At 51.0% G+C, this 71,205-nt stretch overlaps 1 protein-coding gene and 1 pseudogene across 1 annotated transcript; both read right to left on the bottom strand.

The window, feature by feature from the left end:
- Positions 1-20,511: 20,511 nt before the first annotated feature.
- On the bottom strand, positions 20,512-28,534 carry LOC128937753 (28S ribosomal RNA; annotated as a pseudogene).
- A 1,276-nt stretch (positions 28,535-29,810) lies between these two features.
- Positions 29,811-35,297, bottom strand: LOC128937670 (hydrocephalus-inducing protein-like). The gene is made up of 3 exons (XM_054277462.1): positions 34,683-35,297; positions 32,848-32,947; positions 29,811-29,914 (listed from the first exon to the last, which is right to left on the bottom strand). The coding sequence occupies exons 1-3, from the start codon at positions 34,818-34,820 to the stop codon at positions 29,886-29,888; spliced, it is 267 nt and encodes an 88-aa protein (XP_054133437.1). The 5' UTR covers positions 34,821-35,297; the 3' UTR covers positions 29,811-29,885.
- Positions 35,298-71,205: the final 35,908 nt, after the last annotated feature.

Below are 71,205 nucleotides of genomic sequence, written 5' to 3'. Positions count from 1 at the left end.
ATTGCTTATTGCAATGAATGAAAGAATGATGCACATAAGCATCATGAAACTAATTACTTCACTTTTGTGCGAAATCATTGTTATGTTTTTCATTCAAGACCCCAAAGGAAAAATCCCCAAAGTCCTTAGTTTCTTTTTATTTCTCTTCTGAGTCGTCTTTTGCAGTCTGAGTCTCGACTTCTGTCTGAGTACTCGTCTCTTTGTTTCTCGGATCAGCGTTCTCCTGTTCTCGCGTTCAAAATGGCTTCACATGTCGCGCTGACACCCACTTCAGACCTCGATCTGTGGAAACACAAGCGAAACCCTTGCCCCAAGTGATTAGTTTGAAAGGACCCTCTATTTGTCCTGTCTCTGGGTTTCTGATCAAAACTAAAGGATTTTCCCTTAGCTTTGCCTGTGTGCTGTTTAGAAAATGTCTCACGATTGGTGGATTAGGTTCTGAGGATGAACTATTTAGGAAATTCAACACATACAGCGCCTTATTTAATTTCATGTGAGGTGTTGCCTCTGGCTCACCCCTTCTTTGTCTGTTCAGAAGGGATTTCAGGGTGTGATGTGTTCTTTCAATGATTGCCTGACCTGTGGGTGAATGTGGAATACCAAACGTATGTTTGACACCCCATCTTTTCAGGAATTTGTCAAGCACCCTGCCTGTATATGTTGGGCCATTGTCTGTTTTTATCTCCTGAGGCACACCTAATGATGCGAATGCTTGCAGAAAATGTCGACAAGCATGGTCTGCTGTTTCCCCTGCATGTGCTGAAGCAAAGATTGCACCTGAGAATGTATCTACAGAAACATGAACATTTTTGAGCCTCCCAAAGAATGGATACTTTGTGACATCAGCTTGCCACAATTGAAGACTTTGCAGTCCCCGCGGATTGACTGCTCATGTAGAAGAAGGTGGCTGCACAAGCTGACAGTTTGGACAAGCACTAATGATCTCCCTCGCCTGACTCTTTTTGAGATGAAAGGACTCCATCAGCGCCTTTGCATTCTGATGAAAGAACGCATGACTTAATCTTGCTTGCTCAAAAATGTCCGGCAGTGTTTGCGAAATGGGCATTGTCAACCTGTCTGCCCGAGCATTCCCTTCCGCTAAAAACCCCGGAAGTGTTGTGTGCGCTCTAATGTGTGTGATAAAATATTCTCTTTCCCTGCTCTCTAGCAATGTTTTCAAGCTCGCCAGATATGAGTATAAAACCTCATTACTGACTTCTTTCAAGAGCGAACCCTCCAATCTTTTGACCACACCTGCAACATATGCGGAATCTGTCACCAGATTGAGGGGTTGTTTCAACAACTGAAACGCTCGGACAACAGCTGCCAACTCCACAATTTGTGGAGAGCCCTGAACCATCTTTACATCTGATTCCCAATCCCCTGTCGTTGAGTTTCTCCACGTGATCACTCACTTGTGTGTCTTCCCTGAGCCATCAGTGAACACTATGATCCCGTCCAAGGGTTCTTAACTTATTCTTGGTTTCGCTCTGTAACATATTTGTGACTGCAGTATTCTATGCTGTGGAAAATGGATTGTGCAAATTCCCAGAAAAGCTAACAACGCGATTAATAAGTCTTTCGATTGTTGCATTGCCCAATCAAAATAGTCTTGCTTCAGAGGTAATCTGATGACTGAGAATTCCCATCCTGCCATTGTTAGCAACCTCATTCTCGCCTTTATGATGATTTGTGCTGCCATCTCTAAATCGGTGAGAATTGTCTTTGAGGGCCTGTGTGGTAGAAAAACCCACTCCATGATTATCAAAGAGTCCTTTTGTGATTCATCCCATTGAAGATCAAACCATGGAACTGTGTTTTCTTCCTCAGCACTGCCAACTGAAAAGGCAACATTGGAACAAATGCCTGCCTTTTCTGTATCGCATCTGTGACTTTCTCCAACTCTTTCTTCGCTTCTGGCATGAGTGTCCTGGGAGATCGAATGTCTGTGTCTCCTCTCAAAAGATCGAGCAACGCTGGAATGTCGCTGTTTGTGATTCCCAAAACTGGCCTCATCCAGTTCATCTCTCCCAAAAGCTGTTGTAAATCATGCAAATTGTTGATCTTAGTGCTGATCTCCATTTTCTGAGGTTTTATTGTTCTCTCTGAAATTTTCCACCCTAGATATTTCCAAGGTGCAACCTCCTGAATCTTTGAAATGCTGATTTCCAGACCTGTCTTTTGCACCTCTGCGATCACACAGTCACGAGCTTCTTGCAGCTCCTGTTGTGTTGACGCTGCAATGAGCAAATCATCCATGTAATGAATGATCTTCACCTTCGGAAATTTCTTCCGCGCTGGTGCCAAAGCTCGTGCCACGTACCATTGACAGATCGTCGGAGAATTTTTGAGTCCTTGTGGAAGGACGAACCAATGGTACCGCTGCAGAGTAGTTTCCTTGTTGATACTCGGAACTGAAAAGGCAAATCTCGGAGCATCATCTGGATGGAGCGGAATACTGAAAAAACAATCCTTGAGGTCAATGACCACAAGCGGCCAATCTCTGGGAATCATTGAGACAGATGGAAGTCCCAGCTGAAGTGGTCCCATGTCTTCTATGACTTCGTTGATCTTCCTGAGATCATGTAACAACCTCCATTTGCCTGATAGCTTTTTCTTGATGACAAACACTGGAGAGTTCCAAGGGCTGTCTGTTGGCCTGATGTGTCCCTTCTGCAATTGTTCTTGGACCAGGTTTTTCAAAGCACTCAACTTTTTCCACTCAAGGGGCCACTGATCCACCCAAACTGGATTGTCTGTTCTCCAGTCAACTTCAGTGTGGCGAGTGCCACAGTGACCCCTATTAAAAATCCACTTCGATCTTCGCGCCACATTGTGCCAAAAGATCTCGACCCCAGACTGTGATCGGCTTTTGGACGACAAAAGGATGAATGATCGCCGTCTTGTCTCCTGGTCCCGTGACAACGATGGAATTCTCACTTTGAGGACACAGAGATGCTCCCCCTATGCCTGAGAGAGAACCCAAGGGCGCGACCAAGCTCCAATTGCGTGGCCAAAAGATGTACAATATTACTGTGACATCCGCCCCTGAGTCGAGCATACCTCTGATTGCTATCGTCCTGTCTCCACATGTCAATTGGCACAGGAGCGTGGGTCGATCTCGACCTATGTGCTTCACTCATGTAGTATGTACCTCAACATGTTCCTTCATAGGGAACCCTTCTTCGTTGAAGATTGACATGACTTCTCCAACTGCATGTGGCGGCAAGGCGAAAGCTCTCGCAACTACAGTATTTTCCGGCACAGTCAATGGTGGAGGAAGCGCTCTTGCCAGAACCATCAATTCTGTATTCTTGTCTGCAGAAACAACTGTAGGATAAACAATGAGTCCAAGGATACTGCATTTGTCTTGTCCAACTATCAATAAATCTTGTTTTTTGTATGAATCTCTGCGGATACCCGTTGGTATCTCTGCATGATTTTCATCTAGAAAGCATACTAGTTTTGAAGCTGCCAATGCACACTGTGCCCCTGGTGGGAGAAGGTCTGGGTCGCTATGGAATCAACTGAGGGTTTTGCTGAGGGCATCTGCTTGTCGCTCACTGATGATTGCCCTGTCTGCTCTTGCGTCACCGCCAGTACTTGTGTCTGAGCGCGCCGGCGATTTCCCGCGCTGATTTTTTCGTTTCCCAGATGCGGTAACGGATTTCCTTCCACGTCTGTCTGGGAATAACATTCTTTCACAGAGTGTCTTCCTTTTCCGCACCGTGCACAAATTGGCCTTTCCACTTTTTGTGCTGGCACTGGTGTATGTGTTCGTGGACAATTCTTTCTTATGTGTCCAAACTCCCCATATTTGTAACACTGTCCTCCTGGGGGATTGCTCTTCTTTGCATCGTTGCAAGAACTTTGTTGGTGTTCTCGTTCTGTTGATGAAGTATTTTTTCTAGCATCTTTTCCAATGCCTTGTCTTCTGATTGCCTCTCTGAGTGTCCCTTTATCTTTTCTTCCCATTCCTCTCTTAATTCGTTCTTCACAATCGATGTGACATGCTGAGGTGTCCCCACCTTGCTGCATGCCTCCACCATCTCTGCCAAGGATGGCCGTCCTGGCATGGCACTAATGACCCGTTGACAATCTAGGTTGGCATTGCCAAAAGCTAAGCTCTCCAAGAGAGTCGTCTTCGCTTCTTCAATCATCATCTGTCGATCCACGGCTTGCATGAGTCGATCGATGAACGACATGAATGGTTCTGCGGGACCTTGCCTGATGCAAGAGAACGGAACATCCGGAGCTCCTGTTGGCGTAATCTGCATGATTGCCATTCGTGCTGCTTCTTTGATGTCACTTAACACTCTTCGTGGAAGCCGCACTGCTTGTTCCCCTGGGTTGTCATCTGGAGGATCCCCTGCTAACTGCGCTTCTGTGAGATTCGCGTTTGGCCCACCTTGATATCTATTCCACAACTCTGAAAGATACTTTCTCCACCTTTTTTCCCAGACGAGACTCTGTGTGTCAGTGAGAATCATTGCCACAATGCTTCGAATATCATATGGCGTAAGGCCATACGTGGTGAATGTCCCTCTTAATAGTTGTTTGAAATATTGTGAGTCCAGCCCAAAAGTTTGAGCCACCTTCCCTAAGTCTTTGAGTGTTTCGTGACCCATCCTTTCCCATCTTGGATTCTGTCCCTGGGCATCATATGTCACCAGCATTGTCAAATCTCCTGAACCTAGAAATAAATGCTTGTCTTTTGCCAATGCTTTTCTGATGCGCTTCCAATCCATCATCTTCACTGGCTGTTGAAATTCCTCCTCTTGAGACTCCATTGGGATTTGCATGAATAACGGGGTTGTTGAGGTCATCGGTGATTCGTTGTACCTCATTCTTTGCCTTGAGGTTTTCGGCCTCGCTCCTAAATACGAAAAGGAAACTTGAGGATCCTGTTGATATTTCTTTTTTGCTGTATCAAGTGAATGCGAGAAGCTTTTTGCTGCCTCCGCTGCTGACAGCATCCATGCCAGAACACCTTCCGATGCTGTGATCCGTATGAAGTCTTCTGCTTGTTGCTGTGCTTCATCTGAACTTTCATTGTCTTCGCGAAAGCCCAAAGTTGAAGAATAATCCATTTGTTGTGTTATCATTGTCTTCTTAGAAGTATTCTTCTTTTTATATATTGTTGGAAAAAATCGCTGCATTGTTGCAGTCTTGCCACGAGATGGCGCTGTGGCTCCACCAAACAGATCCGGCATGTCACGCACTTCTGTCATCCCCCCACGAGGTGGCGCTGTCACCGGACTCCATGGCTCGGATGACGGCATGAACTCGACTGCCCCTCTTCCGGCCGACTGCCGTGATTGCAAACTTGCTTGAGACTGGGGCCGCCTGGCTTTTGATTCAGCTGACAATATGGCTCGGACACGTGAACATCTCCCTTGAAGGGAAGACGCTTGGAGTCCAAGGGTTTGGACTGGAGGCACCGGGACTGGAGAAGGGGTGGAGCCTCGGGATGTGGAACCCCGAGCACGGCCCCTCCTCGCCCGAGACGTCACAGGGGACCGGACACGCCTACGCCCACGCTCGGCTCTCCGTGCATGCGTGCTTTCGGAGCCGCTCCCCGTCTCCCCGGAGCTGACGTCACTCTCTCCCTCCCGTTCCACCTCTGAAATCTCTTCCCTTTGGTCTGTCCCTGACTCTCTCTCCTCCTCCTCTGACGCTGTATCCACTCCTCCCACCGGTGCACGCAGCCCGCCCCCCGCCGGCACCCGGGCCCGCTCCGCGATTCGAGCCGACCTCCACGTCCCTACTTCCGGGTCTGACATCACAACCGCGCGTCTCCTCCGACTCTCTACGGCAGCCTTCTGGGGCTGTGCAGCTTCCCCCAACTCGTTGCCCGTATCTGACGTTCCTGCACTGGTTTGTGACCCCCCACCCAGGGTTTCCACAAGCCTTGCCCTTCGGGCACATTTCTGGCACCCTGCCGGCTGGATCGGCCGCCGTACCCGGCGTTGCGCTCATGAAAGCCGCACCAGAACCCGTGTCTCACATTACCTCCTTACTCGTGCCCCCCGCCTCAGTCTGCACCGCCGCAGCCGCGCCACCCTGCTCTGCCGCCGCCGCGCCGCCATGCCTGCCGTGAGAAAGCACTTCCCCCGACCCCTTTTCTCCCCCTCAGACCCCCCTTTCCGATCCCTCCGCTTCTGAGTCGGAGCCTGAAGCCCCTGTGCTCTCTGGGGTTTCAGGACGTTTTAGGGATTTCTTGGGGTTTCTGGGTCTTGGAATCGGAGGCAATGGCATTATTCACTGCTCCCGTTCCTCGAGAGCTATTTCCCCCTGGCTAGCTGGGGCCAGAGCCAATCTCTGCCTAGAGCCTTGCTCTCCTCCCCCTGCTCCTGAGGGACCCGCAACATCTTGTTGCCTTTCCAGTCGCTTTGACTGCACAGAAATGCCTTCTAACATTATTCTTGCCGGAGACAGCAATTTTAAGGCTGTCTCGTCTTTTTTCGTGGCTAAGAGATATAAGTGCCTATTAATTTCTTGCCAAAACCCTACTTTGAATAACAGACGCGTCTCTGAAAATGGGTAATTAAGTCTCACCCACAATAAAAGCTGTTTCAGCTCCTTCTTCGAGATCTCGACCGTGTATGACTGAGCCACGCCTTGTAAGGCGGACAAAATTCCCAGCTGTTCCTGGGAGAGTGTGCCCCCCATGTTCTTATTTTTGACCTTCTCACCGAATCTCTGTTGTCAGAGCAGTCTGAAGACTCCCGATCTCCGTCCAGCAGGTCACAAGAGGTGGGTCCAGAGGCGCCTTTCTGGTTCCGATCTGGGCTGCTCTGCTACGAACTTTCTTCGGCAGAAGCTGAGAGGTGTAATTCTCAGTGACTGCTGTCTTTTTCAGACTCTCTTGGCCGTTTTTTTTCTTCTGGTTTGTCTCCCCAGGAGTTATCAGTGCTCTCCTGGGTATCGGTCCAAGTCCAGAGCTGCCCTCTCGGCCCTTCAGGGCTGATACCCCCCCCTTGGTGGGAGTAGCCCACCAAGCAGACGCCAGTTGTCCTGTCCTCGGCTGTTTTTGATGGCCTGGAAAGGCTCGGGATGGCCTTGGGACAGCCCGTGCTCCAAAGGACGAAAAGAGGTTTTTTCTCAGTCTTCAGTGTCTATTAGTTTTTATCTACAATATTATCTCTCGGCCTGACCGAGGTCCGCACAGCACGTCAGCCATGAGCACACTGAGAGCCCTCGGGGCGGTCACTTATCTTTATACCCAAAACTACGTATAAGATATTTACCTATTTTCCCCAATACCTTTCACCCTTATTGACAAGTGCACTTTTAGTAAGAACCAATCCCAAAGTGCCACCACCACCACAGAAGATGGACGACTAAAAGAAGAAGAAGAAGGACAGGACACGCCCTAATTCCTCCATCTTGTTTCTCTAGAACCCCCCTGTACCAAAATTCTAAAACCTGTGTTTCACACCATAATTAATCTATCCCTTCACCATGTATCCCCGTGATCCTCCCATCCTCATATAGGTGTTGTCTCCTGTGCAGGATCAAATTCCAGCCACCAGACACTTCTGGCAACATTCCAGGACCTCTGAGCCCCCCAAGGGTTGTCTCGGTGACTCTGCACATCAGGACTGCTGTGCTGAGATCCCACAAGTGGTAAGAGTAATATTATTTTAGCTGAAAATAATATTTCATGTATAATACACAATGAGAAAAAAACCCCACATATGATTAGAAGAGCATCTGAGTTTTTCAGAGGAACAGAGACTCATTGATGTTCCAACAGTCAAACCTGTTCAAATACTTTCCTCAGGGCTTCCATGAGATGAGAGGTGACCACCAGAGGCCAATGCCAGCCAGAGCTCTCTGTCCTGGCAGGTTTTGTCTGGGACAACCCTTGCATATAGGGAATTTTTCAGAGGGAGTGTCAATGTTAGCTGTGGGCACCTGGAATGACGGACGGTTCTTTTACATAGGAAGGAAAGCATGGAGCCCCAGTTCTCCAGGGGCTGATAAGAGGCAGCCCTCAACATTCCAAGATCAGCTGGACCTGTCACCTGGCTGGCCAAGCCAGCAAGATCTGTTCCATGTTCTCTTGGTTTCACAGTGATCTGCAGTGTCCCAATGTTCTCCTTGCTTCTCAAGTGTCACAATGGCCCCGTGCTTCCATGGGGCCCCGCAGTGTCACAATGGTCTCCATGATTCCATGGGGCCTTGCAATGCCACAATGATCTCCATAGATCCACGGTGCCTCTCAGGATCACAGCGGCCCTTTGGTTCCATGAGGCCCTGAAATGCAGCAATGGCCTCTTGGTTCCACAAAGCCCTGCTGCTTCACACTGGCCCTGTGGGACCATACGGCCCAACAGAGCCACAAAGATGTTGTTGGTTCCATGAGGCCCCACGGTGTCACCAATGTCTCCGCAGAAAGGAAAGCACAGAGCCCCTGTGTTTGAGGGGCTGATGAACTGCAGTCACCAGAGGCCAAGGCCAGGCCTGTCTGTCTGTCCTGGCAAGTTTTTCCTGGAGCAATCCTTGGATATTTGAAGCTTTGAATGTTGAATCCCAATTTCAGCCCTTTTTGCCTGGAGGAGAAGGCCAGTTCTTTTCCATAGGAAGGAAAGCATGGAGCCCCTGTGTTTGGAAGGCAGATGAGAGCTGGCCCTAAGGAGGCCAAGGCCAGACAGACCGGTCTGTAATGGCACCTTTTGTGTAGGAGCAATCTTTGGATATAGGACTTTTGGAGGTGGAATCCCAATTTTGGCCATGGGCACCTGAAGAAGGATGGTTCTTTTCCATGGGAAGGAAAGGGCCACAGTGTTTCAGGGCAGAACAGAGGTGACCACCAGAGGCCAAGGCCAGCTAGAGCAGTCTGTCCTGGCAGCTTTTGTCTGAGTGAAACCCTTGCATATAGGGAATTTTGGAGGAAAAGTACTCATTTTGGCCAGGGATGCCTGTGCAGGAGGAAGGGCTCTTTTCCACAGGAAGGAAAGCACTGAGCCTTACACTGTTAGAAGGCAAGTGAGAGACAGCTCTCAGGAAGTAAAGGTCAGACAGACTTTTTGGCAATGGCAGCTTTATCTGGGAGCAATCCCTGGATATTGAGAATTTTGAAGGGGAAATCCCATTTTGGCCATGGATGTTGAATGAGAAGGATAGTTCTTTTCTATCTGAAGGAAAGTTCAGAGCCTCAGTGTCTCAGGGGTACAGGAGAAGAGACCCTCAACATACCAAGGGCAGTTCGACCAGTCGGGCCAAGCCAACCAGAGCTGTTACCCGTTCCCTTGGATCAATGGGGCCCTGCAGTGTCACAATGGTCCCTTGCTTCCATGAGGCCTTGCAGTGTCACTGGGGTCTCCTTGGTTCCATATGTCACAATGGACCCTTGGTTCCATGGGGACTCACAGTGTCAGAAGGGTGTCCTTGGTTCCATGAGGCCCTGCAAAGCCCCTTGATTCAGTGAGGCCTCCAAGTGTCATCATGGCCTCCAGGATTCCATGAGGCCCCACAATGTCACAATGGACCTTTGGTTCCATGGGGTCCCACACTGTTCCATGAATCCTTAGTTCCATGGGGCCCTGTAGTATCACAATTGACTCCTTGGTTCCATGGTGCAACACAGTGTGACAACTGCCCCTTGGCCTGCCAACACTCCATAGTGTCACAATGGTTCCTTGCTTCCATGAGGTCTTGTAGTGTCACAATGGCCCCTTGGTTCAATGATGCCTTCGGTGTCACAATGGTCTCCGTGATTCCCTAAGGCCTTGCAGTGTCACCACAGGCCATTGGTTTCACTGAGCCCCACAGTGTCACTGTGGTCCCCTTGGCTCCACAAGGCTCTGGAGTGTCACAATGGCCCTTTGGTTTCACAAGGCCTCAAAGTGTAAAAATGGCCTCCATGATTTCATGAGGCCTTGCTGTGTCACAATGGACCTTTGGTTCCATGATGCCCCGGTGTGTCACACCGGCCTCCTTGGTTCTGTTGGACCCTTCATCCCATGGAGACCCATGGTGTTCACTGGAGTCCCCTTGATTCCATGAGGCCCTGCCATGCTATAATGGCCCCTTGGTTCCAGTGGGTCCCAAAGTGTCAGAACAGTCTCCATTGTTCCATGAGGCCCCACAATGTCACTGTCATCCCCTTGATTCCACAGGGCCCCACAGTGGAACAATGGACTCTTGGTTCCATGAAGCTCCTGAGTCATAATGGTCTCCTTGGATCCGCAGTGTCACAGTGGCCCCTTGGCTCGGTGTGGCCACGCTGTGTCACAATGGCTCATGGTTCCATGAGGCCACACAGTTTAACAACAGACCCTTAGTTCCACGAGGCCTTGCTGTGTCACAATGGACTTCTGGTTCCATGAGCTCTCACACTGCCAGCAGCACTCTCCTTGGTTCTGCAGTGTCAGCATGGCCCCTTTGTTCCAGGAGGTTCCATAGTAGAATACGGTCACCTTGGTTCCGTGAGGTTCTGCAGTGTCACAATGGACGCATGGTTCCACCAGGCCTTGCTGTGTCAGAATGGACCCTTTTTTCCAAGAGGTTTCTCAGAGTCACAATGGTCTCCTTGGAGCCGCAGTATCACATTGGTTCAATGTGGCTCCAATGTGCCAGAATGGATTTTGGTTTCATGGAGTTCTGCTGTGTCACCATGGACCCTTTGTTCCATGAGTTTGCACCGTGTCACAGCTGAGTCCTTGGTTCTGTGAGGCCTTGCCAACACCAAATCTCAAAAATATCAGAATAAGACTCATTAACACTAATTTGCATGTTGCCTCCGCTTGAGGCGTGATGATCTGATTCAGGAATGGCATGGTGACAATCCCCCTGCTGCTCAGGCCACACAGACACCAATGTGATAGATGGCAAATGGCGTTTATTAATGGTTACGCGGGGTTATATAATGGCGGTTAACGGTCAACAAAACCGGGGGCTAAGTAACTTTAACAGTAAAGGGGAGGGGTTCTGTCTACCCATAACATCGCGAGATCTTCTGATTGGTCCCTAACCTCCCAGATTTGCCTCCCCCCCTTTATGATTAATTAAAACCACAGAAAGTGTAAAGGTTATAAAAATACAAAGGCTATCAAACTGATACATGGCAAAACTGACAACTGGTAAAAAACAATACAACATGTCTGCAACTAACGCGCTTCAAAGCAACTGTTGGTGGTCAACAAATAAAATGTTAACTTTTTCTAACTGGTTTTTAACAAACAATACTAACTTGTTTAAAATGCAAGGTCTAAAAATCAATGTGAGGAGTATCATAGCAACTGGGCCTAATAAGGAGGAAACAACGGTGGTCAGCTATGGGGACTAGTCAAACTATGACTCAAACTGTCTTTGCTGGGCTTTTCTCTCAGTCTTTCTCTGTGCTAGCCTTTCTTTCAGTTTGCCTATGGAGTCTCTTACGACTTCGATATGGTCTGTGTAAAAACAACATTGTTCTTTCAAGGCAGCACACAGGCTTCTCTGTTGCATGAACAGGAGGTTCAATTCTTGTCTGTTCTGCAGGATGGTCACAAGTTTTTGCAGCTCTTGTTGTGTTGGTACTTTTGTAGAGGCTTTTCTTTGTTGATGTTTGGGACGTAGAATGCAACTGGAGGAGCATCATCTGGATGGAGGAGGAAGCTGAAGAAACAGTTTTTGAGATCAATGATCACAAGTGGCTAATCATTGAGAGTGAAGGAAGTCTTTGCTGAAGCAGTTCTATGTCCTCAATGACTTCATTGACCTTCTTGAGGTTGTGCAGCAGTCTCTATGAGCCTGAAGTTTTCTCCTGAATGACGAACACTGGAGAATTCTATGGACTTGGTCTCTAGAGGGAAAGTCTTGCTGATCAAACACTAGCATGACTTGTTCTGCTGCATGTGGTGGCAAAGCGATAGCTTTGGCTACTTGGGTGTTCTCTGGAACAGTCAGTAGTGGTTGAAGAGCTTTGGCTAAGTCTGTCAGCTCTTCATTCTGATTTGCTGAAACAATCGAAGGATAAATGACAAGTCTAAGGATGCTGCTTCTGTCTTTACTAATTATTAAAAAGTCTTGTCTTTTGGGCCAAGTTCTAGTGACACTAGTAGGTATCACTGTGTGGTTCTCATCTATGAAGCAACGTAAAGTCTACAATCTTCTGTGGGTGAAGCACAAGGGTTGGAATCTCTGTGCAGTCGTGCAGTCGTGTAGTCAACATCTGTGCTTCTTCTTTTTTTTTTTTTTTTTTTTTTTGCTTGTGGAATGGTCAGCATTTTCTTGCCCATGCTTCTTGTCAGCATTCTCATGCTCTTGATCAAGTTTCACATTATTTACTGAGGTCTACCTGGACTTTTGCACCTGCTAAAACACAAACAAATCCACGTCCCCGCAGGGACTGGAGGATTATCTCAAAATCTTGGAGGTGAAGAATGGTCCTGATGTGAAAATAAAACATTGATCTGTTCTGTTTCAGTCTCTATGCAATATTGCTTAGGGAAATGTAAGATAACAACAATTAGAAATCAATCAGATAATACACACAACTAATAACACATCTGAAATCATACAATTATCAGTCACTACAACACTGAACTGTCATCCCAGAGTCTGCGACATCTGATGAACCTTGAAACAACAGAGAACTGGAGAACTCATGTCCGGATTCATGTTTCTCCAAACTCCCTTTGAAATCAGGCTCAGCTATCATACATGGTCAAATTGCCAAGCCAAAAGGACTTGAATACTTTTTGATGCAGAAAATATCTGGGCTGATTGTCAATCATTCCATTCAAGTAGAGCTAGACCTTGGCCAGAGTTCAAACTCTAATTGATGGACATCACTTAATATATTTTAAAACAAGACTGTTAAAATCAGCAATTATGAATAGGAAACCTTACGATTAAAGATCAATCAAACCATTAAAGAATTGAATCCCTCCAAAACTTCTGTCAGGACAGAAATTCTTCAAACACAGCAAACCTCTTGAATTCTCGGCTGAGGTACTGTATAATAACTGAAGAAATAATAACTGAAGAAAACCACAAAACTGGCAATCTGGATTTAAAAGAAACCTAAAAAATATGAGTAGTTAAGAAACAAAAAGACAAGATTCTGAGGAGACACATGTCATGTAGATGATCACACAAAGATATAGTGAAACACATGAAAGCTGGCTGTTGGGGTTGGCTGCGTGCCTGCTGCCGCGGGACTGGAGCAGGGCCGGTACCTCAGGCACCCTCTGCACCTCGACCATGCCCCGTCTCTGCTTGTGCCGTCACGGGAGTGCAGGCGCTTCCGCCCTGACCACGCCTCCCCTGCACTTGTCTCGGCGCAGGTGCGGTCTCGGGAACGTCCTCTCTGCCTGTGACCAACACCTGCGCTGTCCCAATCCCGATCTGGCTCCGTTCCCGCTTGGCGGTGTCCGTGCCGCGTCTGAGAACTGGGGAAAAACCCTCCCCTCTTTCCTGCCAGCATGTGTGGTGTCCTGCAAACCTTCTCTGTTCCTGCCGACCATGTCCGCATCCCTCCACCCCGGGGTTCGCCACCCTGCGGCCCGGAAGGCGGAGGCTCCGCCCAGGCTCTCAGACTCTGAGTTAATTACTGTGCCTCGCGCCTCCGAGTTAAGGGCGGTGCCTCGCGCTTCCTCCAACAGCCCATCCCAAAATGACTGCGCCTGCTCTTTTCCATGAGTCGGCGCGCCTGGGCTTGGGAGCCGCGAAGAGCATCCCCGCGGCTGCAAATCCCTGCACTCAGCAAAATCGCAATCACCCACAGTCTGCGTAGCCGCCCCAGCACCCAGCCAGGGCACCACCAGCAAACAGTCCTGCGCGACTTTCCATGTTTCTTGCTCCTGCCGTGTTTTCCGTAGAGCCCACACGACTCTCCCCCATAATTTTAGATTCTGCCCTGAGCCTGAGGATATGGCCTCCTCGGCTAGGGCCTTGGTACACCTATACCACATTTCTGTGTGGAGAATATCCACTGGCTGCCCAATAACCCCAATCTGCAGTAGCCTCGATACTACGAGGGCAAAATCCCCTGGCTTGCAGTCAACACCCCACTGCCTATGAACCTGAAAAATGACCTTTGCAAGGGCCTCCATTCCTCTTGCTGGTCCAGGAGTATCCTCCCCGCTGAGCTGGGCCAGCGGCTGCGGCCGTCGTTCACCCGACCAGGCGATCCCCGTCTCCCGGGCAAAGTCCCAGGTTTTGGCACCACTTTGTTGCCTCCGCTTGAGGCGTGACGACCTGATTCGGGAATGGCACAGCGACAATCCCCCTGCCGCTCGGGCCACGTACTCGCAGACACCAATGTGGTGGACGGCAAATGGCATTTATTAACGGTTACACGGGGTTATAAATAACGGGGGTTAACGGCCAACAAAATGGGGGGCTAAGTAACTTTAACAGTAAAGGGGAGGGAGTCTGTCTACCCGTAACATTGCGAGATCTTCCGATCGGTCCCTAATCTCCCACATTTGCAGTTTAAGAGGGCATCATTTATTCAGGCCTGAGGTCTAGCAAGGGATAACTCCTAACATTATGTGAACATGTAATTCTACCAATGTCACCAAATGTGTATTACAATTTATCCATTATCGTAAAACCCACTCCAAGTTCCCAGATTTAGTCCTTTTTTCTATCACTGCATTCTTGAGCCAGATGTCTTCTTGTCTTCCAACCATTCCTGCTGGGAAGGCAGCCCCTGCATGCCTTGTTCCTGTGCTAAAAGCTCACAGGCACAGTAAAAATTAATTAACCCTTTTGATAATGAGCCAAAGGCTTTGTGTGGGCAGGCAGAGGCAGGCAGGAGGCAGAGCTGTCAGCAAAGGAAGGGCCCAGCCAGGTGGGGCAGCCAGGGGATGCCGACAGCCTGCAGGGACAGAGGCACAGGGCAGGGACTCCGTGGGACAGCCTGGGCTGCACAGGGCACAGGGATGGGCAGCAGCTGCAAGACAGCCCTGACAGAGCCAACTTGGGCAGCACTTTGGCCATGGCTGCTGGCCCTGGGGCCAGGAGGGGACAAGTGACCCTTGCAGGCCTGGGGCCGCATTGCCTCCTTGTCCCTGCTCAGCAGCCTGGCAGGGGCCGCCCCATGTTCCTGCCCTTGCCATAGCACATCCCCACATGCCAGTGCCCATCCCGGGAAGAGCCCTGAGCAAGGAGGGAGGGACAGGATCTGCCTGGCCAGGGGCTGGGGCTCAGGCCTTGGCCCTTTGCATTCCTCAAACACATCCAGGTTTGCTCAGCACCAGAGACACCTTTCCCTTGCTTGTCCCCACCAGATATCACTGCCTCCAGTGTTCTGCTCTGCCTGGAGAACTTCCTCAGTTGTGTCCCTCAGTGGGACCCATTAAAACTTGTAGAAACTTTGGAGTTTAAATTTAATTTTTAGTTCCTGAGAAGTTCTTTGAACACTCTCTGGGACTGAGTCTTATGTAAACAGCAGCAAAGCCCTGAGAGGGTCATTAAAGTCCTTGTGCTGTGTCTGTGCTGCTGAGCTGGGCTGGGCTTCTGCCACAGGAGCTCTTGGAAACCAAGAACACAAAAAGTCATTTCTCCTGATGAGCAGCTTTTCTCTCAGTCCAGCAGGGCTGAGGGCACTGCTTGCAGGTACCTGAGAGCAGTGAAACAGAGAGAGACTTAAAGGAACTGGAAGGACAATTTTGAGCTCATTCATGGAGAAATCTTCCCAGTTTTTGACACAGTCAGTTTCTGGCTGCAGGGATCTCCTAAAGCTGGAGATGGCAGGACTGATGTGACTGTAAGGATGGCTCTGCTGCCCTTTCTGCTTTGGGGGAGGATGTGCTGCAGAGCGGGGTTGCCCTGGGCACCGTCAGAGGGACAGGGCAGGACGGCTCCTGCTGCCAGGGACGGCTGCAGGGGGTGAAGCTGGGGCTGCAGCCAGGGCTGCCCAGGGCTGTCCTGCAGAGCAGCTCCTGCAGCCCTCAGGGCTCTTGGCCAGCCCAGGGCATGTGCCACCTGCCAGGGGCGGCTCTCAGCCTGCCTGGCAGCTCCCCATGGATGCTGCAGGTGAGCTGTGGGTGCACGGAGTGACTCCTGCCAGGGCAGGTCCTGCTGCTGTGAAGAGGGTGCTGTGTGGGCCAGGGCTGCTCGGAGCTCCAGCTCATGCCCAGCTCATTCCTGAGGGGACTTTTCATTGGGTCATTCAGGGCAGGGGTTTCCTGCTTGGGTCTCTGCTTTCCTGAATCTGTGCTCCCACTTCTCCCTGGCTCAGCTTGGTGGCAATGGAAACTCAGCTGTGCAGGGCAGAGCAGGGGCTGAGGCTCTTCAGCCATCACACTGAGTTTTCCTCGGAACCTCAGCAAGAGCCCACACCTGCCCAGCCTCCAGATCCATGCAGCATCACCTTTCCCTGGTGCCCAGGCTGGGGAAGCTGTTCTTTAATCTCTGCAGGGCCGAGCAGCTGCAGGGCAGGGCTGGCCCAGGGGCTGGGCTGGGCTCTGGCAGCTCTGGCAGGGAAGGAGCCCGGGGCCACAGAAGCAGCTCGGGGTGGGACAGCTCCAGCAGCAGAGCCGTGGGCAGGGAGGGAGGGAGGCAGTGCCGAGGGCAGCCCTGCTGCAGGGCAGATGTGGCACCTGCTGGGCCTGCCCTGCAGGGCAGACACTACCCTGAGCAGCACAGCTCTTGTGTCACCTCGCAGCCAGCACAGCCCTCAGCCCGGGGGCTCAGGGCCCTCAGTCCCTCCTGGGCTGGCAGAGGAGCCCCAGAGATGAAGGGCATCTCTGTGGCCATGCGCCCATTCCCTGCTGACCAGGGCCTGAGGGCCACTGTCCTGCCCTGCTGCTGCCTGGCAGGGGCTGGGCAGGGCTGGCCAGGGAAAGGCTTTTCCTCAGGCCCGGCTCTCTCTCTCTCCTTGCCTTGCCCAGGTGCTGCTGGCATTGCTGAGGGGCTCTCTGCATTGGCAGCTCCAGCCAGGCCAGGCCCAGCCCTTGGGCTCCTCCTGTGCAGGCTGAGCACAGCAATGGGGTGTCCCAGCTCCCTGTGCCCGGGGAGCTCTGGGCAGGGCAGCCTGGGACCCTGGCAATGAGCCCACTCTCCTCAAGCAGTGCCATGGACAGGACCCTTGGTGTGTCCTCAGGATGCCATCCAAGCTGTCAGCTGCCTCCAGGGGACACTGGGGGACAGGAGTGTCCTTGGCCAGAGTGGGGCTGGGACTCTGAGAAAGGCTAAACCAGTTTGCTCTGCTGTGGGTTCCTCTGCTCTCAGTTGTGTCAGGCTGATTTCCAGGGGAACACAGGGACTGCCCTGGATCACAGAAAAGGGCAGCTGGGGACAGACGGAGTGACAGAGCAGCTCCCCTAGCCCTTCACTGAGTTCCAACCACTGCTCTTGCCTTGCACAGCTGTCTCTGCTCTCCCTGGGCGCAGCAGGAAACCCTCTCAAACTGCCTTTGGCCATCACCCTCCCTTAGTCCCGGGACAGGAGATGCTGCTGAGCTCCTCAGCCTCAGAAGCTGTTTGAGCTGATGGAATCCTACCCCAGGACTTGCCCCTGTCCCCATTCCATGACCCCACTGCTTCAGAGCAGAGCTGACCCCTTGGTGTCCATGGGCAGAGCCCCTGCTCATCACAGCAATGGGGCCAGATTCCAGCAAAATTCCACGCACGGGCCTGAAGGAAGAGCTCTGAGAAAAGGAAAACTGGGGGGCACAGAGCAACAGGGGCAGGGCTGGGGGAAAGGGCTTGGACAGAGCTCAGCAAAGTCTGCCCTGACTTGTCACTGTCTCCCCTTTGAACAGCTCCCCATGACCCACTGTCTCTCAGCCAGTATCGGCATCAATTGTTGCAATAAAGGTGGTGTATTGGGATGGCCCCAAATTTGCCAGGCTCCACAACATTTGCCCTGTGCACCTGACCTTGTTGGGGTCATTATCCTGCTGTCCATCCCTCCCAAAGAGTGCCTCCAATACTGCCACTTCTCTCAGCTGTTGGATTCCATCCTCAAGAGTCTTCCAGCACATTCTATGGTGCTGCTCCTGCATTCTCTCCCTGTGAACAAACCTCTCTCTGACACTTATTAAAAGCCCTGGCTCCCTTACAAAAATCTGATTGATACCTGAGTGCTGGGTCAAGCGTCCCAAATTCCTTGCCTCACCACCATCCAGCTGAACACCTGTACCCATAAGATCCCAGACCCAGAGTAACCAGGTTGTATAAGCCTCACGTCCCTGTCGTACAATGTCTGTGTGCAGATTACAGAGACTTTTGTACATCAGGGACTCAGTGATGATCTCAACCATTGGCTCCCCTGTGAGTTGTGAGGGCCCTCCATTCTTATCCTTGTCTGGGTGCTCTGATTTCATCTTAGACCTCCTCGTTTCCACAGGGGCAGCTGCTGCTGGCTGTGACTGCCTCTGCAGTTCAGCTGGAACCTGGACAGTTGTAACATCTGTGGGTTCCGCTGCTGCACCATCAGACTCTCCCTCTTTGAGGCAGGGGGAGGTTTCCTCACCAGCTGGGGAAGTGTAGTCCTTCAGCATCTGGCCCATCTCACACATCTCCTTCACCAGACCCCCCACCCAATCTGGGTGGTTCATTTCTGAGGTGGGCTGTGGGGCATGGTCAGGCTCTGGGGTGTTGAGGATTTCTTGTAGGTTGAGGAGTTCTTGCTAGACAATGGCCATATTCAGCTGATGCACAATCCAGCCTGCTTGTACTAATGGACAATGAACACGTTCACAAACAATGGATAATGGACTTATTCAGAAATGGGGTCAGTATATCCTTGAGAAAGATACAAGAAGAAGAGTCATCAGGACTCAGCAAATTTGTCAGCAAGCTTGGGAGAGTGAGAAAAAAGAGAAAGCAATGGGTGGGCCAGACAACCACAGCAAGATGCACAAAAAATTAGATGATCCAATCAGCATTTTAATTTAGATGTGTAAACAGCTAGGATTAACTAATCATGTACTAGCTAGAGACGCGTGGGCAGTAGAAACTTATTATAAATCTAGTCTTTTTAGGGATAATAAATTTGGCTTCACTGGATCATATTGGTCATGGTGTGCTGTCCCTGAACATCCGCATAACTGGGCTCCTGGAAGTCTTCCTCTATGTCACATTCCGTGGGTTTTTATTTACTCCTTATTTGTCCATCCTGTAGAAAAGGATTGGTGTCAGTGGGAAACTGACATTGCTTGTTTGAAGGGGAGCCCACCCATCCTGCCTGAGGATGATGAACTCCTCTGTTTTAAAGTCTGTTTTTGAGGGTCTCTTCTTGGGTCTTCTACAGGTTGGTTTTTGGTTTCCTCTCCTCCAGGCTGTCCTGGCCTGTGCTGGGAAAAGCCCACTGCTGGGACATCTGTGCACCCTGGGATCCCAGGGTCCTGGGCATCTGCATGGGGATGGGCAATGTAACAAAGGACTGGCTGGAGGCCTTTGGAAATGGGAATTTATGGACAGGTGGGACTGCTCAATCTGACTGCACCATGCCCTTACCTCTGGATCTCCTTCCTGCTTGGCAGGATTCTGTTTCCAGGTAGTGTGGGCAAGGACTGGCACTCACCTGCACAGAAAGGCTTCTGCCTTTTGTCCCTGTAGCTAAACCCAGGGTGAGAGTCCTCCTTTAGTGCTCAAAGAAAGGAAAGGAAATCCCAGAAGGGATGTGCTCTGTCTTTGAAACCATTACCAATTGTGAGGAACACCCCTTCTAAAGTAGGATGTGTCCCTGATCAAAGAAGGTCACCCTTCTGACCAAACTGATCCCAGCCCAAAGGCCAGGCCTTCTGCTGGGCTCTGGAAGGGGTTCTGCAGGCAATGTGCTCAGGGGAGAGACCTCCACTGGCCTCACTTCTCTCAGGGACAACACATCCCATCCCATCCCATCCCAAGGGTTCCCAAGGATGGCCACAGACAAGAGGAATGGGATCCAGCACACTTAACGAGTGCGTCGAATATCAGGTTTAGGACTTTCCCAACCAGACAGTCATGAACCACATATCCTGAACATGAAGTAGATATGAAAATAAAATAAAAAAGAAAACCAGGACATTTAACAAGGACCTTTCCCCAAGGAACTCCAGGACTGCACTGAGCAGAACACATCCCACAGCTGGGGCAGAACACATCCCACAGCTGGCCCAGGAGCCCCATGCAGTGCTGGGCGGTTCCTGACCCTCGGGCCCACTGAGGCTCTCCTGGGCCAGGGAGCTGCCTCAGCTGCCACAGCACTCAGGCACCACACAGGTGCCTCAGTCCCACCAGAGCACAGCCACCCACGAGAGGGTGAGACTCTTCTGCCACACACCAGGAGCGGAGAGGAACCTCCCAGGCCCCTTCACTGTCCTTTGGCACATTCATTTCAACCTGACCCTCAAAGCCCCTGCTCAGCAACATCCCCCACTAGAGTAGGATGTGTCCCTGGTCAAAGGAGGTCACCCCTCTGACCAAACTAATCCCAGCCCAATGGTCAGGCCTTCTGCTGGGCCCTGGAAGGGGTTCTGAAGGCAATGTGTTCAGGGGAGAGATCTCCATTGGCCTCACTTCTCTAAGGGATAACACATCCTATCCCATCCCAAGGGTTCCCAGGATTACTACTGCAACAACACATCATCAGAAGGGTAAAACTAACCTGTCTCATGACGGTCTAAACCAAGCTCAGATTCCCTATTAGTGGGTGAACAATCCAACGCTTGGTGAATTCTGCTTCACAATGATAGGAAGAGCTGACATCGAAGGATCAAAAAGCAACGTTGCTATGAACGCTTGGCCACCACAAGCCAGTTATCCCTGTGGTAACTTTTCTGACACCTCCTGCTTAAAATCCAAAAAAGCCAGAAGGATCGTGAGGCCCCGCTTTCACGGTCTGTATTCGTACTGAAAATCAAGATCAAGCGAGCTTTTGCCCTTCTGCTCCGCGGGAGGTTTCCGTCCTCCCTGAGCTTGCCTTAGGACACCTGCGTTATGCTTTGACAGGTGTACCGCCCCAGTCAAACTCCCCGCCTGCTGCTGTCCCCGGAGCGGGTCATGGCCGGCGCGCGCCGGCCGCTTGGCGCCAGAAGCAAGAGCCCCCCTCGGGGCTCGCCCCCCCCGCCTCACCACGTAAGTGATCAGAGTAGTGAAAACGATCAGAGTAGTGTTATTTCACTGATGGCCGGGACGCCGGCGGGCGGGTCGCCCCGCACCGCCGAGCGCGCGCCTGGCTTCCCACTTATTCTACACCTCTCATGTCTCTTCACAGCGCCAGACTAGAGTCAAACTCAACAGGGTCTTCTTTCCCCGCTGATTCTGCCAAGCCCGTTCCCTTGGCTGTGGTTTCACTGGATAGTAGGTAGGGACAGTGGGAATCTTGTTCATCCATTCATGCACACCACTAATTAGATGACGAGGCATTTGGCTATTTAATAAACACATACAAATTGTATATGTTCCTTTTCCAGATTAAGTAAGGTGGCCCGTCCACCTGAATGATCAAATTGGAATTTATAGCCCAAAATTGGCTAGATGCGGTTATGACGGATGAACCCCTCCCACCCAAAAACTGCTTCCACTGTCCAGTGAACCTGTCGAGGGGAGAGGCCTAGTTTATTTACCAAGTATTTACAAAGATACAATTGATCTAGCTTTGCTAACGAATATATATACAATGTCAACGGAGGTGAAGAGTACTTTGGATGCTAGGGCCCACATGGTTCTCTCTAGCCTTGTTTTAGAGAGACCAAGGGCGGTCAGCAACTCAGTATTATTGCCGAACCATTTGGTACGGGCTCCCATGGGGAAGCCAACATATTCAATGTCATCAGCATTGGTCAGTTGTTGAAATTGTGTTTTTTGGCCTTCTCCAAGGCATCCTCACTCAATGAGACATCAGAGTGCTCATACCTCACAGTCACATTGACCACAACCGACTTAGAACCTTTGACAAAGATTAAATCCGGTTTAAATAGTTTATTTACATAATCCCTCAGGTGTGGCTCCTCAAAAACTGTCCAACACTCCCTCTTAGCCTCCTCGCTAAGGGTTTCACAGATGGCGTTGTTTCTCTTAATCCTGGCATCTTGAGTGATGGCACTGTTTCTGACAATGTGGGCTGCGGTCTCAAATCTAGCTCCACAATGTCTACATGATTGAACAACATTCTCTTGTTTACCCCTAGCCAGGAATTCTCTTGTTGGGTAGACATTCGCTCTGAGTTGTAGGGCCGTGATTAGTTTACAGTGAGGTATGCCCTTAAACCGCCTTATCCAGGCATTACTGATCTCATCATTCTCGAAATGTTCAATCCCATGGCCCTGGGCAACCAGATGGGTCCATTTATGAAATTCTCGTTTCCTCCAGTTACAAGGTCTTGGGTAATGAATCTTAGGGATGGGTGCTTCCCATTCCAGCCAGGCTCCATCGTTGCCCCCCAACTCTACCAATGGTAAAGGCTCCCAAATTGATGGGATGGACTCTTGTGTCCCCCTCGCTTTCAACCACAATTTTTCAAATAACCGTTCCAGATATACTTCCTTTAGATACTTCACAAGAGTCTCATCCGAAGACTGGGCTAATCTATGGAGTCTTCGCGCCTGAATGCTTGGAATGAGCGCCGCCAACTTGATGAGGTCTAAACCACCATCTTTAAAACTCGAATACAAGATCGCATCACATGTACTTGGGGGAAGATGAAGCCATTCCTTAACCATGTTACGAATGACTTGGTCAAGGGATTCAAGTAGGCCCACCTTGACTTTGGTATGGTCAGCCAGATATATCAGTCTCGGGATGGTATAGGTCCTGAGTATATCGACTTTCTGAAGAGGTTTTAAGGGCGAACGACCAATCCGATGGAGCCAATCCATGAGCTTCTCTGATAGTCTAGGATCTGCAAAGCCAGTCCAGGGATCAACCCATGTGCTGACGTACCTTTCTGAGCTCCCTGGGTCGATCATGTTAGGGAGGGATCCGTTAATCACCCACGTGGGACAATCATTGATAGTATACGAGTCCCTTGTCGGCTTGATGTAAAAGCCATGACATATTCCCCCCTGCGTACTGAGGCCAGTAAGATTGCAAAAGGCCTCCAAAATTTTGATGTTATGACACATGCCTTCCCAAGAGTCACTCAGCAGCACCAAGTCATCGGCAAATGCCATGGCCGTAAATTTCCAGCCCCCATGATGGAAAACCTCACCTTCATTCTCAAGTTTATATAGAAGGTGGTGCATCGCTAAAATTGAGCAGCAAAGGTGACATGGGGTCGCCTTGCTTGACACCTGAGCGAATGTATATGGGGTCTGTCCTTTCTCTTCCCATGGAAATGCACGTCTTAACATCCCGATACATTTCCCTCACCAACTCTATCATGTGTGGATCCACCCCTTGCTGGACCAGACCCTCAAATACATGCTGATGACAGATGGTATCAAATGCCTTAGCAATGTCCACGAACACAACCCCCAGATGTTCATGCTCTCACTTAGCTGTTCCACCACAAGCTGTAACAACTTGAGGTTTTCGGCACAACCTGATGTGCAAATAAAACCCCGTTGCCGGGGGTTGATGGGACATGCTTTGGACAGCCTCACAGTAGCGATCCTGGAAAACAGCCTAATCACCACTGAACCAATAGTAATAGGCCTCCAGTTATTGCTATCACCAAGCTTCTCTGCATCCGAAGACTTGGGTATAAAGACTGTCCTGCAGTCCCGCAGCGCATCTGGAACAGTACTGGTGATAAGCCAGAGGCTGAAGATCTCAGTCAACCGGGGAAATTATTGCAAAAGGATTACTGCCTTTTGCAATAATCTGACCCAAAGTGATCCCATCTGGCCCAGGAGCGGAGGTTTTACACATCTCTCTCATGTTCTTATCAATCTCTTTTCCAGTAATTAGGGCCTCGAATGTGGTGTTAGCCGCCTCCTTATATGGAGGGAAATTCAGTAGGCCACCAAATATATCAGATGTATCCCACCTTCTTTTAAAGTGATCGTGGAGAACACTTGATGGTAATTGGCACTGAGAGGCTTCCGTGCTGTCCAGGATGACGCATGAGGCGCCTTCTATGTAAATCATACAGCAGTTGGAACCTCAAGAATTATCCCCTCTTAATAGCTCTTCTGCACGTCCAATTTGATGGAGTTTTGGATGCTTTTTGGCCACGGGAGGCCTGCGTCTTTTGACCCTTGATAGATTTAGTTTGGCTAGGCACACCCAGAATACCAAGAAACTCCTTATAAACATCCTTCACCACCCGACCTAGATCTTGCCCATCAAGAACTTTCTTGAAGGCTTCCCGATATATGGTCAATTTGCCAAACGATAATCACGCTTTGATGACTTTCTGGAATTGGAGCTTTAACTGTCCCTCCTTGGGCAACTTAGCACACCTGGCAGGATGTTCAATTCCAGTGGCACCTACTAGTCCTTCATGACCTTTCACGGAGGGACGCCTTTTATCACTAATCTGCTTTGCCATTGTAGTTGGAATATGCTCCGCTATAAGTTGGTTGATATTCCGCTTACTGGCAAACTCGTCCACCAATTGTACCGGAAGAGCCTCTTTCTTCCTCCCCAGTCCATACCCGTTTGTGGGCCCCTCAGGCCGATGACTCTTTGGGATGAGAAGCAGCAATCCGCTCCACATTTCGCACAAGAGGATGTCTTATTCTCTTGTGCAGACCCAGGCCAATCTTAGTAGTGAACCCACATTGGCACACCTCACAGACCCATTCCCCAGTGGGAGCCACACACACCACCCCCTTGCAGCGCGGGATGTGACAGGAGATACTGTGGCATTTTAGATTTTGCTTACCACATTTTGAACACCTGAAAATGATCTTTCTCTGTCCGTGTGCCCTTTTGAGATGGTCAATCAGCCCCAACATCCTAGTAAACCAGGTCTCACAACAAGGACAAGATGGTTGTTTGTCAGGCATGGACACGACAGGTGTTCTTGGCGTTATACCATCACCTTCAGACCCGTGAGGAGCCTCGGGTGTTTTGGGCTCTTCGGTACCTCCCACTGCACTCTCAGCCTCATCCTGGGCCATCCCCATAGGGGAGATCTCATAGGGCTCAGGGAGTTGCCCCAAACCCTACCAAACATCCACATGATGTACACCATCTTCTTTAACAATTTTGGAGTTAAAAAACTCCAAACTTGCAAGATCGAATCCCTCTTCCCTGGGCACAGAGGGCATAGATGGTAATTTGGCATCAATGACCCTTAGATCTAATGGGTCAGTCTGAGTGGTAGTCGAGATATAACGCAAAGCCATTTTGTCAGTCTGGTAAGCAATAAAGTGACAAGTCCAAGTGAGGGTAGAAGCATATAGTAGCTGACCCTCTCTCAAACTACCAACTGTGTCAACAACAGCCCGTGGACAAGGCTCTGTGCAACAGCGAACTAACTGTGCCAACCTTTTTGTTTCAGCGATTCGTGAAACTATTGTTGGGTGGTGACTCCAACAATAGGGAGGGCTGATATGCGCCCTCTCCCACACTGGGGCAGAAGTCGACTCAGTTACCACAAGGGTATCCGGCAGGACCACGAGGAGGTGCGACTTCCGCGGCTATGCCCAGTTAGTAAATATAGTTACTCCCGCCGTTTACCCGCCCTTCATTGAATTTCTGCACTTTGACATTCAGAGCACTGGGCAGAAATCACATTGCGTCAACACCCGCCTCGGGCCTTCACAATGCTTTGTTTTAATTAAGCAGTCGGATTCCCCTGGTCCGCACAAGTTCAAAGCCGGCTGCTAGGCACCGACTGAGGCGGGGCGCTGGCCCAGGGACCCTCCCCCGGGGACCCTCCCCCGCACAAACTGCTCAGCCGACGCCGGCTGCGGCTGCGCGCACGCTGGCTGCACACCGCGGGAACCCCATTGGCGGGAACCGCTGGGGCGGTGGTGCGCAACGATGACGGCTGCCACTGGGGCACCGGCCGCGGCAAGGTGGAGGGCGGGCGGAGCGGGGAGCGGGCGGCGCCCGCCACAGCCGGGGCGATCCACAGGAAGGACCCGGTGTGTGTCCAGAGTCGCCACCGTGCGCGCGCATGCCCCAGCGCCCGGGCGGGCCACGCGGAGCGCACTCACCCGCGCGCGGCACCTCGTCCAGCTGCGGCACGCACCCAGCCCCGCTTTGCGCCCCAGTCCGACCAACCCAGCCCTTAGAGCCAATCCTTATCCCAAAGTTACGGATCCGGCTTGCCGACTTCCCTTACCTACATTGTTCCAACATGCCAGAGGCTGTTCACCTTGGAGACCTGCTGTGGATATGGGTACGACCCGGCACGAGACTTACACCCTCTCCCCTGGATTTTCACGGGCCAGCGAGAGCTCACCTGATGCCGCCGGAATCGCGATGCTTTCCAAGGTGAGGGCCCCTCTCTCGGGACGAATCCATTCCAAGGCGCCCGGCCCTTCACAAAGAAAAGAGAACTCTCCCCGAGGCTCCCACCAGCTTCTCTGGGATCGGTTGCGTCACTGCACTGGGTGCCTCGTGGCGCCCATCTCCACCACTCGGAGGATTCGGGGATCTGAACCCGACTCCCTTTCGATCGGCTGAGGGCAACAAAGGCCATCGCCCGCCCTTTCGGAATGGCGCTCACCTTATCGCTTAGGACCGACTGACCCATGTTCAACTGCTGTTCACATGGAACCCTGCTCCACTTCAGCCTTCAAAGCTCTCATTTGAATATTTGCTACTACCACTAAGATCTGCACCTGCAGCAGCTCCACCTGGGCCCACGCCCCAGGCTTCGAGGCGCACCGCAGCGGCCCTCCTACTCGTCGCGGCCTAGCCCCCGCGGGCCTCGCACTGCCAGCGACGGCCGAGTATGGGCCCAATGCTCCAGCGCCATCCATTTTCAGGGCTAGTTGATTCAGCAGGTGAGTTGTTACACACTCCTTAGCGGATTCCGACTTCCATGGCCACTGTCCTGCTGTCTAGATCAACCAACACCTTTTCTGGGCTCTGATGAGCGTTGGCATCGGGCGCCTTAACCCGGCGTTCGATTCATCCCACAGCGCCAGTTCTGCTTACCAGAAGTGGCCCACTGAGCACTTGCATTCCACGGCGCGGCTCCACGCCAGCGAACTGGCTCCCTTACCCATTGAAGGTTTGAGAATAGGTTGAGATCGTTTCGGCCCCAAGACCTCTAATCATTCGCTTTACTGGGTAAAACTGCCCATTGCCGAGTGCCAGCTATCCTGAGGGAAACTTCGGAGGGAACCAGCTACTAGATGGCTTGATTAGTCTTTTGCCCCTAGACCCGGGTCGGACGACCGATTTGCATGTCAGGACTGCTACGGACCTCAACCAGAGTTTCCTCTGGCTTTGTCCTGCCCAGGCATAGTTCACCATCTTTCGGGTCCTAGCATGGACGCTCACGCTCCACCTCCCCAGCCCCGCGAGGGGGCGGCAGGCGAGACGGTCCAGTGGTGCGCCCGGGGCTGCCAGGCGCGACACGCGCCCCGGGATCCCACCTCAGCCGGCGCGGGCCGGCCCTCACCTTCATTGCGCCGCGGGCTTTCGACAATGGTCCCTGACTCGCGCACATGCTAGACTCCTTGGTCCGTGTTTCAAGATGGGTCAAGTGGGTAGCCGACATCGCTGCGGACCCCGGGTGCCCCAGCGCGGCCCGTGAGCCTGGCCCGGCAGCGCCGCGCGGTCAGGGTGCACTGAGGACAGTCCACCCTGGTTGACAGCAGCGCCGGAGACTGGCAGGCCCAGCCCAAACACCCCTGCGCGAAACGCCGTGCTGCGAGGATGCCACTCCCCCCCCCCCCCATGAGAGGCGGGGAAATGATGCCCCCCACCACGGCGCCACTGATGTGGGGGGAGGAGGGCGCAGTGGCAGTCCTTTCCCTCGGCCCCGGGACTGGCCGAGACCTGCTGCCCGAGGGCTGTAATACCCGCTGCTGCTCGCGCAGCACTGGACCACCTGCCCGTCGGACCACCTGCCCGCCGGAGGCCTTCCCAGTCAACCTGGAGCCGGTCGTGGCGCACCGTCGCAGAGGAAATGTGCCCGGACAGCGCTAGCTGCCGGCTGGGCGGCAGTCCCCGGACCAGCCTGCACCCCCCAGCCTGCCTCCGCGGGCAGGGTTCGCCCAGGGGACGGAAGGGAGGCGGAGGCGAGGTTCCACTGAACCCGTGCCGACCACAACTCGCCGGGTTGAATCCTCCGGGCGGACCGTGCAGGCCCCACCCGTTTACCTCTTAACGGTTTCACGCCCTCTTGAACTCTCCCTTCAAAGTTCTTTTCAACTTTCCCTTACGGTACTTGTTGGCTATTGGTCTCATGCCAGTATTTAGCCTTAGATGGAGTTTATCACCCGCTTTGGGCTGCACTCCAAAGCAACCCGACTCCGAGAAGTCCCGGGCCCAGCGTGCCGGGGGCCACTACTGGCCTCACACCGTCCACGGACTGCGGCCTCGATCACAAGGACTTGGGTCCCCCGAGAGTGCCGCCAGGGATTGGGACTTCTGTACGCCACATGTCCCACACCCCACTGCGGGGCAGGGATTCGGCACTGGGCTTTTCCTGCTTCGCTCGCCATTACTGAGAGAATCCTCGTTAGTTTCTTTTCCTTGGCTGACTTATATGCTAAATTCAGCGGCTTGCCATGTCTGATCTGAGGTCGCAAGGCCAAAGCTTGGCCGCACCTCCTGGCCCATGCAGCTCCTAAAGAAGCAGCATGCCAACAGGCCAACAGCCAGCCAGCTTCTCCCACCTACCAGCCTCACCTTCCTCCCCACTGGCGCCCTCGCACCAGGGGAAAACAAAGCCAGAGGGAGAGAAGCGGAGACAGAGTGCCCCATCCCAGAGATGAGAACCGAAAAGGGAGTGTGGCAGAGACAGCCCTGATGGGGGACCAGGCGGCACGTGATGGCCTTGGTGGAGAGAGAGAGAAAAGCCATGGTGCTATTTGCACCCCGAGACCACGACAGAAGAGGAGGAGGGCAGGCGAAGGGAGGAGGGGGTTGGAACATCTGTCCCCAGCGCTCTCGCCTCACGCGCATGCACAGTGGCACAGTACCCCTGCAGTACCCACCTGCAGACAGCCGTCCACGTGGGGGGGAGGCTGGGGGTGAGGCCTGCGCCTTATCTCCCTCTTGTCCTCTCCCTTCTCTCGGCCCACGGCGGTGCTTTCAATGCTGTCTCTTACTCTCCTCAGCTGCCACCACCACCGTACCGCGGTACGGGCCCTGCAAGGACAAACTCTGTCCCAGTGGCTCACTCTGGGAGTGGGGAACTATGGAGCAGTCCTTGAGTCTGCATATAGGGGGATGAAGGCCCTGCGCGGCAACAATGACGATGACAGCCATGACGATGATGATGCCTGCTGGGTCACAGGGAAAAAATTGAGGCCGCCGAGGGAAACGCATCCCTTGCCAAACCCCTGACCGCCTTCCCTCTGGGCACCGGTGAGCCACCATCACCACCGCCGCTGACCACAGTCAACTGGCCTGTGAGGCAACCCCAGCTGAACCACCGTGGTGGCCGCTGGACGGCGACTGATCGTCAAGCAACACTCAGATGGGCGTAGCCCTGGCAGGAACATGGGGCCGCAAGTGTGTTTAAAGTGTGGATGACCAATGTGTCCTGCAATTCATATTAATTCTTGCAGCTAGCTGCATTCTTCAATAACGCACGAGCCCAGTGATCCACCACTGAGAGTTGTCTGGCTTTCAGCACCGATCCTGCACCCGTGGAGGGGCTGGGACCGCTCACATGGGGCACCCCTTTCTCTTGTGCTGAGGATGTGCGGGCACGTGCCTGGCTTTGACCGTCCGTACTTGATAGTCAGGAGTGCAGACATAGGAGATCCAGCCACACTGAACTGGAATTCTTCCTCAAACCTCCACACTATGGTGGCACTGAAGGAGATCTGAGCAGTCTGGGTCCTGCCTGGTGCAATGATGCCCTCCTCAGGCGCAAACTTGAAGCAGAAGCCCACGTTTGCAGTTGAAGGGCTATAGGTGAAGGGAGCATCAATAGCTCCTAGGTTTATCAGTTCCACCTGCAGCAGCAAGAAAGCAAAATGGAAATACATGTGGAATCTTCCCTTCTTGTGAGTTATTGTCTAATGATGCAATTAATACCCAGAAATAGCAGACGATGCTATGAATGGCAAAAAAATACAACAGGACAAGTTCTGCCCTTTTTCATGCAAAGCAGTGGCAACTCCACAGAACTGGAGTCCACAACCCTGGGGTTATCCCATGGACACAGAGCAGTGTACCTCTGATCAGCTACACCAAGTTCATTCAGACCTGGCCCTGAGAGCAACATGGGCTGATTGCAGCTCTGTGTAGTCAATCACCCCAGAGCTGCTGCTGCCCCACTGAGCACAGCTCCAACAGCATCATCTACTCATCCACCTTTTCCCATGTCATGAAAACAATACACTGATTATGAGGCATCAGCATCAAAATGTATAGACAGCACCATCTTTTGGTAAGAAAACTCAGCATGTCTTTGCCTCCCACAGCCAAGCTTTTGGAAGTGTCTGGCATGATGTAGTGCCTCATTTTCTACCTCTTTCAGCTGCTCTCTCTTTGGTTTTTTTTGCAAACTTGACACTATTGGGGAGGAGGCAAATAGGTAGAAAAATGCTTTGCTTTATTCCCAGGAACACTTTTCTCTTTCTAGAGCCAGAGATGCACCAAGGCTGAAGTGTGGTGAGGGACTGGTCAGCAAGGGAAAGAACTCGCAAGTCCTTTGCAAGGGCCAGCACTGAGCCAGGAGGCTGGATGGCTTTCCTGTGACTTGCAGCAATAAGCAGGAGACACTTGACTGGAAGCTGTCTGCAGTGGACTGAAGCTCAAAGGCAGCCAGTTTCTTCCAGCTGCTTCTGAACAGCCCAGTCCAAAGGTGCCTTGTGTCTGGCACTGCCACAAAAGCCTCTGAACATCCCTTTTTGACCCAGGCTTCGTTTCATGTGCCAAGGGGTTGTTTTGCAGCAAGCCTCCCAGCTGATTCCCAAGGAAGGAACTGGGCCTTCATGAACAAAAGACACACCTTTCAGACCCTCCCAGATTTCACCAGTAGATCAAATATTCCCTGCTCACAAATGCCCAGGTTGGCAGCAATTCCACACTTCCACCAGGCTTGCTCCTGCCTCAGGAGCCATCAGGATCCACCCCAAGCCCTGCTGCTCACCTCATAGACATGGGGGGTATTGAAGTGAAGGGGAGAACGACCATCCTGGTAATGCATCGAACTCCAACTTTATTGATCAATCAATCACCTTAAATAACAGTGCTAACGAACGCCATGAATATTCTGTAATCCAATGTCATGATAGGCTAACAGAGAAACTTCTAACCACTCCTCTTGTTTTAGAATACCTACAATTGTTTATTAAAAACAGAAACCAAAACAGAAACCAGAAACTAAAACAGAAACCAGTGTTCCCAAAACTTCTACATCTGTTCTCAGGATGGCAGGCCTTCCCAGAGACGGTGTTCTGCTTATTATGGGAAGACAGCCTGAGAACTTTATTGTTTATAAAGAGAGTCTAATTGTTTATAGAAATCAGAAGGCTGAGAGCTGTTAGAAACTGCTTTTACTTTTCCCTCTTACTTTTCTCTCAATTGTATGTCTCATGGCCTTTTCTTTAAGTCATTCTTGAAAAACTCTCCAACAGGGGGGTGTCAATAGAAATGTTCCCAAGGTTCAGAGTAGGAGAGCTGAATTCTTCCAAGGGTCCTTGGCCTTCCCCTGAGAGGTGCAGGGGCAGCCTGCTCTCACAGCCTGGGGAGAGATGTCCATTGCACTACAATCATTCCCTCTGTTATACTCTATTTTCCAGGCTGCCTCAGTGCTAGTCCCTGACTCTGAGCTGGATGCAACCAGCTCCTGATGCTGCAGGAGAGGATATGGACCCTCCTCTTCCCTCAGCCTTGGGGCTGACTTCTAATTTCTAACCCATTCCTTGGGCTGCTTTCCAATTTCAGCCACCAGTCTGCTGAGTTTAAAACATCTCTGCTGCCTTGTAGTGACAGGCCAAGGAGTTACAGGTATAAATTGAAAGAAAGGAAATTTAGGTTAGATATTAGGAAATTTTTTACTCTGAGGGTGGTGAGACACTGGAGCAGGTTCCCCAGGGCTGTTGTGGAGGTTCCAGCCCTGAAAGTGTTCCAAGCCAGGCTGGATGGGGCTTGGAGCTACCTGCTCTAGGGGGAGGTGTTCCTGCCCAGAGGCTTTTAAGGTCCATTCCATCCTTAACATACTCTGGTTCTATGCTGTCCTTCCCATGCACTTAGTGGAGCTTTGAAATCATTCAGTGAAGGCACAAAGCTCCTACAGAGTTTGGCAATTCCCAAACTACCTGGCCCAGGAGCACAGGACATTTTTGCCAAAGTCCCCAACTCCTGACACTCAGCACTGCGTTCTGTTTCCACAGACAGAGCTGCAAGGGCTCAAATCCCACAAAGGGAGAGAGGCAGGTGCTGGCCAAGGCTGCTCCTTCTACCAACAGCCTGGGCTCAGGGGGGCTCAGTCACCTCTGCTCTGCTGCTGTCTGGGCACTGGGAGGTGATCCAGGCTCAGGGAACACAATTCTAACTCAGCTCCTGCTGCCTGATGATGGATCCATGTCAAATGGACCCATCATCCTGGAGGCCAGGGGCCTGCAGGGGCTGAGTGCTTGTTCACTAAAGCTGTTCTGCTCTGCAGCTCTCTGGCCTTTGAAGGAATGCTGGCAAAGCCATGGCATGAAAACCTCTCCCTGCACTGCCTGGGCTGTTCTGGGATCAGTCAGGCACACACAGCATTCTGAGCCCTGGCCTGGCACAGGAGACTCCCTGGAGGCTGCAGGGCCAGGGGGGATGTGCCAGCACTGCCCTGCTGACCAGGGACTCTTCCCAGCACTTCCATGGGAGCCCCGTAGGCTCAGGCTTGCACCATGGCTTCACTGAGGGGGAGAGAAGCAGGGCAAAGGAGCTGTACCTGAGATGCTGCAGTAAGCCACACTTCCATACTCCAGTGCTTCCAGGGGTTTGAAGGTCACCTTGATTTTGGCCAAACAATTCGGCCCAATTTCTCCCTCCTACAGCAGAAAGAGACAGCAAAACATTGCTCTGCAAATTTCACATTTCTTGTTTTCAACCACACTTCTGTAAGCCTCTGTTTAGAGCATTAGTAATGAGTGAACAACACAAGGAGCCCAAGGAAACACTCCAAACCCAGCTCAACACAGCGCTGGAAGCTCTCAATGCTCAGCTGTTCAGCTCCCACTCTCCACAATACTCCTGCTGCTCTGACAAAGGCTCTTGGTCATATCATGCTGCTGTCAGCTACAGTGGGATGCGACTGCCACTGTGCACTGGTGGCTCTTCACAAGAAGAGAACATGATCCCTGTCCTGGGTTGACTATATGATGCTTTTATCCCAAATCGTCTTGTTCTGTTTATGCTGAATAATAAGTGTTGCACCTTTAAGACCTGTTGCAGAGAGTGAAGGGGGGAGAGAAGAAGCAGCAGTTTGTTTTCAGACACTGCACTCACTCCTCCACACTCCTGCTTCTGGACTGCATTGTCTGCAGATGGACAGACAGCGGTTCAGAGCTCTCCTTTGCTTTTAGATAATTTAGCTTGCTGAGGCAAAGAAGTTCCCTGGACTGTGGGGTTTTTTTCCTTTCTTTGGACCTGTTCAAACCTGCTCTGGACTGAACACCAGCAGAGCACCAACAGCTCCACCTGTGGCCACCGGGCTGGGCCTGGCCTGTGACATTTCCAGGACCAGAGGGACTGATCAGAGACTGAGTGAGCTGAGCTGCAACCTGGGGAGGGACTTTCTCAGTTTGTCATCTCTTTTGGAGCAGCAAGGAGTTTTATTGATTAATACTGTTTAGGGTTTATTGTTTAATAAACTGGTTTTTTCCACTTCAAGGAGGTCTTTTCTCCAGGACAGGCTGGGGGTAGGGGCCGATTGAATCTGCTTTCCTAGAGGAGCCCCTTTGGGGGTTCTCCCCCAAATTTGCCCGGAACCAGAACCTTGGAAATAAAAATATTAGTTTAACCTGTATTGAAAGAAAGCAGAGGCTGGCATTATTCTAGCGTTTACTCCAAGATGAGAAGGGATGTTGCACTGTGCAGACACCAGGCATTCATTGTCTCTCACAATGCCAGTACTCAGAATCAGGGCTCTGTTTGATACGAGGACGTGGTGGTTTGCTTGCAGAAACAGAAAAGGAAAAGGTTTTCTGTCCCTGTGTGCAGGACAACTCCAAAGGCCCATTTCAACCTTCCACCCTTGTGTCCAGGCTCACAGAGGACACTGGAAGGGACACTCAGAAATAGTGCAAGGCGTGGTTACAGGAGGGGATTGGCATTTCCATGATTAGCCTTAGGCTGAATTTGGCCTCACTTTCCCAGCAAACCATTGCAAGCTTCAGGTCAGAATGTGGCCTGGCAGTGCTCCAACAGCCTCTGCTGAACCTCACGTGTGGGGGGAGCCCCTACCTACAAGAACTGCTCCCTGTGGACACTGCAAGGACACGCACAGAGTGCCCTTGAGCTCAGGCCCTGGCAGCACAGCTTGGCCTTGTCAGGCTCCCAACCCTGCCTTGAGCTTCCAGGGCAGAAATGCTTTTAGCATTTGGCATTTTTAGGCGAGCTCTGCAGGTGCACCAGAAACTCAATGTCTTCCCTCCCAGCACATCGAGCCAGCTGAGGATCTGCCCAGTGACCGCAGCCGGGGGTAGAGTGGGTGGGAGGAGGAAGAGGGGGAGGAGGATGAGGAGGATGAAGAGGAGGAAAATGAGGTTTTCACCTATCACTTACCATTGGCTCAATGAAAAAAATGTCATCAGAGAACAGCATGGGGTCTTGGTGCAACTTTGCCTTCTCCCCCAGGAGCCTCAGGAGGGCAGTGTGATCTTCACCAGAGCCCTTCTCCTTCCCTGTTTCTTTCCCCTCCATTGATTTTTCCAGCCACAGCTCTCTCCGTGTCCACAGGAATCGATGCTGCCTGCAGCCACAGGATAGACAAAGCCAGCAGACTGTTTAATAAGCCACAGATTGGCAGAGAGAAGTGTGAGTGCAGGAGAGCAAAGCACCTGGGGAGGAGCAGCAGTGTGAGAGATGAGTAATGTGATGATTTATCAAAAAGCAGGATGCCCCATTGCAGGGAATGATTGGCAGCTGACTCCATTGATTCACAAGGCTGAACAGTTGCTTTATTAAACTATATTATGTTACATTGTACTACACTATATTAAAGATGCATACTATACTACAAAGAATACTAAAGAATACTAAAGAAAACTTGTGACTGTCTCCAGACAGCCAGGACAAAGCTTTTTCCAATTGGCCAAGGAAACAAAACAGTCCTCAGCAGAATCCAACTGACAAATCATTTCAGGTAAAGAATCTTCCTAACACATTCCACATGATAGAGATAAGAATTGTTTTCTTTCTTTTGCTCTGTGATTCTCCAGGAAAAAAAAACCTTGGGAGAGAGAATTATGTGTTTCTGTTCAGAGAATGTGAATACCACAATGATTGACTCTCACAATTAACAGACAAATACCATGTATAGAAGTTAAGAAAAATTTCTTTTACCCCTCAGTTGTTATCAAGGGACAGCTGGGGTTGGGATATGTGGGAGGGTCGCCTTGTCACTACAGCGACATCTGACCTCCAATCAAGATTTGAGGAAGTAAACTCTACCACTGGACACTGAAGATGGAGTCAATGGACAGAATTTTGGGAGGGGCTAAAGGGTTAAAAGGCAAAACCTCCATTGTGTGGGAGAGCACATGGTGCGGAAAATCCTTTGTTCCTGGCGCCATAACATTTTCTCTATTCAGTCTTCTGTTGCATCTTTGATAAGGTTTAATAAACCTCTCTCAACTTATGAAAAGGGAGTGGCTATTTCTCCCAAGCAGCAGCTCCCCAGTAAGGGCTGACCCCAAGCCATGGGGGTCCCAGATGGATCAGAGGATAACTTGTTGTTCACTGGCCCAGCAGGGAGTTTTACTCCACACCTGCAAGCTCAGGAGAGGTTTCCAGAGCCAGCAGCCCTCAAGAGAACCTCCTGGCTCAAAGCCTCTGCCCAAAAAACTGAGGGAGAATCCACCAGCCACTTCAAGTGGTTTTTCCTACCACTGAGCTGCTGGGGAGGCAGATAAAGGTCATGGAGCAGGACTTCCCTGGGAAGGGGAGACAAAGCTGGGTCACAGCTACATGCTACCAGCACTGTGAAAAAGTCACATTATATGATTGGCTTTTCGCATATATGAAAATAAAACATTGGTCTGTTCTGTTTCAGTCTCTATGCAATATTGCATAGGGAAATGTAAGATAACAACAATTAGAAATCAATCAGATAATGCACATGACCAATGACACATCTGCAATCATACCATTATCAGTCACTACAACACTGAACTGTCATCCCAGAGTCTGCGACAGCTGATGAACTTTAAAACAACAGAGAGCTGGAGAACTCGTGTCAAGATTCATGTTTCTCCAAACTCCCTTTGAAATCAGGCTCAGCTATCATACATGGTCAAATTGCCAAGCCAAAAGGACTTGAATACTTTTTGATGCAGAAAACATCTGGGCTGATTGTCAATCATTCCATTCAAGCAGAGCTAGAACTTGGCCAGAGTTCAATCTCTAATTGATGGATACCACTTAACACATTTTAAAACAAGACTCTTAAAAACAGAAATTATGAATAGGAAACCTGAGGATTAAAGATCAATCAAACCATTAAAGAATTGAATCCCTCCAAAACTTCTGTCAGGACAGAAATTCTTCAAACACAGCAAACCTCCTGAATTCTCGGCTGAAGTACTCTATAATAACTGAAAAAATAATAACTGAAGAAAACCACAAAACTGGCAACCTGGATTTAAAGGAAACCTAAAAAACATGAGTAGTTAAAAAACAAAAAGACAAGATTCTGAAGAGACACGTGTCTTGTAGATGATCACACAAAGAGACAGTGAAACACATGAAAGCTGGCTGTAAATATTACAACAAGACCTTGATAATAATTCTTATAATAAATTCTGAGAATTCTCACGATATAATCAACTTATCAACAGGAAGTGTTTGAAGGGGTTATGACAACTTTTTTTAAGTATTCATATAGCATTAATAACAATCCTTATTTATCAGTATCACCTATAAAATCTAAAAATAACAAAGATTACAAACTCAATACCAACAAAATTCTGAATCATTGGAGAATCAGCTGGTGACCCCACAGATAGGATCTGATTGATATTTCTCAAATGCTCTGTCTTCAGAGACATTTCAGGTAATTGAATCATTACTAATACTTCTATCTTTCTACGGTGGTTTCCCTCCCTGAGAGGCATTTTGCACAACAGAAGATTTCCATTTATATCATATTTGGAATACCACTGATTTGCACTGGTTTCCCCTTTTTTCTGTATCTTGGGCAAAAACCTGGCTGCTTTCTCACTTTACTCTGATTTTGGACAGCTTTTTCACGTGTCCATCTTTTGCATCTGAAGCCTGATCATCTGGTAAATGCTGTTTCCGTCACTTCTGTGGGACCGGGCTGCTGCGGAGTTCGGTGCGCCTCACACAACATGCGTTGCATCCGCGAAAAATCTCCCGCTTGAGATTCTGATGGAGGCTGAAACTGTGTGCTGGCTGCCGGGGCTGGCTGCGTGCCCGCTGCCGTGGGACCGGAGCAGGGCCGGTCCCTCGGGCACCCCCTGCACCCAGACCGCGCCCGGTCTCTGCTGGTGCCCTCACGGGAGTGCGGATGCCCCGCCCCGACCGCGCCTGCCCTGCGCTTCTCTGGGCGCAGGCGCGGTCTGGGGAACGCCCCCTGTGCCCGTGACCGACACCGGCGCTGCCCCGGTCCCCGCTCGGCCACGTCCGTGCCGCGTCTGCGCACTGGGAAAAACCTGCCCCGCTCCGGCTGCCGGGTTTGTGCGTCATCACCGGGCGCCTGCCGCGCTCCGTGGCGGTCGCAGGGACGCTGCAGCCGTCCCGTCCCGTCCGCCTCAGTCCCGCCCGGCGCGGCTGCCGCGGCCCGTGCGCGTTCCCCGGGTGCCGCTGCCCGCCGCCATCGCAGTCGCGCGGGTTCTGCCCTTCGCGCGCGGCTTTGGCACCCCCTGCGTGAAACCGCCGCCGCCGCCATCGCGCATGCGCCCGCCGCTGCCGTCAGCCCCGCGCCTCCCGCTCCCGCGCTCCGCCCGGCCCGGCCCCGCTCGGCGCTGTCCCCGCAGCCGCCGGCCGTGCCCTGTACGCTGCCGACCGCCCGCTGCTGCGATCGCGGGCACCGCCGTGCGCGCTATCGCCTCCGCCGTTGCTGTGCCTGCAACTGCCCCGCTGCCCCCGTGGGCCCCCGCCGGCCTCCGCAGCCCCCACGGCCGCCTCTGCGGCCCCCCCGGGCTGCTCCCGGCCGGCGCCGCCGTGGCACGGGTTCGCCAGTCGCCGAGAAGCGGCTCTGCCCCGGGTTCCCCGACCCCCTCCGCCCTCCTCTCCCTGAGAGTTCTGGGCGTTCTGGGGACCCATGGGACCCTGGGCACTCTGGAGATGATGCCAATTCCTCCCACACCTGTTTGCTAGGGATTACCTTTACCCCTCCCTGGTCGGTAAGGGCAACTGCCGCCTGCTGATGGCAGGATGACTTCCCCCATCCTCGAGAGAATACTGCTGCCTGCTGATAGCTGGCAGCCCCCGTGGAATTCCACGAAATTGCCTCTAACATTACCCTTGCTGGGGATAAAGGCTTCAAGGCCGTTTTATCTTTTTTCAGAGATTTTCACAGGGTGTGTGGCTGCCATGCCCTGTAGGGCTGACAAGATGCTGGGTTGTTCCTGGGAGCATGTCCGCCCCCATGTTCTCAGTTTTGACTTTTCTTACCAAAGGCTGAATCATCTGCAAGGTCAGTCCGGAGTTTGCCCTGGTCACCATCCAGCAGCTCGCAGGTGAGGGTTTCCAGGGGCGCTTCTGGTCCTCCTCTTTCCGGGTCGAGCTTGAAATGAATCTCAGCAGAGGTCGAGATGTTCTTTCTGGATTTTTCCCTTGAGAGTGCCTGTTTCCTTTCCTTCTCGGGCTGGGTTTCAGCGGCTGATGGCTGTGGCGTGGCTGCTTGCCAAGAGCCCACCTGGGTGCCCTCTTGGAGCCCACCAGGGACGCCAATGTCTCAGGGTCTCTTGCTGCTCAGAGTGACCCCAAGAAAAGTTCAAAGTCTCTTTTCCCAGCCTGACGCTTGAAGGAGTCAGGGCTCTTCATTTCTCAGTCTCAAGGTTGTTTATTTTATCTTATCTATAAAAAATTTTCTCCTGCCCTGCTGAGGTCAGCTCAGCAGGACAGTCTGAGGCACTCTGCCTGCCCCCGGGGCGGTGTTATGTCTTTATACTAAAAATTACGTGTACAATGTTTACAATTACTTTCCAATACCTATTACCTATGTTAGACAGTGAGCTTCTACTCTAAACCAATCAGTAAGTGCCAACATCACAGCAGAAGATGGAGGCCAAGAAGAAGGAGAAAGGCTGGACACACCCAGTTCCCTCCATCTTGCCTCCTGAACCCCATACCAAAAACCCCAAAATCTACTTTTCCACCCCTTCACTAATATTCTACCTAAACTGTTGTGGCCTGCTGATCTTCATATAAGGTTTGTAATTTGCTCTACGGGTCATAATCAAATCCACTGGTGTTTTGGGCTCTGTGCCAGGGCTTCTGAGCCCCCTGGCAGGGGTCCTGGCCATCCTGGACTGCCAGAGGGATGTTCTGGGTTCCCACAGGTCTCTTCTTAGGTCTTCTACAGGTTGGTTTTTTGTTTCCTCTCCTTCTGCTTGTGCTGGGAAAAAGCCCCTGCTGGGACATCTCTGCACCCTGGCATCCTGGGCATCTGCATAGGGATGGGCAATGTAACAAAGGACTGGCTGGAGGCCTTTGGAAATGGGAATTTATGGACAGGTGGCATTGCTCAATCTGACTGCACTGGGCCCTCATGCAGGACAGAGCTCTGGATCTCCTTCCTGCTTGGCAGGGTTCAGTTTCCAGGTAGTGTGGGCAAGGACTGGCACTCACCTGCACAGAAAGGCTTCTGCCTTTTGTCCCTGTAGCTAAGCCCAGGGTGAGATTCCTCCTTTAGTGCTCAAAGAAAGGAAATCCCAGAAGGGATGTGCCCTGTCTTTGAAACCATTACCAACTGTGAGGAACACCCCTGCTAGAGTAGAACATGTCCCTGGTCAAAGGAGGTCACCCCTCTGACCAAACTGATCCCAGCCCAAAAGCCAGGCCTTCTGCTGGGCTCTGGAAGGGGTTCTGCAGGCAATGTGCTCAGGGGAGAGATCTCCACTGGCCTCACTTCTCCCAGGGATAACACATCCCATCCCATCCCAAGGGTTCCCAGGATGGCCACAGACAAAAGCAATGGGATCCAGCACACTTACTTAGCTCTTTGAATAGCGCTTCTACACCTTTCTGAGCCAGACAGCCAGCAGCCACAGACACTGGACATCAGGTGCACATGAAAATAAAATCAAAGACAGGATATTTAACAAGGACCTTTCCCCAAGGAACTCCAGGACTGCACTGAGCACGTTCTGGGGCAGAACACATCCCACAGCTGGCCCAGGACCCCCATGCAGTGCTGGGGGTCCCTGACCCTCGGGCCCACTGAGGCTCTCCTGGGCCAGGGAGCTGCCTCAGCTGCCACAGCACTCAGGCACCACACAGGTGCCTCAGTCCCACCCACGAGAGGGTGAGACTCTTCTGCCACACACCAGGAGCGGAGAGGAACCTCCCAGGCCCCTTCACTGTCCTTTGGCACATTCATTTCAGCCTGACCCTCAAAGCCCTGCTCAGCAACATCCCCTGCCATAGTAGGATGTGTCCCTGGTCAAAGGAGGTCAGCCCTCTGACCAAACTGATCCCAGCCCAAAGGCCAGGCCTTCTGCTGTGCTCTGGAAGGGGTTCTGCAGGCAACGTGCTCAGGGGAGAGATCTCCATTGGCCTCACTTCTCTCAGGGATAACACATCCCATCCAAGGTTCCCAAGGATGGGCACAGGCAAGAGCAATGGGAGCCATGAGTGCACACTTATGGACTCAAATTGGCCTCCTTGGTCTTGCTGCCATGAACTCCCTTTTTTGTGGCCATTAGGTTCACCTGAAAAGAAAAAGAAAAATGAAAAAGAGGAAGCTTCACTATGATATTTCCCCTTAGGTTTTAAAAAATGCATTTAAGAGCTTTTTTGTGACACATATCCCTCAAAATATACTACTGAAACTTCTGATCTCGTCAGGGTTTTTTAATTTACTGATTTTCCTTTCCATCACTGTCTAAACAGAATACAGCTCTTTCCAAGATATTCAGTCCTTACTTCTGGTCTCCCCTATCATTTTCTCTACGTTCACTCTGCAATGCAAGGGAAAAGAGGGGTAAAATCTCTGTGGTTACAACATCTCAGCACTAGAGAAGATAAGGCAGTTGATAAGATGTTCTGTTGCACTCCCAGCTGGTCCCTAACCCATCTTGTCTGCCCTGGAGCTCTGAGAATTCTCACAGACACACACTTCATCTTCCTTGGTAAAAATTAAGACCTGCTTTTGCAGAGTGCAGAACCTGGTGTTCAACCCCAGTCATATTTTCCTCAGAGGCAAGGGACCATTTTCCATTCCTTCAGACTCAAATCCTGGAGGTTATCCCGACCAGCTATGAAGAAATCTATGGTGAAAGGACAAGTGACCTTGGCTGGAGTCGACACAGGAGGTGTCCCGACAAGAGAGTAATTACCACTCATTCCGTGATGCAGAAGGCATGAAAGACACTTTATTATTTGTGTATAGTATTAAGAAATATACAGTTCCTATAGGAACAGTAGTGGACATAAGACCTGATTGGTCTTAAGGTGAAAACCTCTTGCACTATTGATGCACTATGAATAGTACACTCTAGCAAACCATTTTTATAAACAATGGTTATAGAAAGAGAGATAATAATGGTTTGATTTTTTTTTTCTAGGATTGTTAGGTTCAGTTTGTGAGAAATTGTCTCTGTTCATTCTTTGACTGAACTGAGAATATTTACAGGCTGGCTGCCAAATGCCCATCAAACTTTTCTCACTCCCCCTCCTCAACTGGATAGGAGGAAAAAATACAACTGAAGAGCTCACATAAAGCCTGGGACATCCCTCTCCAGCTGCCACCATGAGCAAACCAGACTCCACTTGGGGACGATTGCTTTGCTTTTTCAGCAATTCCCAATAGAGCAGCAGGCTGGGTAACAAAGACAAAACTGAAGTCACCTCACTCCCACTCTCCCCTCTCCTGGCTGTGAACACATCTGGCGCAGGTGGCTGGGGCAGCTGCAGTGCCTGATGCAAGCTGAGCTCCAGGTGGGAGCCCGAGACAAGAGCTCATGAATGGCCAACAGAGCCCAACAAAGGGCACCAAGAGTGGTGGCACTGCTGGGGAAGGGACACCGAGAGACCAAGCAAGAGCTGAGGGCCCGGGAGGAAGAGCCAGACTCGAGCCTCGGGCATGCAGACTGAGGGGATAAAACTGAGGGGCTTGGAGGAACATCTCAGGCTGTTGGAGGAACAGCTCAGGCTGTTCCTGTGTCACTGCACTGGGATTAAATGGCTTTATGGAATCACACAGCTGAGACTGCTCTGGGAAACCTGGGCTGGAACCAGGGAGGACACAGGGGCTGGGTGTGGGGAGTCCAGCAGGGCCCATTGGGGCACTGCAGCCACTGCTGTGGAGGGGCTCCTCCCAACACTGAACACCTCTGGTGGCTGGAGTGTGATGGCCAGAGAGCCTTGGGGAGGGTCAGACTGCAAAGTTTCCTAAATATCCTCTTCTGCACAGCTGGCTGCAGAAAGCAGGGCCCTTCTGACCCTTCCAACAAAGCCGCCTGTCCCTTCTGAGCCCATCCATCAGAGCAGCAGGGACGAGGTGAAGGCAGAAACAGGGACTGCTCAGGAGTGAGGAAAGGTCTGCTCAGGGCACAGCTCACTGCTGTGCTCTGCTCTCCCTCTTTCTTGCACTCCATTTCCCTGGGCTGTCTGCTCCTTGGGACTTTCTGTTTTCTTTGGCCACGTTCCAGAGAAGGAGGAGGACCTGGACTGAATTAAGGGACCCCTTGCCAAAAGCTGCTGCATGTCCAGAAAGCTTTCCTGGTGTTCAAGGAGAGGATAGACCCAGGTGAGGAAAAGAGGGGAGGAATAGAAATAGAGAAATGCCGGCAGGGACCCAAGAGAAGTCACAGCCCCAGGGCCCATGGCTGTCCCAGGGGTCTAACTGAAGGCATCAGACAGGAAATGCCAGGGGTGATTTCCCAGGAATGAACCCCGCTCGATCTCCTCCCACTACATTTTGCTGTTTTGCTCTGGTCTGAAAGGAGGGAAAGCATATAAATGGGAAAAAATGCTCAGAGTTTGAGGAGTTTTCTCCTAAAGCAGAGCAATAGCGAGATGGCTTCTCAAACAGTAACAATGAGTAGATGATGTGCACGTGGAGCTGTCCTGGATGTGCCTCTGCCATTGATCCCTGATGAGCACAGACATTAGCTCAGATCACTGCTCATGGAAAGATGGTTGTGCTTCCAGGGATGGGTCACCCCAATTCTCACAGTCAGAGACACATTGTCCTCTCTGTCTCTCATATTTGGAAGGAGCCCTGACAACTGCTTTAGACAGGAGAATTATTTTATGCAGGGCCAGATCTGCACTCTTGAGCCAAAGCTGAAGCTTTGAGGGGGAAAAAGAAAAGGAAGGGAGAAAGACAGGAGAAGAGAGGAGAATAAAAAAGAAAAGGGGGGCGGGGTGGGGGTAAGAGAAGACAGAAAAAATATGGAAAAAAGAAAGAAATAAATGAAACAAAAAAAGAAGAAACTCTCTCTGCCACATTGTCAGTGATGGCTTTGTTGCCCACAGACCAAGAGAGTCTGTCTGCCAACAGATGCCCAATAAATTAGACATTTTGAATTATGCATTGAGTGCAATAAAACATTATTACTAGCATGTGAGTTAAATCCAGGAGGATTGTATGAGTGGTGGTGAAATCTCATTATGCTTTTTCTGGTGTTCTAAGGTGAGCTAATAATATTAAATATAAAAATTAAAATAAGTTCTAGTCATTCCATGAAATAATTATTCATTCTATTTAGGACTAAAAATTTTTCCAATCATCCAAGATCAAAGCAACAAACAATTACCCATAATGTATTCATGGCAACCAGGCTGTGCCTAATCAATATGCTACTTACTTTTTACTTTTTTCCCATTTAATGTGTAGCAAGAGTCATGGTAACAATTTTTGCTATCAGAAAAAAACCCATGAAATAAATAAGTAAAGCCTGAATTGACCATTTTTTCTCTATGTAGGAATGAATTAGGAACTGGGTTAGTGTCTGTAGACAGAGGGCAGGAAGGGACAATCGACTTTGAATGGGAATTCTATGAAATATTAACTTTGTGGTCTCCCTCCAACCCTTCCTGACTGGTCCCCCACCCTCTGCAGCACAGCTGGGCCTTGATGAGGCAAAGAAACTGAAAGCCCTGGGGCCCCTGGAGGGCAGCAGGGCTCCTTCAGGCCTCAGCAAAACCCAGTGAAGGCCCCAGGTTGGTCCAGGGAGCTTTTCCCACTCAATCCCCTCTGGCAGAACTGGACTCAGCACTTGAGCCCTTTCCCTGGCTGGGCTCCTGCTCACACAGCCCCGGGTGCTGCTGCCTTGTTTGGCTGCTGGCCTGTGTGCTCCCTCTCCCAAGCGCTGCCTTTTCACCTGGAGCTCGCTCAGTTCAGCCGAGAGCCTCAGGAGAGGAGTGCTTTACTCCTGGCTCTTGGAGAGACCATTCCTGCCCTCAGAAGAGGCTGCCCTGGAAAGCTCAGCATATTTCCTGACAGGCATTTATGGGAAATCAGTATCAAACGGAGAAAGGAGGTGCTGGGGGGGAGGGAGGAGCCCGTGGGGGTGGGAACCCTCTGCAGCTGCTGGTTCAGCCCATCAAAGCCTTCTCCTCTGGAGCCCCAGCTGTGTGCTCTGCTGCTGGCCTCAGTCCCTGCCCCTCAGTGCCTGGACCCCACTATTTCCCGGCTGTGACAGCCCAGGCTGGCACTGAGGAGCTCATCCCTATGTGGGGCAGGAGCAGCTCCCCGTGAGCACCCCCCATTCACGCACCAGGCAGCTCTGCTGAGCCATCGCTCCCGGATCCCCACGCTGCTGGAGCCCTTTGCTTTGCCTGGCCATGGATGCCAGGGCAGCTGCCATTCCCAGGGGAACCTGCTCACTGGCCTGAGACCACTCCAGGCTGCCCCCAGAGCTCTTCTGCCCACTCTCCCTGATGATCAGGGAGTTTCTGAGCTGCCAAGGCAGCGTCCCCCCTTTCTGACCCCTCCACTGCTCACTCACACACGTCAGCTTAACCTCTGCCCATCCTGTTGAGGATGTCCAGGTATCCCAGCTGCTCTTCACACCTCCCATCCTCATCCTCCCTGACACTCCTCTGGCAGAGCCTCTCCCCTTCCACTGCATTCCACCAGCACTCAGGCACAGCCTTGCAAAGCAGCAATTGAGGATACTTTGGGGCTCAGCAATACCATTTCAGGGCACTTTTGGCCTCAAAAATTGGCATTTGGGGAACTTCACAGCTGAGAATACAGGAGTCTCAGGAGCATTGGGGCTCACCCACCTGGGGATGTTTTTGGGACCTGAAACAGCATTTGGGCTCGGAAATACTGATTTAGGGAGCACTGGGGCTCTTAAACACCAATTTAGGGGCACGCAGGCCTATGAAACCCTGATTTGGGGAGTTCAAGGCTGAGAAAAAAATCATGTTGGGAGCTTTGGGAATCAGGGAGTGATTTGGGGATATTTTCAGAGCAAAAAGAACAATTTAGAGAGCTTTTGGGCTCCAAAAAACCAATTTAAGCCGATTTTGGGCTCTGTAGTCCCTATTTAGGGAGCTTTGGAGCTCCAAAACGGCGATTTAGGGAACTTTTGGTCTGAGAAACATCAATTTCGGGAGCAGAAGGAGCAAGCCCTGAGGAAACCCGGGAGCAAGGGGCAGGCGCTTACCTGGGACAGGTCTGGGAAGGAGCCGCTCTGCGCTGGGGCGCAAGCACTGCTTAAAAACCGGGATAGATACAGCTCACTAGCTCACTGTGCCCGACCCGTTCCCGCCCCCACGGGCTCCTCCCTCTCTCCCGCAGCTCCTTTCCCGGTTTTACACCGATTTCCCCTAAATGAGGTTTCCCCGCTCCGGTCAGGGAGCGGTTCCTTGGCTGGGGGTGGGAAATGGGCACAGCCAGCGCTCCCCGCCCATCGCTCCCGGAGCCTCCCAGGCTGGGATGAACCCCACGGGCTGATGGCACGCCGGGCACAGGGCGTGAGTGAGGGGCATCAGGGCTCCGGAACACTGATCTGGGAACTTCATGGCTTAGAAACGCCTGTGTCAGCAGCTTCGGAGCCAGAACGGTGAGCTCAGGAGCTTTGGGGCCGAGAATGAGCAATTCTGGGGGCTTTGGGGCTCCAGAACACTCAATTTGGGAGGTTTCTGTCTCGGGAAAAAAAAATATTTAGGGAGCTCCGAGTCTCAACGAAAGCAATTTAGGGCTATTTTTAGCTCAGAAGCAGCAATTTAGAGAGATTTTGGGCTGAGAAACATCAATTTAAGGATATTTTGGTGTCTGAAATACCAGTTTAGGGAGCTAAGAAACACTCATTTAGGGAGGATTTGGGCTCAGAAATATCAAATAAAGAGTTTTTGACCTCCCAAATAAAAAACCTTTTTGGGGAGGATTTTGCTCCTGAGGGCTGGAATATAAGTGTGGGGAGTCCTGGCAGACTGACTATACCCCAAACCCACCACGGCAAGTGCTGTGTGCCTGTGGTGGCGAGAACAACCCCTGGATGACTGCAGACAGACCCTGTGTCCCATGTCACTGCCTGGGACACTGTCCTGAGCTTGGAAATGGGTGCTATGGGCACAGGTGCCTCATGAAAGAATTTCATCAGAGTGTGGTACTTATTGCCAAAGCAACCTTACAGAAACCTGGGGAAGAAGCAGGCACCGAGTGGATTTAGGACATCCCCTGTGATGGACCAGCCTCTGGAATGATGGAAAGGGCTGGTGAAGATGACAGCGAGCAATGGGTCCTTTCGGGACTCCAGCTCCCATCATGCACCGCGGTATCCACTGAGCGCCAGTGCAGCCGAGACTTCATCTCCCGTGATGCTCTGCGCACCGTAGAGCATCTTTGTAGCCGGACCACCATCTTCAATATGCCCCGCGACCCCAGAGCCCCGACATAACCCGTTCCGGCCGTACAAGTCCCGTCATGTTCCGTGCCCCAAAAAGAACGACTCTCCAGGTGTCCCCCAAGGGCTTCCCGGCACCATAGGTTCCCCACAGGTGCCCCCTGAGGACCCGAAGTGGCCGCCCGCACCCACAACTGGCTCCCCGGACCCCCAAGTGCTGCAGTGGAGCTACTTCTGGGACTACAGCTCCCATCATGCTCCGCGGCGCTCGTGGCGTTTGAATGCAGCCGGGACTTCATTTCCCGTCACCCCCGCGCTCTGCAGGGCGCCATTAGCGCTCTGCCTTTACCCCCACGCCCAGAAAGCCCCGTTAGAGTCCCCCAAGGGCCCGCCCGGACCCCGAAGGGCCCCAGATTCCCCTCCCTGATCTCCAAGAGCCCCCCTGCATCCCCAAGGGGTCCCCTGGACCCCGAATTGTCCCTCAGAATCCCTGAGTGCTTCCCCCCACCCCCCATTTCCCACCCGGCTCCCCCAAGTGTTCTCCCGATGCTCAAGTTCTCTCTGAATTCCCCCCCTAGACCCAAAACTGTCCCAAATGTGCCCCAAAATCATCTCCGTGTAAGCCCAAGTGCCCCCTTGAACCATGTGTGAGAAAAACATGATAAAAAAGATTAGAAAAGGACTAAACATAGGGCAAATTAGCATAGAGGAAAAATTAATAACCAATAGAGGTGAATTTAGAACCAGTTACCATTAATTTTATTGGTTGTTAAACACGGATAGATTTTTGATATAAATATAAAATTAGGTAATAAAAATGAAACAACTATTATTACAAATAAGAAATAAATACAATAAATACATTTAATTGAAAAATATTAAAAATAAAGAATAAATTACTTTGTTTTTATATTTTGGGATGTTAGTCCCAGGTGGACGATGTCAGACATGGTGAGGCTGGGGATGAGAAGCAGGTTGTCCAAACAGAGTCAGCTTGCAAGGGTGTCATTCTTCTCTGCACCCAGACCTCCTAAGGAGACATTCAGCATCAAGATCACTTGGGGAAAGCTTCAGTTACCTTTTCTCTGAACTGAAAAATAAAAAAAAAATACTTGTGATTAAAAAACTAAAAATCATGAGGTGCACTTTGAAATCTTCCTCCTGAACAGAACTCCAAACTGACTCTAATCACTGCACAAGCCCTGGAGACTCAAAGACAATGGAAGAGAGACAAAGAGCCCCTGAGGGCAATTCTGTATTTTCATGATCCCCATGGTGGGTTTGGAGCTGGGTCCAGGAGCCTCAGGCACGAAGAGAAGGATGAAGAAGCTGCTCAAGGAGTCAGCAGCAAAACTCCAAGTGCCTTGGAGCATGGCTGGGCCCCAGTGAGGGCAGGGAGTGCCAAAGGCTGCCCAGGGACTGCTGAGAGCAGATCCTTGAGGCCAGGATTGCAGGGAGCCCAAGGCTCTGAGCAGGGAACTGCAGTGTTGAGCAAGGCCTGGCTTGGCTGCAGGAAGCAGAAAGGCCAAGCCCTGAGCCCAGCCTGGAACAGCAGGGCCTGTCCCTCACGGCTGGCTCAGGGCTGTTTGTGGGCCAGGGGGATGTGAGGGGCAGCAAGGACAAATGCCATAAACCTGTGTGACACTCCAGATCCTCAGGGAACTGAGGGGCCAGTGGGACACTGTGGGAAGTTGTGGAACCAAGAGGATCACTGTGGCACTGTTGGGGCCCATGGAACCAAGGGGCCAGTGTGACACTGTGGGGCCTCATGGAAACAAGAGGCCATTGTGAGCCTGCAGGGCTGCAACACCCCAGAACACTGAAATGCTGGGGGTAACCAAAGGTTCCTTGATTCGAGTTTGGTGCACAGGAGAAATACCAACCAGATATTCCCAACATGGACAGATGCAAAGAATATTCTTGGTAGGAAGGGACCCAGAAGGATCAACAAGTCGAGCTCTTAAGTGAATGGTCCACACAGGGTTGAACCCACAGCCCCACTAATACCAGCACCATGCTCTGATCAATGGAGCTAAGAGGTCAAAATGACACAAAATATTTCTGGCAAAATATAGACAATCAAGGAACTTTTGCAAAAGGTTTAGTACAATATCCACTTCAATATGAAACCCTTATCATAGCATTAAATTCAATAACTTAATCTAAAAATTTAATCGAAAACCTTTATCCCTTAAGATGTTGTTACCCAAAAATGTTCCAGCTAAGTAGGATTAGAAGGAGAAGAAATAGCAAACAACAGAAGATCCATAGAAAGACACACACATAGGTACCAACTGCTCAGGTTCCAGCATTGCTAACAAAGGAACCCCAGGAGAAGGCAAGACCCAAACCATGGTCTGGCCTTGTGCTCCACTTTTAACCCCCTGGCCTTCATGAGCCTGCCTCTGGGTGGGACTGCCAGGTGCTTGTCCAATCAGAGCCAGGGTAGCACCAGCTGCTAGTGTGTGATTGATTGATTAACAGCTGGGCTAATCAGAGCTGGGTGAACATCACCCCCTGCTGTGTGATTGACAGCTCTGCCAGGGCAGGGCTGGGAGCGGGGCTCTGTCCCACCACAAACCAAGGCCTGACCCGGCCCTGGCCCCACACGGGCATTCCGAGCATCCCAAGGTGTCTCGGCACGTTGATCTCATCCAGCCTCTGACAGCTACCACGGTGACACTACGGAACCTCATGGAACCATGGGTCAGTTGTGACAATGTGGGTCCAAGGACACCACGGTGAGACTATGGAACCTCATGGAATCAAGGAGGCCATTGTGCAACTCAGAGGCCCTATAGAAGCAAGGGTCAATGATCAAACTCTGGGGCCCATAGGAACAAGGAGCCATTGTGACACAGCAGGACCGCATGGAGCCATGTGGGCCTCATGAAACCAAGAAACCATTGTGACATTGCAAGACCTCATGGAATCAAGGGGACCATTGTGACAGGATGGGACTCCATGAAATCAGGGGAACATGGAACAGGTCTGCCTGGTTTGGCCTCCTGTGGGCTGTCTGACAGGTCCCACTGAATTAGCCATGCCAAAGGCCACTTCCCATCTGACCATGAGGCACTGGGGCTCTGTGCTTTTATTCCTATGCAAAAGAACTGTCTTTCTTATCTAGCCTCCCATGGCTGAAATTAGGATTCCACCTCTAAAATTCCCTATATCCAAGGGTTGCTCCCAGATAAAATCTGCTAATACAGTCAAGTCTGGCTAGCCTTGGCCTCTGGTGACTGCCTCTTATCTGCCCCTGCACCATTGGGGCTCACTTGTTTCCTTCCTATGGAGACCATTGTGACACTGCAGGGCGCTATGGAGCCAAAGGGCCATAGTGACACTGCAAGCCCTTGTGGAGCCTGTACACTGTAGGAACTTGTGGAACCAAGGAGATCATTGTGACACTGTGAGTACCATGGATCCATGGGGCCATTGTGACACTGTGGGGTCTTGAGGAACCATGGAGACCATTGTGACTTTTTTGAGCCTTGTGACATGCAGGGGCCATTGTGACACTGCAGAGTACCGTGGATCCAAGGGACCATTGTGACACTGTGGGGCCTCGTGGAAACAAGGACATCATTGCGGCTCTGTTGGGCTGCATGGTCCCAAGGGGCCAGTGTGAAGCAGCAGGGCTTTGTGGAACCAAGAGGCCATTGCTGCATTTCAGGGCCTCATGGAGCTAAAGGGCCGTTGTGATCCTGAGGGGTACCGTGGATCCATGGAGATCATTGTGACATTTCAAGGCCCCATGGAATCATGGAGACCATTTGTCATGATCTGTCCTAGTGAATGGATGATGTGATGGTTCGTAGGGGTGATCTCAGGGTGCAAAAAAAACCAACACGGCACAGGGGATTTGCAGTAACAATCAACAAGTGCAATTTTCTTGAAATAACCACAAGAGAAATGCATTGGTGAGGGGAACTGGGGGAGCAAAGGAGAAAATAAGGAAAAGAGGGAGGAAGAGGAGGGGTGGGTTATAGCTACCAAACGTGGTGCTGCGTTATCCTTCGGGATCCAGCCAATGGAGTCTGCCAGGCCACGTCCGGGGAGATCTTGGAGGCACAATTCATCTGGACCCCAAGTTATACTATTTTTCGTTGGGGGAAGCGGGAATGAATTTCACAACCAAAACAAAGGTCTTCAGGGGGTGTGGAGAGTTAGGGATATGCGTGCGAAAGAAATCGAGCTGTACGGTCAGTCGGGACATCCCCCCCACCCTGCAGTCAAACCTTTGCTCCGTACCTGGCCGCACCCAGCCGGACGTGAGCAGAAGGAAATGACACTGACTGCCCAAGCTATAAAAACCCTTGTGACCCCTCAATAAACGCCATTTGCTGTCCACCATGTTGGTGTCAGGAGCATATGGACCGAGTGACCCTGGGGTAAGGGCCACCATGCCGGACTAAGAACCAGGTAGCAACACCTTGAGAAGGCAACATCTGGTGCCAAAAACCTGGGACACGATCACCACCCGGGGTTCGGGGATCGCCATGACGAGGAACCGGCGGCTGCACACCTGGCCTAGTGCAGCGGGGGGGACGCCCCCGGACCAGTGAGGAGTATGGATGCTATTGCGAAGGTCATAAGTCAGATCCGCACTCAGTGGGGTATGAGTGTAAGCTTAAGGATTTTATTCTCACAGTGCCGAGACTGATAAAGCTAGGGGCTATAGAAAGCCCAGTAGAAATTCTCCATCCGGAGATATGGGATAATTGCACGAAGGCTCTGGCTGAGGAAACCATGTCCTCAGGCTCAGGGAAAATCCTCAAATCATGGGGCAGAGTTATCCAGGCTCTGCAAAAAGCTCGGCAAGAGCAAGAAACCTGGAAAGCCGCGCAAACTTGTTTATTAGCCATGCCACAGTTGGGGGTAGGGGCAGCGATGCAAGCCACGGAGGACTTTGACCTGTTCAGGTGCACGGAGGCGCGAATGCCGGAACCCCCTCAGCGACCGAACTCACCATCGGAGGGGGGGGAAGCGCGCGCAGACATTTTGGCAGGGGCTAGCAGAGGAGGCGCGGAATGCTGCTATAATATCGGACCCCGACGCGGTTGATAAAAAGGCACCCCTGCCATATGCGTTTGAAAATGGCGCCAGAGCGTGTGACCAGGACTGGAATGATGACACGGGGGGTGAAAATGCAGAAGGCTCGCTGAACAGCACAAGCATGGGCGAGCAGGGAGGAGGGGCGGCCCCCGAGAAGGAGCGTAAGACCATTCAAAGCGCTCATTTTAAATTAGGTTCTTATAGGGCAAGAACCTCCTCCAGCAGGAGGCGGGGGGAGCCCAGGGGGAGGGAACGGCCCAACCCCCGCAAGAAGGGGTGGGGTCGGAGCTCGAGAAAACGGCTGAGCAGCTGGAAATGTCCAGCCAGACGACTTCCGGCTCAGACTCTGACTCGAGCTGGGACGGACTCGAAAGGTGGTTGGAGGACAATTCCGACACCGACTCGGGCTTTAACGAAAAGGGAGCAGCGGCATACAAGATCACTAGCTGCAGCGCTCCTGCATGGGTTAAGGGGATATCAGAGAAAGATCGAACCTCGCTTACAGACCGGCGGAAAATAAAAATGGCTTGTGCGCAGTGGGCTCTGTCTGCCACACTGGTGTTCCCGGTCCGTGTGGGGGGGCAGGCGGAAATCAAAGAACCTACTCCCTGGTAAACCCAAAAGACGTGCAGGCAATTGTTAAAGCGGTTGCAGACAGGGGGATTAATTCTGCCATTGTTTCCACACTCATTGGCAGCGTTTTTGGAGGCGATGATATGCTTCCCTTTGATATCAAACAGACTTGCAGGCTGATTTTTGATGGGGCGGGGATGATCGTTTTTAAACAGGAATGGGAGGACAATTGTGTAAAGCAGCTAGCCTTATTAACAGGGGCAGACCATCCACTGCAGGGCTCCAGCATACAGAGGCTAATGGGCACAGACCCCCACTATGATCACCCCCCAGGCGCAGGCTGAGGGCCTGCGGGCCCATGAGGTTATGACAACAACCCGTGCTGCCCGAGAAGCCATCCGTGTTGCTTCCAAAGTAATAGCCAAACCATCCCCATGGTCAACTATAAAGCAGAGTGAGAGTGAGAGCTTCACTCACTTTGTGGACCGCCTTCAGGCAGCATTAGATCTCTCTGCATTACCCTCAGAGGCGAAGGGTCCTGTGCTAGCAGACTGCCTACACCAGCAATGCAACTCAGCCACCAAGGACATTTTAAGATCACTGCCACCTGGGTCCAATGTTGCTGCCATGATCAGACATGTTGCAAAGGAAGAACACCTAGCTCCCCTCCTAGCAGCAGTTCACACTGCAATAGCCAGTGTGATGGCATGCTTTAAGTGTTGCCAGGCAGGCCACGTGGCAGTAAACTGCCCCCAGTCAGGACTCCCCCGCAACCCATACGCCCCACTACCAGGAAAGAGAGAGAGACCACCGAGCAACCCGACATCACCTGAGAAGCTCGCACCATCAAAATCAAAGCAGCAACGGTATCTCTGTGTGATCTTGTTTCTAGGGTTAGCAGGCAGAGGACAGGCAGACACAAAACATTACCCTCACCAGCCATTCAGGTGGGTTCTACGCCATCTCTCAGGTGAGGGGGTCATCAAAGAAATTGTTACAGCCGACACCCCATCTTTCGAGTTCAGGCTAAAAGACATTTTTCCCTCACATACAGGGCACCCCAAATTTCAGGAGACGACATTATTTCAGACCTACTGGTGCCCTGCTTCCAACCCAGGAAAAAATTACTGTAATTACCCAGGGTATGGATATTGTGGATATTGGGGGTGTGAAACTATTGTGACAAGCAATAGATGGAAACCACAACAGCCTGATAAGTTCCTGCAAATTAAGTATACTCCCCACGACTGTCTTGAACCAAAATTTGATATGGATGGGTACGTGATTTTGCCCCAAGGCAGGAAACAGCACACCTGCAATGGCTTTATAATGACAATCCTGCAGCCGACCCATGATGGCTGGGCCACGGGCAAAGTGTGGACAGCGTTTATTTATCTGTCTCACTGCATCTGGGCGAACATACAAATTATCAGATTCCCACCTGCAATATCCCAATCAGTCGGACCCAATCCGATTCTAGCAATGAGTAGACCCAGGAAGGGGATCGCAGCTAACGGCAGTTCTAGCCACAAAACACAGATGCTAAAACTAACCTCCTCCCCATCCAATCTCTTAGCCAAACCAACCCTCTCCAATCCATTCTTAAGCGTGTTAAATGCTACCTTCTTATTGTTAAACCAATCCAACCCGAACGTCACAGAGTCATGCTGCTTATGCTATGATGCACAACCCCCTTTTTCCGAAGGTGTTGCCCTCGATCTTCTATTCATCTTCTCAAAGTCAGACAATCCACGCCAATGCAGATGGGACACCCCCCGGAGAGGCATTACCCTAAGTCAGGTTATGGGCCAAGGCAAATGCTTTGGCAATGCAACCTTGGCAAAGCAGATGGGCAACGTCTGCCGGGAATTCGTCAAACTTAAGGGAGGGAAGTTCCAGTGGGTGATCCCAGCTGCATCGGGAATGTGGGTCTGTCAACGATCCGGGGTAAGCCCATGTGTACTCCTTGACAAATTCTATCATTCTACTGACTTTTGTGTCCAAGTTTTAATTGTCCCCAGAGTCCTGTATCGCCAGGAAGAAGAGGTGTACTGCTTGTTCGAGGAACCCGACTGGCTCCACAAACGAGAAGTGATAACAGGCATCACCATCGCAATGCTCCTCGGTTTAGGAGCTACCGGCGCTGCCACAGGCATCTTGGCCCTTGCAACACAACATCAAGGACTGGCACAACTGCAGATGACTGTCGACGAGGACTTGCATAGGATTGAGAAATCCATTTCTTCCCTAGAAAAATCCCTTTCCTCGCTCTCAGAGGTTGTCCTCCAAAACAGGCGAGGACTGGACCTTTTGTTCATGCAGCAAGGAGACCTGTGTGCCGCCTTGAAAGAGGAATGCTGCTTTTATGCGGACCGCACCTGAGTCGTTAGAGACTCCATGGCCAAACTGAGAAACCAACTAAACCTAAGAAAAATGGACAGAGAAGCTCAACAGGGCTGGTTCGAGTCATGGTTCAACCAGTGCCCATGGCTCACCACCCCGATTTCTACCCTAATAGGCCCACTCGCTATAATCTTACTAACCCTAATCTTTGGGCCTTGCATATTAAACAAACTGGTGCTATTCGTTGAAAAGCATTTAGAAACGCTAAACATTATGTTTGTCGAGCGCCGACAATTACTTTAAGGCATGCCAGTTACTAACACACTTACAATTTTATACTAATTTTACTAACCCATGAAATTTTGTAACCTCTACATTTTATAATTTTAAACGATTTTTACTAATCATGAGGGAGGGGGGAAACGTGGAGAGTTAGGGAGAAATCGTGTGGAAGAAATCAAGCTGTACGGTCAGTCAGGACATCCCTCCCAGCCGGCAATCAGACCTTTGCTCCGTACCTGGCTGCACCCAGCTGGACGTGAGCAGAAGGAAATGACACTGACTGCCCAAGCTATAAAAACCCTTGTGACCCCTCAATAAACGCCATTTGCTGTCCACCACGTTGGTGTCAGGAGCATATGGACCGAGTGACCCTGGAGTTAGGGCCACCGTGCCGGACTAAGAACCAGGTCGCCATGCCTGGAGAAGGCAACAAGGGGGAAAGAATAGTATTTGTTCAAGGGTACACAAAATCAAGCCAGGCAGCAAGCGAGAACCATTGTTTTCATGGCCCACTGCCTGCACCTGTGCTTGCTCTGGGCAGCTTTCCTCCCTGCCCTCTGCACAGCTCCCCCGAGTTGGGAGGGTTTCAGTCGCAGTCCCTGGAAGAAGGTGGGAGGGAGCCTTCTCACACAGGGGTTTCATGTCTCGGGTCCTTGATGAAAAGGCTTACATCTCTACTTGTCTATTACGATGGTTGAGAACAGGCTAGAGGAGTCTTCTCTTGGAGGAGGGACCACGCTAAAGCTCAAACCAGCCAGGCCAGGAGGCGGGGAGAAATTCCAGGACCATTGTTCAGGAAAAAGGGCAGGGTGCTCCTTCGAGTTCAGTGTCGCATATAGCAAACAACACCTCTGGAAACAGTGAGCTAAGAGGCACATGATTTTCCCTCCGCCCCCCACTGGTTCAGCAGTTTTTAATTTTTTGGTGGTCTCTCTTCATGGCAACCATGAGGCAAAAATGAAGGATATTTTGGACAGACTCTCACATGGCCTCAGGCCCAGGGCCAGCAGCCATGGCCAAAGTGCTGCCCAAGTTGGCTCTGGCAGGGCTGTCTTGCAGCTGCTACCAATCTCTGTGCAGCCCAGGCTGTCCCTGCCCTGCACCTCTGTCCCCCGGCTGCCCCACCTGGCTGGGCCCTTCCTTTGCTGACAGCTCTGCCTCCTGCCTGCCTCTGCCTGCCCACACAGAGCCTTGGGCTGCTCCAGGCTACTGCTGGGGACGTGTTGCACCACAGCCCTGCCCTGGTAGGGAAATTCCTTTCTGCTGGTGTCCACTCTGCACCTCCCCAGCTGCTCTTGGTGCTATTATGTCTTCTTCAGGCTTATTCCCACTATGAAGAAAAGCTCCAGCCCCTCTGAAACCACCCTTCCATCCCTCCCAGGCTACTCCTGTTCTGTCCTCAGTCTCCACACCACTGAGCCCAGAGCCTGCAGACTCCCCCTGCTGGTTTTGTGATGAGGCCTCCAAAACCCCATCCTGGGAGATTTTTGGAAAAAAAAATAAGGTCTGTGAAAATGGAAAAATTGTGGTCAAAGTTATTTTCTCCCAAATCTTACCATGACAGAAAAAGGGTCAATATCTTTAAACTGAATGAGGGTGGATTTACATTTGTTAGAAGAAAGAAATATTCTACAATTATGAAAGTGGCATGAAACTGCAGCTGTTTTTCTAGAGAATTGGATGCCCTATCCCAGGAATTGTCCAAGAGCGGGAGCTTTGTGCAGCCTGACCCAGTGAAACCCTCCCCACCTCAAGAACAGAATTCCCATAGTGTGTGTTCTCTGCTGTGCTGGGTGCCCTCACAAGACTTCTGGCCAGAATGTCTGCTGAGGGCAGCCAGGCTGCTGCAGGGGCAGTGGCCTCACAGCCATCACCATGGCAGCCCTGTGCCCTGGGCCTGGCTCTCCCCTTTCCTCTGCCCCTGCCTTGGCTCTGCTGGCATGAAGAGTTTTGTCATTAATATCTTGTCCCCAAGGTGCTGGGGCCAATGGCTTCCCATTCAGGCTCCTGGAGCAGAAGTGGCTTTTCAGAGCCCAGCCAGGAATGAGCCCTGAGGCAGCAGGTCTGCAGTGGTGGCCACCAGGCCGAGTTCCCAAGGGAGGCTTCTGGCCATGGCCTGCAAGCAGCTGCTGCTGCCAAGGTGCCTTTGGTGCCTCAGGCTCTCCCTGGCACAGCTCCCAGCACGGCGCTCTGCCCTTGTGCCCAAGCCCTTCCCTTGTGCTGGGGCTGGCCTGGGGCTTTTCCTGCAGCGGGACCTGCCCTGCTCATGGCACAGGAAAGGCAGCTCCTGCTGGAGCAGGAGGCTCTGCCTGCAGTGTGCTCCAACAACTCCAGCAAGGCCCTGTTGACTTCAAAATTGCTGCCTAGAGCAGAATATTCTAATTGTTAGATCTCCTATGCTGTGGAGGAAATAACTCTGATCAAGATCTTTCTGTCTAATCATGATCAGAATCAATCAGAGCAGTATTTCTAGAAATCTGTCTGATATACCATCATTAATCCTGTGGGACAAGTTCAATTCCCCCTGTCCTATCTTTTGCACCTTTGTCAATGTCTGGGGCCCCTTCTCCTCTCTGAGATGGAAGTAAAGAAGTCTAGGGGTTCTGGAGGGTTTTATGGGTTCTATGGTGGCTGCTGTGTGCCATTTCTCCATCCCATGACTAAGCAGGAGTTTCTCCAAGGAAGAAACAAAGCTTTTGCCTGAAGCTCCCACTGTGCCCATGACAGGAACCCCTGTGAGTGTCTGGGACATCCTGACTCTTTGGCAGCCTGGGGACTCCTGGGATGACACCGTGGAGCCCCCGTGAGTGCCTGTGACAGATCGGTGCCTTTTCAGCCCAAGGTGCCCTGAGATGTCACCATGTAATGGCTGTGACTGCCTCTGACCACAGGGCTCTTTACCACCCCCAGAAAACCCTGGGAGGTGTCCATGGAGCCCCTGTCTCTGTGTGTGACATTGCAGCTCTTGAACGGCCTGGAGACTCTTGGAATGTCCCCATGTGTTGCTATAGGACACGAAAGAACACAAGTGCACACCGCTCTTCTCATGGTGAAAAAAAAAGGAAGTTTATTTTCTGACTCTAACATTTATAGTTTCCCAAGAGTGACAGTGGATTGCCACCTCGCCAATGACACTGGACAAACCAAGAGTCCATCAACTTTCTCCTCCTCCATAAAGGAATGCAAAACAATGAGTTATTTACAGCAAGTGTGTGAGAAAGTTTGCTACAAGAATGTCAATATCTTAGAAAATCTTAAAAAATCAGGGCGCCTCCCATGGAATCCCTTTGAGTGCCTGTGGCAACTCAGTTCCTTAGCTGTCCAGAACCCATTGCTCTGGACAGTTTCTATGGCAACCCTTCCCAGGCCCCTGTTGCTACAGTCAGTTTCCATGGCAACCATCACCAGCTTCCTTGCTGCTATGGTCAGTTTCCATGGCAACCATCACCAGCTTCCTTGCTGCTATGGTCAGTTTCCATGACAACCATCACCAGCCCCCTGTTGCTATGCTCAGTCCCTTTGAAGCTCCATGGAGACCCCATGCCAGGGGTGGTTGCCATGGACGCCAGCTCAGGCCTACAGCCAGAGCCCATTGCCATGGAAACAATTGGCAGTCCTATCCCCAGGCTCATGTGATCCCAGAACCACAGAATTGGCTGAGCTGGGAGGGACCCATCAGGATCCTCCAGTCCAACCGTTGGCCCTGCACAGGACACCCCAACAATGCCAGCCTGGGCCTGGCAGCACTGTCCAAACGCTGCTGGAGCTCAGAGAGCCCTGGAGCTGGGACCCTTCCCTGGGGAGCCTGGGCAGAAACCTTTTCCTGACATCCAACCTGAGCCTGCCCCGACTCAGCTGCACCTGTTCCCTCCACTCCTGTCCCTGGGAACCAGAGGGAAGAGGCTCCCAACGCCCCAGCCAGGGACCCACTCCCAAGGCTGTTGCCATGGCCACCAGGGCTGGGACCGGCTGGGATGCTCGGTTTCCAGGGGCCGGGGTTCAGAAATGGGATTCCCCAATTTTCTGCTCCTGCTCAAACTGTGCTGCCGCTCGCTGCCCTCCCGCCTCCCATGGAATGCACAAAAGGCAAAGATCTCACCCTGGGATAGGAACAATTTATTGGGAACAGCACCCAGATAAGGAACAAACAGGAACAGCAACAACACTGGTAACAGAAGGGATCAGAAAAACTATTTAGAGGGAAAACTACAACACCACTGACTGTCTCTTTCCAGCCACATATTCACTCCTGCCTGGAAAGGACACCCTTCTCTCAAGTGGAGAGAGTCCCTTTCCTGCCTCTGGCATTGACCTGAAGCAGGAGTGAAAATAATGACATGGCATTAGCCAGACCCTTACGTTCTTCGATCTCACATCATGTTGTTGGCAGGGGCAGGAAAAGGGAAAGGAGTCTTGCCAGTAAGGATCACAGGGAATGTGGAGCACCAGCGTTCTTTCTCACGTGGGTTCTCCAATGGGGGATGAAGCTGGAGATGTGCACAAAGCTCTTCCTGCAGTTAGGGCATTTGCAGGGCTTCCCTTACTGGTGCCTCTGTTGGTGTTTGGTCAAGGCAGAGCTCCGGGTGAAGCTCTTCCCACACTGGGGACACTCATAGGGCCTCTCCCCGGTGTGGATGCGTTGATGGATGATGAGGTGGGAGTTTTGCTTGAAGCCCTTCCCACAGTCAGGGCAGCAGAATGGCCTCTCCATCTGTGAATCCGCTGGTGCAGGATGAGATGGGAGCTGATCCGAAACCTCTTCTGACACTCGGAACACTCATAGGGCCGTTCCCCGGTGTGGATGCGTTTGTGGGTAACAAGCTCAGAGCTGCACCTGAAGCCCTTCCCACATTCCCCACACTCGTAGGGCCATTGCCTGGCATGGATCATCTGGTGGCAATCAGGGTGCTGCTCTGCCTGAAGCTCTTCCCACACTCCAAGCATTTGTAGGGCTTCTCTCCATCGTGAAGCTGCTCATGCACCACCAGCTCCGAGCCCTGTCTGAAGCTCTGTCCACCTTCCTGGCCCAGGGTGGGTCTTTCCTCCTCAGAGCAACCCGGGCTGGGTTTGGTGCCACTCGTCCTGTGGGACCTCTGGGACTTTTCCTCCCCATTGGATTAATGCGCAGTGGAGCTGCTCAAAGTGGCCTCTTCCACCAGGTTCTGCTCTGGAGATTTGTCCTTCCTGGTCTCCATCCTCAGCTTCTTGTCTGGGGGAGGAAGGACAAAGAGCGGATGAGGTTTGCCTCTGTGCCAGAGGGAAGGGGAAGGAGATGTCCCCAGTGCTTCCCCAGCAGGACGGCATTGGCAGTGGGGTTGTCCTGCAGCCTTGGTTCCATGAGATTCCATTGTATCACGTGGTGTCCTTGGTTCCATGAGGCCCTGCTGGGTCACAGTAGAGCCTTTGTGCCATTCGTTTCTATGGTGCCACAATGGTCTCTAGCACTCCATGAGGCCATGCAGCAAAAGAGTGGACCCTTGGTTCCACGAGTTTCCATTCCATCAGGATGATCTCTTGCATTCCATGAGGCCCTGCTGTGTCACTAAGGGGCCTTTGTTCCATGTGTTCCCATTGGGACACAATGGTCTCCAGCGCTCCATGAGGCTGAGCCGTGAAACTCTGGGCACTTGGTTCCATGAGATTCCACCACAGTGTCAGCATGGTCTCCTGGGTCCTTCCAGAATTCACACTTGGTTCCATGAGATTCCACCATGGTGTCACCATGGCCTCCTGGGTCCTGTCACAATTCACACTTGGTTCCATGAGATTCCACCATGGTGTCACCATGGTCTCCTGGGTCCTGTCACAATTCACACTTGGTTCCATGAGATTCCACGGTGTCACCCCCTTGATCTTCTTTAGCCTTCAGTTCCATTTTAAAAGTCACAATTACAACACTTCATTAGCAGACTCACATTTGCATAAAGCTGTGTCCCGGTTTTACAACCCTGTGTGGCCTCAGTGCTTGCATCAGTTCCTCCTGTGGTGCTCGTCAGTCTTCTGGTGGTCTTTTGATGAAGGCTTCTATCATCCTTCTCACATTGGAACTTTGTACCTGGATCATCAGCCCATGCCTGGTGCTCCTTGTTCTGCAGTCTAACCTGGTTTGAGCTGATTTTGCCCTTTGCAAGTTCTGTTCAAACTTGCTCTCTTGCTCTTGGTGCGTTTGTTGTGTCACTTGCTCTGCTCTCTCGCTTTCTCTGCTGTCTCGCTGGCTTTGCCTGCATGTGAAAAATGCATGTATTTTATGATTGGCTTTTCACAAATATTCAAATCAATATTATATGTGTTGTGTTAGAAAGTAATGCTGTATTAATTCTCTTAAGTACTGTGTTAAATATAGTTTTAGGTTATAAAAAATGTTAAAATAGAAACTATGCTATGTAAGATACTTTTTTTAAAGAAAGGACTCACAGTGAGATAGCAGCCACAGGACACCTAAATCGTTCAGAGAAAAAGAATTTGTTGCTCTCTTATGAAAAGAAATGAACTTCTTCCCGCCTCGAAGGCGCTGTTAGGATTCAGAGGAAGATGGTGACAATTACCAGACAGAATCCTGAATTTGAATGGAATTTATGCATCATGGATGAGGTGTCTGAATATGCAACAGGCTATTGCTTTTAAGGGTCAATCCTTTGTTAACATGGGTCCTCTTTCAGGCTCATGCTGCCCAGAAAAAGTACCCGGACATCCGTAACTCTTTGTCTCTATTGTCTCATATTGTCCTAATTCAAATTGTCCAAATTGTTATCACTCTAATTACATTCCTATTTTTATAACCATTTTATTACTATTCAACTTGTAAAATTTTAAAAACAATTGATTGGCATTTTTCCCACTGGCAAAGGGATTTTTCAGAAAACATCACAGTGACACTGTCCCAGCTGCAGGATCTGCTTCCCATCAGCCCTGAGCCCAGCCTGGTGCTGAACAAAGGGGCTGGGCTGGGGTCATCCCCTGATGGGGGCTGTGCACCCCCTCTGCCCCCTCCCCAAATTCCCTCTGGGGAGCAGGAGCTGGGGCAAGAGCCCTGTGGGGAGGGACAAAGGGGTGACACCGGCATGGGGGGGACACACACAGCCCCTGGGGACACCCCCTCACCTTCTGCTGCAGCACCAGGAGGATGAACCCCAACATGGAGCCACAGAGCCCTGACAGCATCTTGGGGAGTGGGGTCTGGTGGTTGCTTTGGGGGGTCACATCTGCCCTAAAACCCCTCCCTGGTCCCTCAAACCACCCCACAGCTCCTGCCCAGGACTCCCTCAAAGCTCTCCCTCTGTGGTGGTGTTTGAGAGTCTCCAGGACGAGGGAAGAGATGAGAATCTTGACTCCATGTTTCAGAAGGCTGATTTATTATTTTATGATATATAGGATAAGAAAATGATATATTAAAACTACACTAAAGAAAGAGAAAGGAGACATCAGAAGGCTAGCAAAGAAAGTAATAAAATCTTGTGACTGCTCAGAGTCCTGACACAGCTGGACCTATGATTGGTCATTAATTATAAACAACCACCTGAGACCAATCAAAGATGCACCTGTTGGTAAACCATCTCCAGATCACATTCCACAGCCATCAGATAGTTATTGTTTACATTTCTTTTCTGAGGCTTCTCAGCTCCTCAGGAGAAAAATCCTAGTGAAAGGATTTTTTAGGAAATATGTCTGTGACACTCCCTGCAATGTAAATGGCCCTAAGAGCCACCAAAGCCCCTTCCCATCTCCCCCAAAATCCACCCAAATTCTCTCCAAGCCACACAGCCCAGCCAGGAGCTCAAACCCCCCTCACAGTGTGCCCCAAAAGCCCCCCAAACCCCCTCCCAGCACCACAAACACCCCAAGAGCCACAGAAGCCTCTCTCCGTTCCCCCAGGACCCCCCCAAACCCCCTCCCACCCCCGCATGGCACTGACCAGGAGAGGTTGGTGGGCAGGAACATCCCCAGCCAGGGGCAGCCCAGGCACTTCAGCAGAGATTTGGGCACTTTGGGGGGACACCCCAAACGGGGAGACCCAGGCCAGGGACTGGGACAAAACCAGAATTCCTGGAGAGCAGACGGGCTAGGGGGACAAACTCTGCCAGCACAGCTACGAGACTGTGGCCCCATCTGCCTGGCTCCATGGCCCTACAACACCCACATCCTCCTGGATATTCCTCTGAACCCCCAATTCACTTCCAAATCCCAGTGAAGTGGTGCAGCTTTAGATCTCTTTGTTTAATTTCTTTATTTTTACCTGAGTTCTGGGTGTTTTGATGGGATAAAGATGGAAATTATTTAAGTTGGAAAAGACCTGCAAGGATCATCCAGCTATGCTCGATGCCACCAGAAGAAATGATTGGACAGAGCAGAATTTTTAGGGTGCAAAGGTATGTTGGGGGTTCCTTTTGTTCCTTTTTACTTAGAGAATTGCTAGGGAACACTAACAACTGGATACTTAAGAAAACAAAAGATGTTATCAAGCTTAGGGAGGAGGGCATCTGGCTGCACTTCTCTTATCTGAGAGTTTCTCCTGAGCCCAGCCCAGAGCTGCTTCTCCAGCTGTGGGTTAGAAACTTAAGTCGGGGTAGAAAGCAATTTTAGATTTAGCTGAAGTCTGCTGTTTAATCTCCTGTAGTCTGTTAACTTGTGTGCTCCCAAAAAAGCCTGCAGAGGAAACAAAGGAGATTCAAGGCTACCTAGAAAGGAATGCAAACACCCAAGCTGAAGAGAGATAAGGAGAGTGGGCCTCTGCACCAACCCTGGGGCTGAAGCAGATGGAAAAACTGAATCTGGGTTACAACTACATGACTAAACAACTGGCAGGCTCATAGAATTTATAAGACAGTTTAATACATGTGTGCCAGGAAAATGAATCCACAAACATCAGAGGTTTATGTCCAGAAAGAGACAGAGGAGTCCTTTGACTTTATTTGAATAAAGGGAGAGACCATGGGGCATTTCCCTGTGGTCTCTCAAAATTTTGGAGGGTGCAGCCTCCTTTTTATCCCAATTTCCCTTCTCTCTTTCCCCATTTCTGAGGTACTTGAGAGGTACAGACTTCCCAAAATGCCTGATACCAAAGATTTCCTTCTAAAGTATCAAACCCCCCCCTTTAAATTTTTAAATCTTATGGAATTTAGGGGTTTCCCCGATTGTTTCTTTCATCTTTCAATGTCCAATTTCATTTATCAGCAAACCTAGAGTTTATTTGTAAAAGCAAATATCTTTTTCCATTCATCAATGATTGGAATCCTTCCCATTGTTTCTTTTATCTCTCAGTGCTGGTTTTATCTAGCAGCAGACCCACAGCTGGTTTGTAAAGACAAATCCCACATTCCTCTCATATGCATATGCAACAAGTTAAGAGGTAAAATAGCCTTGGTAATTTTCAGGGGTGCCCGTGTCCTTAGGGCAGTACTGAAATCAATCATACTGGCTTTACAGCCTCTACAAATTGTGGGTTTTTTCTGCAAATCAGGGTGAGCCTCTGCTTGTGAGACTGCACAGGGACGTTTTTGTGTAAAATGCATGTATTTTATGATTGGCTTTTTGCAAATATTCAAATGAATATTATATGTGTTGTGTTAGAAAGTAATGCTGTATTAATTCTCTTAAGTACTGTGTTAAATATAGTTTTAGGTTATAAAAAATGGTAAAATAGAAACTATGCTATGTAGGATTCCTATTTTAAAGAAAGGACTTGAAATGAGATAGCAGCCAAAGGACACCTAAATCTTTCAGAGAAAAAGAATTTATTGATTTATTGCCAGCTTATCAGAAAAAACTACCTTCTTCCTGCCTCGAAGGTGCTTTTAGGATTCAGAGGAAGAAGCTGACACTGACCAGACAGAATCCTGTGTTTGAATGCAATTTATGCATCATGTATGAAGTGTATGAATATGTAAGAGGCGGTTGTTTTTAATGGTTAATCCTTTGTTAACTGGTGTCCTTTTTAGGGTTCGTGCTACCAGAAAATTTACCCAGACATCCATAACTCTTTGTCTCTATTGTCTCATATTGTCGTAATTGAAATTGTCCAAATTGTTATTACTGTAATTGTGTTACTATTTTTATAACCATTTTATTACTATTAAATTTTTAAAACTTTAAAAACAAGTGATTGGCGGTTTTCACACTTATTAACACCCACCTCACTGAGAGAGGCACCCTTCCCCCTCTGCCTGGGACCCTGAGCTCGGCTCTCCCTGCCCTGCCGCCACTGTTATAGATACATATTGTAATAGTGGCTTTTCACAAATGTAAAAATGGATTTTATATCTGTGGTGTTGAAATAACTTTGCTATATCGTTTCTGTTTCTGTTGTTAATTAATATTAGACATAGTAGTGAAATAGCCGATATAATTATGCTTGTGCTAAAATGCCTGCTTTGGTTGGGATAACATCCAATTGAGAGGAACAGCAGATTTGTCTTTACAAACCAGCTGTGGGACTGCTGGTAGATAAAACTAGCACTGAGAGATAAAGGAAACAATGGGAAGGATTCCATTGATTAATGGAAAAAAATAGTTGCCTTTATAAATAACAAAAAAATTTAGGTTTGCTGATAAATGAAATTGGACATTGAAAGATGAAAGAAACAATGGGGAAACCCCCTAAATTCTGTAAGAATTAAAAATTAATAGGGAGGGTTATTCGTCAGAGGGAAATCTTTGGTATCAGGTGTTTCAGGAAGTCTGTGCTTCTCAACTACCTCAGCCAGTGGGGAAAGAGAGAAGGGTAATGTGGCAGGGAAATTGGGATAAAAAGGAGGCTGCATCCTCCAAAATTTTGAGAGACCCCAGGGGAATGCCCCATGGCCTCTCCCTTTATTTGAATAAGTAAAAGGACTCCTCTGTCTCCTTTCTGGACATAAATCTCTGATGTTTGTGGATTAATTTTCCTAACATAATGAACACAGGATGAGGACACCTGTACAGATCTGCCTACTGTCAGCAACCACTGTCTGAAGGCAGTGTGGTCTGGACCCAAAACTGAAGATGATGATAAAAAATGGACTAAAACCATAAGCCAGGAATACTCATGCTCTAAAAAGGCAGATCCAAGGACAAGATAGGCTAAGGAGTTCTCGGAACATGTAAACTGGTTAGGGGAAATGTTTACTATGCATGAGGGTCTATGAATATGCAAAAGGTTGGTGTAAGAGAAAAGGTATTTAAGGGGTATTCCCAGCTGAGTGCCAAGATGCACCTGGCTGTAATAACCTTTGCTCTATGTTCCTTGTTTCCTATTGTCCTTTTTTAAATTTTTTATATTTTCACAGGAGATTGAATGTATTTTTCACACCCCACACCCCCTGCCTGCTGACATATCTTGGCAGCCCAGCCTGGTGCTCCCCAAGCCCTGCTGGGGCACCTGGATCATCCAAACCACCCCTGTGGGTTTGCGCAGCAAAGCCTCTGTCAGTGCTGTAGTTGTTCTTTGTTTGCTTTATTATACACACCAGTAAATAACTGTTATTTCTATTCCCGTATCTTTGCCTGAGAGCCCCTTAATTTCATGATTCTAATAATTCAGAGGGACAGGGTTTACATTTTCCATTCCAAGAAGGGCTCCTGCCTTCCTTAGCAGACACCTGTCTTTCAAACCACAACAAGGTAAAAAATCAGCTCTTCCCAAGGGGTTTCCAATACGGAGCTGAGACCCAATGGATGTTCCTGCCCCAGCATTGAGTCAGGTGCCTACTGGGATCCAGGATGACGTGGAGACCACCAGCCAGGCGTCTTCCCAACTTGGATTATTGGGAATGTGGATCAGCTGGCCTTTTCCAACTTCGATTATTGGAAATGGGGATCAGCAGGGCTTTTCCAGCTTGGATTATTGGGAATGTGGGTCACCAGGGCTCTCTGCAATGAGGGTTCTCTGATGGGGGTGGAAGTTGAAGCAGTGCACGAAGCTCCTCCTGCAGCTGGGACAATTGCAGGTCTTCCCTTAGCAGTGCCTCCGCTGGTGTTGATTCAAGACTGAGCTGAACCTCTTCCCACACTCCGGGCACTCATGGGGCCTCTCCCCGCTGTGGATGCGCCAGTGCCTGGTGAGGTGGAAATTGTGCTTGAAGCCCTTCCTGCAGTCGGGGCAGCAGAAGGGCCTCTCCTCAGTGTGATTCCGCTGGTGGGTGAGGAGAAGGGAGCTGGTTGGAAATGATTTCCCACACTCGGAACACTCGTAGGGCCTCTCCCCTGAGTGGATCTTCTGGTGGGAAGTCAGGTGGGAGCTCTGGAGGAAGTTCTGGCCACATTCCCAACACTCGTAGGGCTGCTCCCCGGTGTGGATGCGATAGTGGATGGTGAGCTGGGGGCTGTCTCTGAAGCCCTTCCCCCACTCAGGACACTCGTAGGGCTTCTCCCCAGTGTGGATCATCTGGTGGCGGAGCAGGCAGGACCTCCAGCTGAATCCCTTCCCACACTCCAAGCACTTGTGGGGCTTCTCCCCATCATCGAGCTGCTCATGGAGCACCAGCCCTGAGCTCTGGCTGAAGCTCTGTCCACTTTCCTGGCTCAGGCTGGCTCTTTCCCCCTCAGAGCACCCTGGGCTGGGTTTGCAGCCCCTCCTCCTGGGAGATATGTGGGGATTTTCCTCCCCATCAGATTCCTGCACTGTGGAGTCACTCAAAATGGTCTCTGCCAAAAGGTTCTGCCACGGGGATTTGTCCTCCCTGCTCTCCATGCTCAGCTCATGCTCTGGGGAAGGAAGGACAAGGAGAGGATGGGATTTGCCTCCATGCCAGAGGGAAGGACATCCTCCCAATGTGTCCCCGGCAGGACGGCATCAGCAGCAGGATTGTCCTGCAGCCAGGGGCCGTGGTGGGCTGGGAGATGGAGCAGGAGAGAGTGGGAAAGGGGCACTGACTTCCTCCTCAGCTGCCTGGGGGTTCCAGGGCATCTTCCTCTTCCTCACATCCCCCTCCATCTGGCCAAGATTTGGGGAAGGGAAATCCTGCTTAGCAAGGAAAACAAGGGATGAGCATATTGGGTTTGAAGGTCCCCCTGCCCAAGTCCATGTCTAGATGTCAGCATCATGTGTCCATAAAAATCTGCTCTAAAAAAGCCTCCCAGGAGTTCCCCATCTCTGGTCTCTCAGTTTTGGGGTTCTGGGATTCCTCCCTGTCCAGGATGCTGGGTGTCCCAGCAATCCCAAAAGCTCCTCTCTATTCTGTCTCCCCATTAAGGCATGCTGGGGCTTTTGGGGGTCCCTTCTCCCCTCATTCTCTGCTCTGGCCTGCAGCAGCTCCAAGGAGTCCCCCCTGCCCCTCTCCAGGCTCTTGAGGCTCCCACCAATGGTGGTGCTCCCCCCCCTCTGGGCTCCCCACTTTGGGCTCCTGGGGGACACAGGGCTCTGCTGTCCCCACAAGAGGCCTTTTCTGCTCAGCTTCTTCATTCTCCAAACATCCCCCCAGAAAAATCCAAGGGACCCCCCAGGATATCTGCGCCAAGCTCCCCCTCCCCAGTCACGATCCCATGGGTGGGGGCTGCGAATTCAGGGAGGATTGGGTGGTGCTGAGGCACCTGAACCTGCGCTATATCCCAAAGGAGTGGTCAAGGGAACAGCAGGGCTGGGGACAAGCCATGAGGAAGGACTACCACAGTCACATTCCTGGATTCACTCCTCCACCAAGGTGCTTCCAGCCTGGAGGAAATATCCCACAGGAGAGCAGCTCCATGACACACCCCCAACACCTGCCCTGCTCCAGAGCTGAATCCAGAGCCTCTTCTGCCTGGCTGAGAGCACAGGCAGCTGAGACATCCTTGTCTTCTTCAGGTGAGCAAACTCAGCTCTCCCAGCCTGGCTCCAGATCAGAGGGGCACCAGCTCTTGGAGCATCTCTGGTGCCTCCTCTGGACTGGATCCAGCAGCTCCAGCTCCTTCCTGTGCTGGGCCCCAGGGCTGGGGCAGCTCTGCAGGTGGGGACTCACCTGAGTGGGGCAGAGGAGCAGAATCCCCCCCTTCTCTGCTGCCCACATGGGGGCTCAGTCCAGGCTCAGGGAGGCTTTCAGGGCTGGGGCTTCCTTCTGCTTTCCTCCATCTGCCTTAGTCCCTCCTCTTCCTCCCACTCCTCTTCCATCCCTCCTTCTCCTCCTCCCCCTCTTCCCTCAGCCCACCTCCTTCTCGTCTTCCATCCCTTCCGGCTCTCCCCCTTCATCCCTGCCCTTCCCTCCCTCCTTCTCCTCCCCCAGCAGCAGCCACACCCTCGGTGCCCCGTTCCCGCAGCCCTTGCAGCCCGCGGCAGGAGCAGGGATGGAGCCGGGACAGGTCAGGATTGGCAGCCTCGGGCCTCATACTGGAGGCTCCTGGGGTCAGCTGAGGAGGAAGTCAGTGCCCCTTTCCCACTCTCTCCTGCTCCATCTCCCAGCCCACCACGGCCCCTGGCTGCAGGACAATCCTGCTGCTGATGCCGTCCTGCCGGGGACACATTGGGAGGATGTCCTTCCCTCTGGCATGGAGGCAAATCCCATCCTCTCGTTGCCCTTCCTCCCCCAGACCAGGAGCTGAGGATGGAGGTCAGGGAGGACAAATCCCCATGGCAGCAGAACCTTGTGGAAGACAAGTTGGGAAGACGCCTGGCTGGTGGTCTCCACGTCATCCTGGATCCCAGTAGGCACCTGACTCAATGCTGGGGCAGGAACATCCATTGGGTCTCAGCTCCATATTGGAAACCCCTTGGGAAGAGCTGATTTTTTACCTTGTTGTGGTTTGAAAGACAGGTGTCTGCTAAGGAAGGCAGGAGCCCTTCTTGGAATGGAAAATGTAAACCCTGTCCCTCTGAATTATTAGAATCATGAAATTAAGGGGCTCTCAGGCAACGATATGGGAATAGGAATAACAGTTATTTACTGGTGTGTATAATAAAGCAAACAAAGAACAACAAAAACTACAGCACTGACAGAGGCTTTGCTGCGCAAACCCACAGAGGTAGCCTATCCCATTGCCCCAGCAGGGCTTGGGGAGCACCAGGCTGGGCTGCCAAGATGTATCAGCAGGCAGGGGGTGTGGGGTGTGAAAAACACATTCAGTCTCCTGTGAAAATTTAAAAAAGGACAATAGGAAACAAGGAACATAGAGCAAAGGTTATTACAGCCAGGTGCATCTTGGCACTCAGCTGGGAATACCCCTTAAATACCTTTTCTCTTACACCAACCTTTTGCATATTCATAGACCCTCATGCATAGTAAACATTTCCCCTAACCAGTTTACATGTTCCGAGAACTCCTTAGCCTATCTTGTCCTTGGATCTGCCTTTTTAGAGCATGAGTATTCCTGGCTTATGGTTTTAGTCCATTTTTTATCATCATCTTCAGTTTTGGGTCCAGACCACACTGCCTTCAGACAGTGGTTGCTGACAGTAGGCAGATCTGTACAGATGTCCTCATCCTGTGTTCATTATGTTAGGAAAATTAATCCACAAACATCAGAGATTTATGTCCAGAAAGGAGACAGAGGAGTCCTTTTACTTATTCAAATAAAGGGAGAGGCCATGGGGCATTCCCCTGGGGTCTCTCAAAATTTTGGAGGATGCAGCCTCCTTTTTATCCCAATTTCCCTGCCACATTACCCTTCTCTCTTTCCCCACTGGCTGAGGTAGTTGAGAAGCACAGACTTCCTGAAACACCTGATACCAAAGATTTCCCTCTGACGAATAACCCTCCCTTTTAATTTTTAATTCTTACGGAATTTAGGGGGTTTCCCCATTGTTTCTTTCATCTTTCAATATCTAATTTCATTTATCACCAATCCTAAAGTTTATATGTAAAGGCAACTATCTTTTCCCATTAATTAGTGGAATCTTTCCCATTGTGTCTTTCTTCTCCCAGAGCTAGTTTTATCTACCAGCAGTCCCACAGCTG

The sequence above is a fragment of the Melozone crissalis genome, unplaced genomic scaffold (genome assembly GCF_028551555.1).
Source record: "Melozone crissalis strain CALT ecotype California unplaced genomic scaffold, PUWL_Pcris_2 ptg000021l_1, whole genome shotgun sequence".
Taxonomy (NCBI): domain Eukaryota; kingdom Metazoa; phylum Chordata; class Aves; order Passeriformes; family Passerellidae; genus Melozone; species Melozone crissalis.
Note: the sequence above shows the minus strand (reverse complement) of the source record. Positions and strands in the feature narration are given on the sequence as shown.

Excerpts from the sequence above, each read along its gene's own strand:
- LOC128937670 (XM_054277462.1), bottom strand. The coding sequence starts at position 34,820 with ATGGAGGGGAAAGAAACAGGGAAGGAGAAGGGCTCTGGTGAAGATCAC. Across the intron at positions 32,948-34,682 it reads TTTTTTTCATTGAGCCAATG|GAGGGAGAAATTGGGCCGAA; the intron begins GTAAGTGATAGG and ends TTTCTGCTGTAG. Across the intron at positions 29,915-32,847 it reads GGCTTACTGCAGCATCTCAG|GTGGAACTGATAAACCTAGG; the intron begins GTACAGCTCCTT and ends TTGCTGCTGCAG.